The 60,948-nt window shown below is 41.2% G+C and overlaps 1 protein-coding gene across 8 annotated transcripts; it reads left to right on the top strand.

The window, feature by feature from the left end:
• The first annotated feature begins 22,467 nt into the window (after nt 1-22,467).
• On the top strand, nt 22,468-59,314 carry ZNF248 (zinc finger protein 248). Of its 8 annotated transcripts, none has more exons than XM_066244167.1 (6): nt 22,468-22,547; nt 23,981-24,092; nt 24,184-24,225; nt 32,929-33,055; nt 33,600-33,695; nt 56,765-59,314. In XM_066244167.1, exons 3-6 carry the CDS (start codon nt 24,211-24,213, stop codon nt 58,258-58,260), a joined length of 1,734 nt encoding a protein of 577 aa, XP_066100264.1. In that variant the 5' UTR covers nt 22,468-22,547; nt 23,981-24,092; nt 24,184-24,210; the 3' UTR covers nt 58,261-59,314. The 8 variants fall into 8 exon arrangements, with proteins under 8 accessions (XP_066100264.1, XP_066100261.1, XP_066100260.1 ...); XM_066244164.1 differs by having other exon boundaries at nt 23,981-24,082; XM_066244163.1 differs by lacking the exon at nt 22,468-22,547 and adding an exon at nt 22,840-22,966 and having other exon boundaries at nt 23,981-24,082.
• Nucleotides 59,315-60,948: the final 1,634 nt, after the last annotated feature.

Here is a 60,948-nt window from a genome sequence, read left to right on the forward strand (position 1 = left end):
GAAATAATGTAAGTTATTTATTCTTTCACTGTGGACCGGTACTGGTCCGCGGCCCAGGGGTTGGGGACCACTGTGTTAGGCTAAGATGAACATAATAAAAATGTTCTGGCCTGACCAGGCAGTGGCGCAGTGGATAGAGCATCGGACTGGGATGCAAAGGACCCAGGTTCGAGACCCCGAGGTCGCCAGCTTGAGCGCGGGCTCATCTGGTTTGAGCAAAAAAAAGCACACCAGCTTGAACCCAAGGTCGCTGGCTCCAGCAAGGGGCTACTCGGTCTGCTGAAGGCTTGCGGTCAAGGCACATATGAGAAAGCAATCAATGAACACTAAGGTGTTGCAACACGCAATGAAAAACTAATGATTGATGCTTCTCATCTCTCTCCGTTCCTGTCTGTCTGTCCTTGTCTATCCCTCTCTCTAACTCACTCTCTGTCTCTGTAAAAAATAAAAAAATAAAAAAATAGAAAAAAAATTTATTAAAAAAAATGTTCTGCAGGTTCGATGTTCTTACAGTGATGATAGAAAATTGTAATACTTTCCCTCACACCATTCTATTCATAAGTGATAGATTCTTTTTTCTGCCCTCTTGATTTTTAATTGGCCTTGACAGGCTTTGGCTTATTATTAGAATGTGGCAGAAGTTCTAGGCTTGCCCTTTAGGAAGTGTAGCAGCTTTCACTTTCCTTCTGAAAGCTAATCATCAAGGGAAAAGTTCCAGTAGTCTGACAGAGCACGAAGTTGGGAAGAAATTCAAGCCTTATAGGATGGTGAAACTCTATGATGCTAGATATGTGAAGGAAGTTTTTTTAGATCTTTCATCCAAGCCCCATCATTGGGTAAATGTAGCCAGCCAAATGAGAGCTTTCAGTTAATGCCAAGTGGAGCAGAAAACCCTTCTACCAGCAGAAAAATAATTGTTTGAGATGTTGAAATGTTAGTCTACATTCACAGTAATAATTATGCAGCTTAAAGGAGCCCTTAGAAGTTCTGCCACCATTAATACTATGGGAACTGTTTGAATGTTTAATATGATTTCTATAAAAATATTTCTCTGAATACAACAATCTGCCCCATGAAAAAATAGCTAAATTAGACTGTCTCATACTGTGTGGTGTCACCCCAATTATATCTAGACCTTGAAATGTACATAGCAAAGAATAAAACCAAATTATAGGAAATATGTACATACTTTTATCTTCCAAGAGTTTCAACACAGTAATCAGATCTTGCCTTATCTGAAAAGTTCAGATGTGGCTTGGAACCCTCCTTCATACAGTATGATATTCTGGGCTACAAGGGTATCTCTAGTTGTCTGGTACCTGGCCTCAGGGTGACTTATGGCAGGGGACAAACTGGGTTGTGTGAGAGGTAAAGAGATGGTTGGGCTGGGATTGGTTGGTTTGCAAATGAAATACATGCTCCAGGCATGTCTTCAGCCCTTGGTTATTGCTAAGACTTTCCGAGCCCCGGAGAGGCAGGCTCTCCCTGGTTGGCAAGCTTTCTAAGATGTCAAAACATTACAAAATACAGTCATGTGTTGATGATGGGGATTCCTTCTGAGAAATGCTTCATTGGGTAATTGTATCATGTGAATATCACAGAGGGCATTTAAACAAACATAAGTGGTATAACCTATTACACAACTAGGCTATATAATATAGCCTATTGCTCCTAGGATACAAACCTGGACAGTATGTTACTGTACTGAATACTGCAGGCAGCTATTATAATGGCAAGTATTTGGGTAGCTAAACATAGAAAAAGTACAGTAAAACTACATCAGAAAAGATTTTTTAAAATGGTAAATTAGAATGAAGCTTTCAGGACAGAAAGTTGCTCTGGGTGAATCAGTGAGTGAGTGGTGGGTGAATGTGAGGCCAAGGACATTACTGTGCAATCCTGTAGACTTTGTATGTAAATACTGTACTAAACTAAATTAGTGAAAAGTTTTATTTCGCTAATAAATTAACCTTCGCTTACTGTAACATAACAGTATGGGCTGGAATAAAGAGTGAGGAGAAAATAACCTCTAAAAGGGATCAAAAAATAAAGAAATATGAAATGAATTTTGCTAGGTAAAATAAGCTACACCCAAGAAATACCTATTATATAATTCCATTGATATCCTGGAAAGCATAAAATTATAGAACAGAGAACAGGTAAGAGGTTGCCAACTGTTTGGTGAGAAAGGAGAGGTTGGGTAACATTGATTGAGAAAAAAAAATCCATGAAGCCTTACTGATAAGATGATTAAATTAACAAATAAGGGAAATAAATATTTCCCTTACAGAAGAATCCCAATTAATAAGTGTACAAGAGCCTGACCTGTGGTGGCACAGTGGATAAAGAGTTGACCTGGAAATGCTGAGGTCGCCGGTTTGAAACCCTGGGCTTGCCTGGTCAAGGCACATATGGGAGTTGATGCTTCCAGCTCCTCCCCCCTTCTCTCTCTCTGTCTCTCCTTTCTCTCTCTCTCTCTCTGTCTCTCCCTCTCCTCTCTAAAATGAATAAATAAAAATAAATAAGTGTACAAGAAAGAAATAAAACAGAAAGTCACCATTTAGAATACCACAGTAATAACTATTGCAGGTGTGGATGAAAAAAGGGGCCACATACTAATCTGACCAGCTCAGGGGAGCCTGCATGACAAGTATTACAGAATCAGAGACCTCTAGTAACCACACTGCATGGTCTGAAGTTAATATAGGGTAGTCATGTCCTAGGCCAGTATCTTCCTTGACCAGGGCAATCCTACCTTAACTGAGCCTCTTGTCTTTGTGCATCTATAATAATGTTGTAAAGTACTCTACCCCAGATTCTGAAAGGCACTGTGTGGGCAGATAAAATGTATTATGCTCACTTTGTTAAAGATGACGCTGCCCACGTGGAGGCCGTTGCCCAGGTGATATTAATATGTGTTGGAGCCTGGCTGTGGGCAGGCAGAATCCTTGTAGTTTGGGGCTTGGTTTTGGGATTAAGCCTTTCCCACCCTTTTTGATGTGGGGTAGTACAATCCCATCATGTCTCTGATAAGTGACTTTGTATTAGAGACTTCCCTATTTTGTATATTGGATTAAAGGTTTTGAATTCTACACTATAAAATGGGGGCAGAACAGGAGCTTGCTCTCTTGGTTCCTGAGATTAACATTAGAGGTGAGAGCAGAGAGAGCAGAGAGGAGAGCAGAGAAAGGCCACGTGGAGAAGGCCAGGAGAAGCAGCCAAGATGGCGGAGTGTTGAGTGAGAGGCCAGTTTGTGCAGGGAGAAGGAAGGAGATGGGGAACTGTAAAGCCAGAAGCCAGGGCCAGGGCCACTATCATAGCAGCCTGGCTCATGCAGGTTCGCATTGGATTCGGACAGTCGGTAAAGAAACCATGGAGCCAAAAACGGGTGGGCCATAGTCTTTAATCTAGCTTGCACCCGGCGGGCAAGTAAAAATACACACTGGGCTCCAAAACCCCAGTCACATTCAGTGCTCACAAAGCTACTGATTTATCCGAGTTTCCTAGAATCAAAGGTTTCTAGCTCAACAGCCTTATTCTCCTCAGTTCCCCATTTCCTTCCTTATCCCAGATACAAACTCTGTACAAACTGGCATCTCACTCAGTACTCCGCCATCTTGGCTGCTTTTCCTGGCCTTCTCCACGTGGCCTCCTCCCGCTGCTGGCTCTATTCTCTCTGCTCTCTCATGCTAACCTCAGGAACCAAGAGAGCAAACTCCCGCTCCGTTCCCATTTTATAGTGTAGAAATCCAAACCCTTAATCCAATATACATAATGGGGAAGTCTCTAATACAAAATCACTTCTATGAGGCATGATAGGATTGTACCACCTCACGCCAAAAAGGGTGGGACAGGCTTAATCCCAAAACCAAGCCTCAGGCTACAACAATTCTCAACACACATTAATATCACCTGGGCAATGGCCTCTTTAACAAAGTGAGCATAATACATTTTATCTGCCCAACAGGAACAGAGGTGAATAAGTCTGGTGAGCTAGAAACCTTTGATTCTAGGAAACTCAGATAAGTCAGTAGCTTTGTGAGCACTGAATGTGAGTGGGTTTTGGTGCCCAGTGTGTGTTTTTACTTTCCCACTGGGTGCAAGCTAGGATTAAAAATAATGGCCCATCAGTTTTTGGCTCTGTTGTTTCTTTACCAACTGTCCGAATCCAGTGCGAACCTGCATGGACCGGGCTGCTGTGATAGTGGCCCTGGCTTTACACACTGTACCTCACTTCATCGGGTTTACATAAAGACACCAAGTCCAGATGAAGTTTGAAGAGTTTTATTGAAGGAGGAAATTTGTTAAATATGCCGGCCACATATGGCTGACACGGGGCATAGCAGACCCGAATCGTGTGTGCCGAGTTTATTTCAGGGGCTGGTTATATTCCCTTTGACCACATACAGGTTGGGGGCATGACAGCATGACAAAATCATTAACAAGATTAACATTTGCCTAGGGGATTTACCAGAAATGTTAACCTTCAAGGTAATACAATCAAAGACATTCACAAATCCTTTTAGTATCTATCTCTCCTCCTTTGCCTAGAGGTACAGCTTATTCTCAGGATTTCAGGAAGGGTGGGAGAGCTAAAATCAGTGTAGGGTGGTATGTAAATTTTGCCTCTTATTGAAAGGGAAAGGGAGTTCTTCAGATAACCTTAATCCTTTCAGAGAACTTAAAACCAAATGACCCTAGTCGTCCATGTAGGTCAGGAGACTTATATATTCTTTTCCTCCATTTTCCAAAGAAAGAACAGGAAAGCCTGACCTTTTCCTTCTAGAATATCAATATTAATTTTTCAGCTTTTTGGTACCTTACAACATTCCCCACTGGTTCTATTTCCTAAGTCAAATCTTTAACTTAATTTACTGAAAAGCATGAGGCTGTTGTGTAAGGATATTAACTTATAACATGCAACAGATATTTAACAGACAGCATTAATAGCAATAAAGTTCACTAAAGAAACAAATGTTACTCATCAATTTCCTATAAACTGCACAAACCCTTTGCAACTTACATAAAACGAACTGGCTTTTATAACAATTTACTTTTAGTCAGAACTCTTAATTTAAAACTTTTAACCTTTGGTGACAATTAAGTTGACTTTCTTTTTACCCTAGATTCCCTTTTCCCAAAGTCTTATTAAAAAGGGAGTCCTAAGTAACTTTCTTCATTTTTCAGCCATATGTAGACCAACCAGCTTCCGGTTTGTAGTTGGGGTAAGGCATGCCTTCTACCTTGGCAGCTGTGGAAGTCAGTTCTTGGGTGATGTACTGGATCTCCTGGCAAATGCTGGAAGTGCCTCTAGGACAGTCTTTTGAACAGTCTGCTGTGTAACCTATAAATCCTACAAGTAGTTAAGGAAGGGCTGATTACATTTCCTTTACGATTTGATTCATGCATTCTATTTGCCCTGAACTTTTGGGGCTTGTAGGCACAACGTACATCTATACAGGAAAAGTCCACAAGGCACTGGAGTTGTGGTCACATTCTACATTTTATAGCTAGAGTCTAAGTCCTAATGAATATTGCTTCTAACTGGAATTAGGAGCAGATCCCAGCCTAAAATAGGCATGGGGCATTGAGACAAGAGAAATAAAGGAGACACTATACATTAAATAAAGCAACAGAGATGAGACTGTCAATACCCACAGTAGAGATCTCTGAGGGATAAATAAAACTCAAATATTCAGGCAAGACATAGCAAATGGCCCTTGTGTTCACAAGAAATTAGATGAGTTTACCTGATACTTGGAAGAAATACTCTAGGCTCATTCACAGTGATATGAGATGGGGCCAACGGCCTTGGGCACCTTTAGCCTTCAGTGGCAAGTCCCAGCTGGCTGGGCAAGGTCAGGTCACAGGTAGCTGGATTAGGGCTGGAAGAGACTGAACCCTCCCTCCACAGAGCAAGGGGACAGCTTACCTTCTCCTGTCCCTTTTTCCCCACAGCAAAGGCGTTTTCCCTGGTGGGGGCCGAGAAGCCTGGCAGGCTTTAGCTCAATGACCTTTTTCTCCACTTTTTTTTTTACAGAGACAGAGAGAGAGAGTCAGAGAGAGGGATAGATAGGAACAGACAGACAGGAATGGAGAGAGATGAGAAGCATCAATCATCACTTTTTCATTGCAACACCTTAGTTGTTCATTGATTGCTTTCTCATGTGTGCCTAGTCCACAGACCTTCACAGACCAAGTAACCCCTTGCTCAAGCCAGTGACCTTGGGTCCAAGCTGGTGAGCTTTTTTTGCTCGAGCCAGATGAGCCCGCGCTCAAGCTGGCAACCTCAGGGGCTCGAACCTGGGTCCTTCGGCATCCCAGTCTGATGCTGTATCCACTGCACCACCACCTGGTCAGGCTTTTTTATCCACTCTTGAAGCATGGCCCTGATGGAATCCTAAGAAGCCCCTTGGGGGCAGCCTGACCTGTGTTGGTGCAGTGGATAAAGCATTGACCTGGAAATGCTGAGGTCGCCGGTTCGAAACCCTGAGCTTGCCTGGTCAAGGCACATATGGGAGTTGATGCTTCCAGCTCCTCTCCCCTTCTCTCTCTCTCTCCCTCTCCTCTCTAAAAATAAATAAATTAAAATAAATTAATTTAAAAAAAAGAAGCCCCTTCGGGGTGCTGGAGCCTTTAAGGGTATGTGCCAACAGCTGGTATTTTTCTGATCTCTTTTGAGCTCTATTTGCTTTTTCTGTTCATTTCTTGGTCATTATATACCTTAAAAACCATGCTCAGAAGATCTCGCTGAGGGGCTTGAGGGCCCTTTTCTGTCTATATAAACTTTTGGAAAAAGACAAAAAACAGCGTTGTTAGCTGGGTAAAATAGAAGAGGGTAAAAGTTTGCAGAAAGAACAGGTTTTGTGTCTCCTTCAGAATTCCAGAATCTCTCTGCTGTTGAATAACTCAGTACATTAGCATTCAAATAAAATTTCAAACAAAGAGCATGAGCATTGAAACTAAACATTACATTAAAAGACGTTATTAACAAGTTCTAATATTTAAACCAAGATTTCAATATTACAGGGCTATGAAACAACAAATAAAAAGAATTTACAAAAGTCCCTTGAAATAACATATACATTTTTAACATGGAAAATATTTTTTCACACATCAGTGGGAGACAATAAACCATTAATCCCAATCCATGGAGAAGCAGCTGAAGGGCCTATCTCTAATAATCCCATCCCCTATAATTCTGTTACTCATGATCCCAGTACTCATTCTGGACTGTCCTGATAATCCCATTTCCTATAGTCCTATTACTCATGATCCCATCACTCATTCTAGACTGTTCTGATAATTCCATTTTATAATCCTATTACTTATGATCCCATCACTTTCAATTCATTTCAAAGAACTGATAACCAGCAACGTCCACACCCATAGTTTGTTAATTTCTAAATCCTTTTACCTAATCTTGTCTTTTTCCTTTTCTAAGATTTTTATAAAGCAAGGTTCTAATAATCTTTAATGCTATTCATACCCTGTATTTTTTCAAATGAACAAAACTTCTTTTGGTCATTTGGTGGATATCTGAAATTAGTTTCTATTCTGTACTTTCTCTAGTCACTTCACCCTTAGTTGTCCATGCTATTTTACTCTAGTGTCCTTCCCCTGCTGCTTCACCCAAGCATGTCCCAGCCCTGCTTTTCTCTCACCCAAACTGCTTACTTGCCAGCTCTTCCCCCAGAGGCTGGAGAAACACTTCAAACTTCCCAGAGAGAAAGCAGGAATTAGCACACTAATAAAAGCAAGACAGATAAGAGACAATAACTAGCACCCGGAATAAAGAGAGTTTGACTATAGAGGACACAAGACAAGAAGTAGGAACCAACAGAAGAGAATAATTTCTTCAGGGGAGAAATCAGACAGAATGCCCTGAAGCTAGAGGTCTTTGGATCCAAGAAAAGAGATTTTATATTTTTCTGGCTTATTTTACAAAGTTTCTTTTACTTTTGCCCAGAAATTTCTAATTTTGCATGCAAAAATTCAATTCAGGCCTTAATAACAGACATAATTACACATTAAACAAAAACTGCACATAAACAATTAATGAGCGTATTTTTTCAATTAAAACTCTACCGGATATTTTCTGATAAACAAGGACAAAATTCGATAGATGAGGGAGGGGTTCCCCCCAGTGGAAAACACTGTACCCAGATTCTTTTTTTTCTTTCTTTTTAGAGTTTATATTTATTTATTTATTTTTACAGAGCCAGAGAGAATCAGAGAGAGGGATAGATAGGGACGGACAGACAGGAATGGAGAGAGATGAGAAGCATCAACATTAGCTTTTCGTTGTGACACCTTAGTTGTTCATTGATTGCTTTCTCATATGTGCCTTGATAGTGGGGCTACAGCAGACCGAGTGACCCGTTGCTCAAGCCAACGACCTTGGGTCCAAGCTGGTGAGCTTTGCTCAAACCAAATGAGCCCGCACTCAAACTGGCAACCTCGGGGTCTCGAACCTGGGTGTTCCACATCCCAGTTCGACACTCTATCCACTGTGCCACCACCTGGTCAGGCCATACCCCAGATTCTGAAAGGTACTGTACCTCACTGATGAGAAAAGGGCTCCCCCTCATGGCCTCTCAGGTGCACCAGAGAGTCCTTTAAACCAGGGGTTTCTAGGTAGACATATTAAAACAAAAACTGAGATCTAGACAAACATATAGAAGAGAGAAGTCTCTGGAAGTCCAGACTGAGATTAATCAGTCCAGACCAGCTCAGTCTCCACTGATTCAGTGCGATGCGAGACTGACTAATCCTGGACGGACCCAATCTCTACTATGCCCTCCCGGAGACAGACACAATTGTCCCCTCTTCTGGCATTCTACTGAGAGCACAACTAGACACCTCTGGAAGTTCTGGGTAGGATGAAGTCCCTACTAATACCTCTCTCAGAGAAACTGATATCCCCGAGAGCCTGAAGCCAGGACCCAATCCTCTCCAATCGTTCATCCAGAGTATAACCAGATGTTCCCCAGCAAAACCCAAGTCAGGACTACTAAAACTTCCCACTGACGTCTCGGTCTTGGAGAGCGTGTGCAAACATACCAACCACATCTGATCTATTTTGGAGCACCCCAAAACAGAAAGACTATAGACTAGTTACAATCAGTAAAGTAGTTTTGAAAGCCCTACCTACCCCACTGGAGTTCTACATTTCTGGAGTTACAAATCAGCAAAGCCTCGAATCTACCCTACCTACAACCTAGTTCCAAAAAAATTTGACCAGTACCACTCCCAAACAGAAAAACGAAAGTAAGAATTCAGAGGAAAGCCAGAAAATTTAGTAAAGCAAAAAGAGTTGCTTTACCTACATCCTTGATCTCTCTTCCGAATTGTCCAAATTGTTGAATTTGGGAGCCAGGAGGCGTCTGCCAAAGAACTGTCTGAACCCACAGGAAAACGGGGAGCCCTGAAAACGTCTAAGGTGGCGCGCCTCTTGTAAAGCCAGTAGCCACGGCCACAATCACAGCCGCCTGGCCCATGTAGGTTCGCATTATATTTAGACAGACGGTAATGAAACAATGAAGCCAAGAACTGGTGGGCCATCATCTTTAATCCTAGCTTGCACCTGGTGAGCAAGTAAAAACACACACTGGGCTTCAAAACCCACTCATTTAGTGCTCACAAAACTACTAACTTAATTCGAAAGTTTCTAGCTCATCAACCTTATTCACCTCTGTTCCCCATCTCCTTCTTTCTGCACAAACTACCTTCCCCCTCAGCACTCCATCATCTTGGCTGCCTGTCCTCTTCACGTGGCCTCTCTCTGCTCTCCTTTCTCTGCTCTCTCCTCTAATGCTAATCTCAGGAACTGAGAGAGTGAGCAAGCTTCTGGTCTGCCCCACATTATAGTGTAAAAATCAAAACCTTTAATCCAATATACAAATAAGGAAGTCTCTGATACAAAGTCACTTATCTAAGGCATAATGAGATTCCTCATGAGAGTGCACCACCCTACATCAAAAAGGGTGGGAAAGGCTTAGTCTTAAAACTAAGCGTTAGGCTATAAGAATCCTGCCTGATTATAGCCTGTCCCCTTACATCTAATGCAAACTATAAGTGAGCAAACATATATATCATTATTTACAAACTTCTTTGACCAACACCTCTCCTCAAGATTCCAGCGGGGTCTGCAGCTCAGTGGAGAGTCCGTCCAATTTGGGGTGTCTCTACCTGGTGACATGAAACACCAGATACCAGACAAGCCCCCAAATGTTGTAAAGTACTGTACTCCAGATTCTGAAAAGTACCATACCTCACTTCAGTGGGTTTACTTAGAGACACCAAGTCCAGATAAATTTTGAAAGGTTTTATTAAAGGAGGAGATTTATTAAATATGCCAGCTGCATATGGCTGACACAGGGTATTTGCAGGCCCAAATCGTGCACCCCGAGTGCATTTCAGATCTGGTTATATACCCTTTGACTACATACAGGTTGGGGGAGGCATGACAGCATGACATAATCATTAACAAGGTTCACATTGAACAAGATTTATGTTACAAGATTAACATTTGACAAGAATTAGTTACATTAACAAGATTAACATTTGTCTAGGGGATTTACAAAGAAGTTAAAACTTTCAAGGCAATACAATCAAAGACATTCACAAATCTTTCAGTATCTATCTCTCCTTTTCCTAGAGCAGTGGTAGTCAACCTGGTTCCTAACGCCCACTAGTGGGCATTCCAGCTTTCATGGTGGGCGGTAGCAGAGCAACCAAAGTATAAATAAAAAGATAGATTTAACTATAGTAAGTTGTTTTATAAAGATTTATTCTGCCAAACTTAGTGAAAATATGACATAAAGTACTTGGTAAGTAATTATTATTATATGCTTTAACTTGCTGTAACTCTGCTTTATACATTTTATAAAGTTACTTCCCTACTTTATAAATCACCATTACTGTGGAACCGGTGGGCCGTTAAAAATTTTTACTACTAACAGATACAAAAGTGGGCGGTAGGTATAAAAGGGTTGACTACCCCTGACCTAGAGGTACACGTTAATCTCAGATTCCAGGAAGGAAGAGAGCGCTAAGATCAGTGTAGGGTGGTAGGTAAATTTTGTCTCTTATTGAAGGAGAAAGGGGGTTCTTCAGATAACCTTAATCCTTTCAGAGAACTTAAAACCAAATGACCCTAGTCATCCTTGTAAGTCAGGAGACTTCTACATTCCTTTTCCCCCATTTTCCAAAGAAAGGACAGGAAAGTCTGCCCTTTTCCTCCTAGAATATCAATATTAATTTTGCAGCTTTTTGGTACCTTATAACACTTTCTCCCACCCTAATCTATCACCACTGGATTTTATGAAACCCCATTGTGTATTCCCCTTTGATTCTAATGTATAAGTGGTAAAACTGCTATTTTCCAGAGCACTTTCTCTATCCAGTGAGATTTTGCTTCCTGGCAGTTGTCATCAGTTTGACTGTAATAAATTCATAAGTATTCTCTACATGAGGAGGGAGCAAGCCTCCCATCTCCCCTGAGAGGGGAGAAACCAGAAGAATACAAGGGAAAGGAGCCAGCAGGTATAACTTAGTCAGCCAGTTATAAACTATCTACATCCCATAGTTCTCTAAATGATTGCTTAGAGCTGCTTGCAACACAAAGCAAGAAAAGCAGGATCTGTATGAAGCTACAACCAGTGATCTGGAAACCCCTTCCCCCTTGTGACCCCACCAAAATCCCTCCTCCCCTCTCCTTGAGTCCTGGGAAGCCTTAAACAAAGAAATCACATACCCATTGCTTAGATACTGTAAAGGTATATAACCTGCAAGAAAATCTAATTTAGGGAACTCATGCTTTGGTGCTACTATCATCACATTCTCCACCAGCTACTAATAAATTCTCTTCCTTCATTAATTAAGTTGCCTGAGTATCTCCTCCATCGGGCCATTTTTCTGTGACATACAGGTTTGGACATTTCTTGTGCGGACACAGGCAAGACACAATAACAAAAGCTTAAATTAGTGTCCAAAACTTTAAATAGAAACAGTATATTTTCATGGCATCAAATGTTCTCCCCAAAATTTGCTAATAAATAGTAGTTTTAAAATATGACTACACATTTAAGATGGAACTTATATCCTTTCCCCCTAAGTATGCACTGGACTTACTAACCACTTTGAAGTGTAGACTGAAAAGGGAAAAATCCTAACTATATAGTGGAGAAAACTTTCAGACACTACCTTAACCAAGTAATCAAGGTTGATATGACAAGTCATGTTGATATCATATGCCTCTTGATATATATAGAGCACATTCTCTGTGTGGTATCTTTCCTAAAAATTATAACCTCAGTTTAATCAGGACAAAACATCACAGAAACTCAAATTCAGGAACATTTTCAAAGTATCTACCACTATTCTTCACACATCTGAAGGTCATGAAACACAAGGAAAGAAAAAAAACAGTTACAGATTGCAGGAGACTAAAGAGACATGGTAACTATTGATAAATGTATAGTGGTATCCTGCATTGAATTCTGGATCACTAAAAGGGCATTGGTTTGGGAGAAAAGTGATGAAATCTGAACTCTGTAGTTCAGTTATGCTAGCAAGAAAGAGCACCGATGTTACCAGAGTTCAGTTCAGCAACCTTGGTGCTTGAGTTCTGGCTAAGAAAGAATTCAGAAGCAAGACTCAAATATAAGCAAAAGTTTATTTAGAAAGTTACAAAGATAGAAGTGAGCCAGCTGTGCTATATGGGCTCAGGAAATAAGTTACAGAGGCAGGAAAAAAAAGACAGAGAGAACAAGCCTGGAGGAAGGGGAAAAGGAGGGGTTTGGGTCTGCACTGACTGGTCAACGCTAGGACAGGGGGTCATTAATCATTCCGCTGGTCCTGATGTAAGCCATATCATCTCCCTACCTGGCCTTGCTGCTTTTCTGGGCCTGGGGCTGAAACACAACTGAGGTCTCAATGTTATCTATAGGGCTTAACACTTAAGGGAGTGGTCATGCAAGGGGTTGTATGGGTGTTTTATGAAGCTATTCTCCTGCCTCCTTGTTCCTCACCTAAGGAGGTCAACCACGTGACTAGTGATATACCAGGCGAGGAAAGGTCATTCCAAGTTAGGTCCCTCTCTTCCCAGTTTTGCCCATTGCTAGGAACCCAGGGCTTTATTGTCGTGGTTACATTCTGTACCTGGCTATCCTCTTTGCTGTGCTCAGGCCTAACTGCCTACTATAGTTATATAATATACTGCTCACAAAAATTAGGGGATATTTCTAAATGAATATGAAACCATTTAAAAAAAGCATTTGATTTTTTTTAATTAAAAAAGAACATCAGAAAACAAATGACAAGTGAAAGAAAGTTGTTCAATTGTGCAAATGACATGCTGTAAAGCCAGTAGCCACAGCCACCATCAGAGCCCCCTGGCCCGTGCAGGTTCGCATTTGATTCGGACAGACGGTAATGAAACAATGGAGCCAAGAACTGGGGGCCATCACCTTTAATCCTGGCTCACACCTGGCGGGTGAGTAAATATACACAGTGGGAAAACACTTCCCTTTCCATTCAGGGCTCCCAAAGCCATGAACTTATCCGAGTTTTCTAGAATCAAAGGTTTCTACCTCACCAGCCTTATTCACCTCTGTTCCCCATCTCCTTCTCTCTGCACAAACCCTGCACAAACTGGATTCTCTTTCAGTACTCCGCCATCTTGATTGCCTCTCATCTGCAATGCTAATGGCAGGAACTGAGCAAGAGTGCCCCAGTCTGCCTCATTTTATAGTGTAGAAATTTAAACCTCTAAGCCAATATACAAATAAAAAAGTCTCTGATATAAACCACTCATCTGAGTCATAAATGGGATTCCTCATGAGAGTGCACCACCCCACATCATGCAATAGTCAAGGGTGTTGGGAAAAGCTCAGTTTTGAGAAGATCTTAGTATTAAAAGGGTGGGAAAGGCTTGGTCTTAAAACCAAGCCTTAGGCTATAAGAACCTTGCCAGCCTACTGCCTGTCTCCCACACTCAAAGCAAACTATAAATGAGCAAACATATATATCATATTTACAGACTTATTTGACTAACAGATGCAAAACCAACTTTTATTTCATTGGTGAAAATGCACTATACAAAAGGCTTAAAGTACTGGAGTATCTGCACATTCCCTGATACCCTAATATTTGTGAGCAGTGTAGTACTCAGGTTACTTTCTTAGCTTCAATAACTGTACCATAGTTGTGTAAAGCTGGGTAGAGTATATGGGAACTATCTTTGTAACTCTTCTGTAAATCTGAAGTTATTTATTTTATTTTATTTTTTTATAGAGACAGAGAGTCAGAGAGAGGGATAGATAGGGACAGACAGACAGAAACAGAGAGAGATGAGAAGCATCAATCATCAGTTTTTCATTGTGACACCTTAGTTGTTCATTGATTGCTTTCTCATATGTGCCTTGACCGCGAGCCTTCAGCAAACCGAGTAACCCCTTGCACAAGCCAGCGATCTTGGGTCCAAGCTGGTGAGCTTTGCTCTAACCAGATGAGCCTGTGCTCAAGCTGGTGACCTTAGGGTCTCGAACCTGGGTCTTCTGCATCCCAGTCTGACTCTCTATCCACTGTGCCACTGCCTGGTCAGGCTGAAGTTATTTTTTTAAGTAAAAAAATAACACTGACTAAAAATTGACAAAAATTTATATATTGTTTCATAAAAAGATCATCATTAAGTAATATGCTGTCTTCAAAGAAACCTCATAGACACAGACCACAGTATGGTGATTACCAGAGGAAAAAGGGGTGCAGAAAAGTTGAGGAGGATAAAGGGGGGATAGATGGTGATGGAAGGTGACTTGATTTGGGGTTGTGTGTGGGGGACCGAAAAAAGCCAACATATTTTTAGAGTTTTGAATATCTGTGTGTTGGTCAAATAAGTTTTTAAGTATGATATATAGGTTTGTTCGCTTATAGTTTACATTGGGTGTGTACATACAGGTATAAGCAGGCCGGGTTGTTATACCCTAAGGCTTAGTTTTAAGACTAAGCCTTTTCTACCCTAATTGACTTTGTATCAGAGACTTTCTTGTTTGTATATTGGTTTTGACTTCTACACTATAAAATGGGGCAGACTAGGAGCTTGCTCTCTCTCAGTTCTTGAGATTAGCATTAGAGAGGAGAGCAGAGAAAGGCCACGTGGAGGAGAGGAGAAGCAGCCACGATGGCGGAGTGCTGAAGGAGAAGCCAGTTAGTGCAGAGTTTGTGCAGAGAGAAGATGGGGAACAGAGGTGAATAAGGCTGGTGAGGTAAACACCTTTGATTCTAGGAAACTTGGATAAGTCAGTGGCTTTGGGAGCCCTGAATGGAAAGGGAAGTGTTTTCCCAGTTTGTGTATTTCTTGCCCGCAGGATGCAAGAGCTAGGATTAAAGCTAATGGCCCACCAGTTTTTCCTCCATTGTTTCATTACCGTCTGACTGAATCAAATGTGAACCTGCATGGGCCAGGCACCTGTAATGGTGGTCGTGGCTACTGGTTTTACACTGGGGAACAGAGGTGCTGGGAGCTGACTGTAAACTGACAGTCTGCCCAACCTCCCACCTCATTTGCCTAATTGAGTTGCAAGGGGCTGTGCTTTAGTACTCACCCTGCTTTTCATGTTCCCAGGAAGGACTGGAAGGAAGTTACTTCTTTGTATAAGATTGTGTATGTTAAGTATTGCTGGGGGGTTTTCTACACAGGGTGCAGTTCTTGGCTTGCCTTGGAAACGTCATTGATTTGCTAATTTCCACCTTGCCCAGAATAATAAAGAAGGATGCAGCTAGGGCAGTGGCCATGTTTTTGTGGCTTGGCCAGGGCAGTAATTTTACTGCTGGCAAGGAGCTGTGGCTTCCTTCTGAAACCCATATTATATATGTCTTTAATTCTTTGTCTATTTTCATTTAATTTTGTACCATTCCTACTTGAGACCCTGGAATATACTTGTCGCTCAAGTCGGGACATTTGTGAAAACACAATACAACATACAGGTATATTATAGAATTGTATCTCCAAAACCCATTTAATTTTGTTAAGCAATGTCACCCTAATAAATTCAATAAATTTTTTTTTTAATTCTCAAACTACAATTTATTTGCATTTTGGTCATTATACCATTTGTGTTGCTACTTTAAAACAATTTTGGGAAGAAGCAAATGTTGAATACAAAAAACTTTTAGGATATTCAAAAGCTAGATGGCGGCCCTGGCCGGTTGGCTCAGTGGTAGAGCATCAACCTGGTGTGCAGAAGTCCTAGGTTCGATTCCCGGCCAGGGCATACAGGAGAAGCGCCCATCTGCTTCTCCACCCCTCCCCTTCTCCTTCCTCTCTGTCTCTCTCTTCCCCTCCCGCAGCCAAGGCTCCATTGGAGCAAAGTTGGCCCGGGCACTGGGGATGGCTCTGTGGCCTCTGCCTCAGGCACTAGAATGGCTCTGGTTGCAACAGAGCTATGCCCCGGATGGGCAGAGCTTCACCCCCGGGTGGGCGTGCCGGGTGGATCCTGGTCGGGCGCATGCAGGAGTCTGTCTGACTGCCTCCCCATTTCCAGCTTCAGAAAAATACAAAAAAAAAAAAGCTAGATGCTTGCTCTCACACCTGCTGTAGAGCGTGTTCTACAATTATTGGAGCCTCTCTGTTCATATTTTTAAGTTTAAACAAATGTCCTAAAATCCTGCAATCATTTTTCAATAACAAAATATCTGAGATATTAATGTATTTTATACATAATCAAGCATCTATTTTCCACAAAACGATTCAAAGATTGAAGGTGAACACATTTCAGCTACAGAAGTTAGTCTTATTTTGAATGACTTTATCTTTCAATATAAATCTTGTTTCGAAGAAAAATTTCTTCCTTTAATTATAAAAATAAAATTGTGAGACTTTGAGGATTCAAATCTGGGCATAACAGAAAAGTTTATCAAAGAAGTGCAGAATTTCAATCTTGTCTTGACTTTTTATTTAAAGAAATGCCAGACATCAAAACAGACAACAATTGTCTCTTTGAAGAAATTAGAAGACAAGGTATATTTAAATTCTGAAATATTAGTACAGTGGGAAAATGAACACGTTGAAATAGATAAAAGATGGGTGGAAATATTCAGCCATTACAAAAATGAACATATTCCATGTGAAAATTTATTTATTCTTGTTCAATTTACATTTTGCTGCCCTAAAACTAATGCAGCACTTGAAAGAGTATTTTCCATTGCTAATGATTTTTGGACAAGTGAGAAATCAAGATTGAATGTTGATACACTAGTTGCAGCACTTGATGTAAAATTCAATATGGAGGATATTTCTTGTTTAGATATTTCCAATATATTGTTACAAGATGATACATTGACAAAATATATTCATTCGATGGAAAAGTACTCATTTAGATATTTTCTAAATGAGTAATTTTTCTATTATTATTAAAAATTAATAGGCATGTAAGCCTAGTTACAATATAAAATATTACAAATGTTTTATTATGCATTTATCATATTATAGTGTATTATTATTGCAATGAATAAAATGTTTCTTTTATTTATGATATTGTTTTCTTCAATTTATTTTTGTCCTTTTCATTGTAAAAAAGTTGGTCAGCTTATTGATAATCCTTTCACTCATTCTTCTTACTGGAACTGCAAGTTCATTTCAAGGAACTGATAATAAGCAAGGTCCACGCCTGTGGTTTGTTATTTTTCAAACTTTTCTGTCTGTTGCTGTTCCCTTAGTCAATAACACTGAGGTCACAGGCTGGAGTGTAAGACCTCAGACATTGCAGGCCCCCCTCTACTCTGCATTCTTCTTGTTTCTCCTCCTTCACCAGGAAATGATGTGGGCCCTCCTATTTATAAAGTTTCCTACATATGAGCAACTTTCGTTATTAATACTGAATTGGTAGCTTGCTTTATTTCTCATTCTAGAGAGTGTAACTATGGTCACAAATATATTACTGTAGATACTGTAAGGTGGTCAGCAATGGGGCAAGATCACGTGAGGAACCCAGACCCAGGAACTTTGGCTGGAGCCGCCCACACTCATGCATGCCAAAAGAAACTTCCCAGAAGTCCCTTGGAAAAAGCGACTGTCTGCCAGCCAGTGAGATTTCACCACGTCATATTAGCTCAACCACCCTAAAGACCCTTTAAATATCTCATATGCGGTTTCATCCATGTGACTTCCCTGGCCGGTGTCCCCCGGACCAGTGAACATCATCGGGTGGGATGTGATGTACTCAATAAAGCTTTTACTATTCCACACTTTGTGGCTATACCCCTTTCTTCTTTCTAGGCGGGGGAAAAAATAACTTACATTTGGTGCTGAAACCCAGGAGGAGTTAGAAGTCCGCAAGGACTGCTCCTCTCCCCTTCCCCTTTGAGAAAGAACCAGGATCTCCGACTTTCCACTCACTTTGGCACATGGTGCAGTAAGTCCCCTGCCTCCAGCCTCCCCTCAGTTCTTTCCACCGAGACTCCCTGTCCGAAACCACAGCTGCATCAGGGACCTATTTTCTGTTCCGTTCTGAGTTTGTGTGTGCGCATGGAGATGTCCCGAGCACATCCACTTTACCTATTTGTCTGGTGGCCAGAGCTTGAGTTGCGGGATGCCAATTCTCAACTCTGACCACTCTGAGGACTGAGGGCGGCCATGGGGGGCACAGGAATCTTAACCTGATACAAAAACACTCCTGGAGTGCCTTATCCGGAATCTCTCCCTCCCTAAAGAAGAAGAAACTGTTCTTCTTCTCCACTGTGGCCAGGCCACAAAACCCACTGGATAATTGGACCAGGTGGCCTCCTGAAGGGACTTTCGGTTTTAACACACTCACCAATTTAACTATCGCCAAGAGAACTGGGAACTGGTTGGAAATTCCCTACATTCAGGACTTCTAGTTATTTGCACTCCTGTCCTAATCTCTGTGCCGCCTGTTCTACCATGCAGGCCTTTTTTTGGCCAGAGAAACCTCACCTAAAACCTCCACTCCTGATCTTTCCTTCTCCACTGACCCCCAACTCTCTCCCCATCCTGCCTGACCCCTGGGGGTGCCCCTCTCTCCAGACCCCTCTCTGATCCCTCTGCAGACCTCTTTCACTCAGGTTTCTTCCCTCCAAGAGCCCCCTCCCCTCCCTTTGCAGGATCCTGTTTCTCATTCGCCTGCAAATACCAGTCTCTCTTTCTCCTCCCCTGCTGGCCAGGGGCCCCTCCCTTCTCCACTGTGTTTTTAAGCCCCTCCTCCATCAGGCCATTCTCAGCCTGCCATTGGCTCTTACACCGGTTTGCAGGACGCTCAACCCTAATCTTCTTACAGGAAGGTCTGGCCCTGTCCTGCCTCTGGCTCTGGCGTTTCTGGCAGGATCTGGTGCTGGGCTCCCCAGGAGCCCCCTTCATTTTATTCTAACCCCCAAACTCCTATCCAAGACCTGTGAACATGGCATTTAAAGTTTTTAATGGTCACAGCTAGGAGAAAAAGGTGGAGGCTGTTTGCCATGCCCGCGTGCAGCAGAGGTAATGCTCCAAACCCAGACTTTTATGGCAGCCCTGAGGCTGGCAGAGCAACAGGGGCAAGGCACAGGAAGTGCCCGACCCAAGTCCAAGCCGCAAAGAGGAACCCCATCACTGGTCCCGGCAGGACCCCTGCCCATGGTTGCCCACTGAGCCCTGCCCTGACTGCAAGCAGCTCGATCACTGGTGGAGCTATTGCCCCTTTGGGCAAAAGGCTTTCCCTCAGCACCTCTATGTGGAGGACAAGCCACCCAAATGGAAGGCCAAGCCATCCAGGTGGACCCATCATTCGAACTCCTAGGAAATGGCCTGGACTCAGAGACCCCTATCATCCTCATCCACACTGAACCCAGGGTAATGCTGCAGGAACGGGTAAGTCCATCTCATTTCTTGTGGACATGGGAGCTATCTTCTCTGTTTTACCATCACACTCTGGACCTCTAGTTCCCTCATGGATCTCAGTTATGGGAGTGGATGGAACCCCTTCCTTTCCCCTTTGTACGCCACTCCTGGCATACAGTTTTGCCTCAAGTTTGCTGGCCGCTACCCATCTCCAGTTCACCAAAAGGCTGGACCCTGCAGATCCCCCATTACTCCTCTTTTTTAAAAATCCTACAGGACCGCCTGACCAGGCAATGGCGCAGCGGATAGAGCGCTGGACTGGGATGCGGAAGACCCAGGTTCGAGACCCCGAGGTCGCCAGTTTGAGCGAGGGCTCATCTGGTTTCAGCAAAAGCTCACCAGCTTAAGCCCAAGGTCGCTGGCTCAAGCAAGGGGTTACTCAGTCTGCTGAAGACCCACGGTCAAGGCACATATGAGAAAGCAATCAATGAACAACTAAGGTGTTGCAACGTACAACGAAAAACTAATGATTGACGCTTCTCATCTCTCTGTTCCTGTCTGTCCCTGTCTATCCTTCTCTCTGACTCTCTTTGTAAAGAAAAAAAAAAAAGTTAAAAAAAAAATCCTACAGGACTGCATCCGCGATGTTTCTCCAGTCACGGTCAAACAGATGCTCCTCCTGACTCCCCCCAAAGCCACCTCCTTCCAATCTCCCCCTCCCCACGATGCCCCTAATCAGCAGGAAGTAGCCGGATGAATAGGTGGCGCCCCTAATTAACACAAAAGATCGGAATGTAAGGTGGTCAGCAATGGGGCAAGATCACATGAGGAACCCAGACCCAGGAACTTTGGCTGGAGCTGCCCACACTCATGCGTGGAAAGAAACTTCCAGGGGTCCTTTGGAAAAGAGCAACCATTTGCCAGCCAGTGAGATTTCACCACCTCATATTAGCTTGACCACCCTAGAGACCCTTTAAATATCTCCCACACGTGGTTTCATCCGTGTGACTTCCCTGGCCCGTGTCCCTGGGACCAGGGAACCTCGTCGGGCGAGATGTACTCTGTACTCAATAAAGCTTTCATTATTCCACACTTTGTGGCTACGCCCCTTACTTCTTCCTCGGCAGGGAAAAATACCTTATGTTGGAATCCATGGGAGTCCGAAAAGACCAGAGTAACAAGCTTTTATTGAAAGAAACAAAGAACCCTGCTGGGCACTTCTCGGGGAGAAGGGCACCGAAACAGACTCTGAGGCAAAAATTTATTAAGGTAGGGGAGAGCTTTGAGCAAGTGTGAATTGAATCAGCAGTTCTGGTTATGCTCCCTTCTGCAGTTTTACATTTTGGCTTCCAGGAACGCTTCTCCTTGGGGCAGTGGACCAGCTTCCTAGAACTGTTCTGCTTCAGGGATGATAGTAAGTAAGCAAGGGTGGGGTCAGATAGACAAGCAGAACAGCAAAAGGCAGTTGGAAGTTCTGGTGAATTCATGTATCTATCACTTCAGATACATTTATTTTCTAATCACTAAAATTTTATGTCAAGAAAATTACTGTTGCCCTGGCTGGTTGGCTCAGTGGTAGAGTGTCGGCCTGGCGTGCAGGAGTCCTGGGTTTGCTTCCCGGCCAGGGTACACAGGAGAAGCGCCCATCTGCTTCTTCACCCCTCCCCCTCTCCTTCCTCTCTGTCTCTCTCTTCCCCTCCCACAGCCAGGGCTCCACTGGAGCAAAGTTGGCCCAGGCGCTGAGGATGGCTCTGTGGCCTCTGCCTCAGGCACTAGAATGGCTCTGATTGTGGCAGTGACACCCCAGATGGGCAGAGCATCGCCCCTGGTGGGCATGCTAGATGGATCCCGGTTGGGCGCATGCAGGAGTCTGTCTGACTGCCTCCCCATTTCCAACTTCAGAAAAATACCAGATAAAAAGAAAATTACTGTTCACGTTCAGACACGAAATTCATGTACATCTTTCCCTTCTTTTGGTGTTTGCCTGTTAAAGAACACTGATTTCGGCCCTGGCCGGTTGGCTCAGCGGTAGAGCGTTGGCCTGGCGTGCGGGGGACCCGGGTTCGATTCCCGGCCAGGGCACATAGGAGAGGCGCCCATTTGCTTCTCCATCCCCCCTCCTTCTCTGTCTCTCTCTTCCCCTCCCGCAGCCAAGGCTCCATTGGAGCAAAGATGGACCGGGCACTGGGGATGGCTCCTTGGCCTCTGCCCCAGGCGCTAGAGTGGCTCTGGTCGCAGCAGAGCGACCCCCCGGAGGGGCAGAGCATCGCCCCCTGGTGGGCGTGCCAGGTGGATCCCGGTCAGGTGCATGCGGGAGTCTGTCTGACTGTCTCTCCCTGTTTCCAGCTTCAGAAAAATACAAAAAAAAAAAAAAAGAACACTGATTTCTTTTTTCAGATTTCTAAATGCCTTCTCAATTTCTAAAGAACGGGGCATCGCTGGAGATGTATTTGACAATTTACTTGGCAGACCTCGTGGGAAGCGCCCTTACAGCGTGACCTGCTTTGATCACAAACGCATGCTCTGAAGGAGGCTTCCCCGAGGGAAGCCCCTTCCAGCCACAGCGGCGGACCGAAGCCCTGTCTGGCTCGTGCTGAGTCCCCTCTGCGCATGTGCATCCCCGCCCCCGCCTCCTCGGGCTAGTCCTTCTAGGCCGCCGGCCCGCGGGGAAATAGTCCCAGGCCTTCGCGTGCACGCGGCGAGGGAGCTGCGGGTGAGCTTCGCCGGCGGGAGCGAGGGCTGAGAGGCCTCGCGCGGCACAGGGCTCCGGCGGTGCCTGGTGGTGGCAAGCACCCTGCAGGCCCCGGAAGGACCCCTGGCGGCTGCGGCCTCTGCAACTGAAGCGACGCCGGGCGGGGGCTGCTCTGTCCACAGCTGTCTGGGCTGGCGCAGGCTCTCGGACTCTCTGGCTGTTCAGTCTGATGCCGGGAGGCCGCGCCGCATTGTGGCCACCGGTGGGGAGTGCGCGTGCGCTAGGTTTGCGAGGATAGTGCTGAACCGAGGGGAAGAGCACGCGTGCGGCACGCGTGCGCGCGCTGACGTTGAGATCTGCGTGCGGTGCGTGCGTGAATGTGCGCCGCGCTTGCGCGGAGGTGGTGGCTGTGCGGCAAGGTGCTGGGCGGGATGGTCTGGGTACGTAGGTCAGAACTAGTATGTCAGTGAGACTTGGGCTTTTTATCTGTAATATGCGGATTTGGGGAGTCGTCAACTTTATTGCATGACTGACCCACGCGGCTGGGGCGTGGAAACGGCTCCAGGGTGTCCGTGTGTAAACGCACGGCGGACATGGGAGCGGGGAATGGCGGGAGCAGCTCGCCGCGGAGCCTGCTTCTTGGCGCAGACGTCCCTGGATGCCGAGTTACCACTGCGGTGCTCCCGCTCGATACTTGTATGTGGCCACGACCCAGTTCCGCGAGGCCGTGGGAGGCTGAGGGGCCCGAAAGGTCTGGGACGCGTTGAAGGAGAGGTGAGCTGAGCTGAGAACTATGAGCACACGGCTTGCGCGGCACGTGTCTCCCCCGGGGAGAGTTCGTGGTCTTACCCGCAGGGATGCTGGGCTCAGCGGGGAGAGCCGAGGACACTCCTCAGAACCCTTCCTGCATCCCCGACCCCCTCGTGCTCTCCTTCCGAAAGAGAGCTGCCCTCACTGTCCCATTGGTTGTTGGTGGCATCTGGAGAGATGCGAGGGTGGTAGTGCAGGCGGGTCCTTTTTGGAGTATCTGATTTGACCTTATTTGAAGGGCTTAAAAGGTGAATCCAAGAGTGAGTTGTTCTGACCACGGAATTTGTTAGCGATGGAACTGAGCTGATAGGTTAGATCTGCAGTTTGCTGAGCCACTTCCCATTAGATCCCTGTTGGTTCTTATTAAAAGACTCCTTTGAAAGTTGTAATCAGGTTAGAATAAACATGAAAAAATTTACCTTGTCTTACAAATCCCCATCCCATTTTTCAGAGTTTTCTTGGATTGTTTGATCTCAGGGGATTAATGCTGCTAGCAGATAAATACTATAAACAGTATGGTTTGTGGGTTTTTGGTGTTGGGTTTTTTTCCCCCCTCTACATCAGTTTTAACACAGTGTTTCCTTTTTTAGATTACTGTTCTATGTCAAACTCATCTTTTTATATTTCTAATTTTTGTGTCACAGAACTTAAATTGGTAATAAATCAGTAAGAAACAAATGTTTACATTCACTCAGTGAAAAGTATCATGTGTAAACTCAACATATGTCGGATCTTCACATGGACATGTAAGTATCAGTAAGTATTGTGTGTGTGCAGCTGTGTAGGCAGGTGAACCCAGGAATTACAAGCAGGCCAGGTTCTAACTTCCTTCTTCCTTCTCCCTCAGCACTGCCTCCTCCTCTAGGAACAGAAAATGAACAAATTCAAGGTGAGTCTTTGTTTGTTCATTGCCACTTGTTTTAAAATTAGTTTTCTAAAGTTTATAAGGTTTCATATTTTTAAAGTGAAAAAATAGAAACAGGCGAACTTTTACATCGAGGAAACTGTTACAAGAGGAGCAAATCTAAAGTAGGATTATCTGATTCATAGTAAAAATAAATGCAAGATGTTAAAATTTACAGTTATCCTAGTTACTGTAAAATCTTCTCTGATCTGATAACAACACTGAAACAAATGGATTGCCTATAATCATTTCTTGGTTGAAACAACACAGTGAACTGTACATATGCTTCTCAGTGACAGCTCTCTCATGGTCCTGCTTGATCCAGGAATAAAACCTTGAAGATATGACCAAATGGAAGGACTTTATGTCCCCAGTGTAACTACCCATAAATGTTTGTAGGCTTGTTTGTATTTCTAGCTTGAGTAGTGTATAGTAGAGAGCTCTGACTTCCAGTCTCTGATTGGTCATTTACATACCAATCTAATGAACATATTCTTACTTCTTCACCCCTGCTGAGTTGAATCAATTCTAGGAAAAGCCACCAAATTGTAGTAAAATCCATTTTTGTCTTTGTCTTATTTGACCGCTTTGCAGTGTTTGACACTCTTATCTATAGTGTGTTTTGAAAGTATCTGTTTGCTGTGACACTGCCCTCGTAGCTATCCTTTCCTAACTCTGATAAGAGGTTTTTTGTATCCCCCATGAAGTGTCTTTCCTTTTGCTCTAGACCAGGGGTCCCCAAACTACGGCCCGCGGGCCACATGCGGCCCCTTGAGGCCATTTATCCGGCCCCTGCCGCACTTCCGGAAGGAGCACCTCTTTCATTGGTGGCCCTGGAGTACTGTATGTGGTGGCGCAGGCAAAGCGTGGCATCACCCACGTAAAGTAGTACTTCCGGGATGCACGCATCATGGCTCCGGAAGCGCGTCATATCACTTGTTACGGCTAGTAGTGACAAATGTGGAACTGGACATTGACCATCTCATTAGCCAAAAGCAGGCCCATAGTTTCCATTGAAATACTGGTCAGTTTGTTGATTTAAATTTATTGGTTCTTTATTTTAAATACTGTATTTGTTCCCGTTTTGTTTTTTTACTTTAAAATAAGATATGTGCAGTGTGCATAGGGATTTGTTCATAGTTTTTTTTATAGTCTGGCCCTCCAACAGTCTGAGGAACAGTGAACTGGCCCCCTGTGTAAAAAGTTTGGAGACCCCTGCTCTAGACATTGCTTATCTCTGGGCTGTTGCTTTACTCATTGCTTATCTATTTTTGATCTATTACTCTCCTCAGTCTGCCTATTTTTTGTGACTAGTGTTATCTTTTTTAAAATAAAATATTTTTAAATTGGTAATACAGTAACCAATTATTGTATATATAGTAATATATATAGTGATATAGAAGTGATATAGAAGATAGTAAAAATTACATACAGTACTTCTATTTTCTCTATATCTGATGCTTCCTCTAGGTCTGGTGACATTTATCATTTAAATGGAGACACTTTCACTGACAGTGAAAGAGGTTTTACGAACAATTATGTTAGGACAGCTGGCTTATATTGGAACAGTACCAGACAAACTAGTGTATGGTCACGCTACTATTAGAATTCACTATTTCTAGTTTCCTGTTTGTCCTCCCAGGGTTTCTTTATTCAGTTAAAAAAATATATGTGTGTGCATATTCTTATACACTCTCTCTCTTTATTCAAAATGAATTCCATTATCCTGAAATGCTGCTTAAATTTAGATGTACCTGTACATCATTGGTGCTTTGTTAAAATGCAGATTTTTTTTTTTTTTTTTTTTCATTTTTCTGAAGCTGGAAACAGGGAGAGACAGTCAGACAGACTCCCGCATGCGCCCCGGATCCACCCGGCACGCCCACCATGGGGCGGTGCTCTGCCCCCCAGGAGGCGATGCTCTGCCCATCCTGGGCGTCGCCATATTGCAACCAGAGCCACTCTAGCGCCTGAGGCAGAGGCCACAGAGCCATGCCCAGCGCCCGGGCCATCTCTGCTCCAATGGAGCCTTGGCTGCGGGAGGGGAAGAGAGAGACAGAGAGGAAAGCGCGGCGGAGGGGTGGAGAAGCAAATGGGCGCTTCTCCTGTGTGCCCTGGCCGGGAATCGAACCCGGGTCCTCCGCACGCTAGGCCGACGCTCTACCGCTGAGCCAACCGGCCAGGGCTGCAGATTTTGACGAGGTAGAGCTGTGTGGGAACCTGGGTTCTATATTTCTAATCTCCCAAATGAACCGGATTATACTGTTAAAGGAGCCAGACTTTGAATAACAAGTCTATACACTATTTTCCATTATTTTTTATTTCTTTGTTTTTTTTTTCACTTCTTTTTTCATCCTTAGAGTGCTCCCTGTAACAGAACATGGATTGCTGCGGTTTAAAAAATGTTATAACGGCATAGTAATTAAATTGTGAATGTTCCATAGTTTATTTAGGTAGTTATTAACTACTTCCAACCTTTTTCTACTAAAGCCATGTTTTAATGAATAACCTTGAACATACAGGTTTATTCTATTAGATAAATGACCAGAAATGGGATTGCTAGATCAAAAGCTGAATACAGTCGATAAACTTGATCAGTTTGGTGGAATTATAGTATCATTTTGTATTCCCTTTACACTACATGAAAGTCCTTGTTTCTCCAAAGCTATTCTTTATATATTACATGGTTTGTTTTTTGGCACCTGATAGGTAAAAAGTGATATTTTATTGTTTGGCATCTGCAGTTTTTATTTCTTTCTTTTTTTTTTTAAGTGAGACGAGGGGAGATAGACAGACAGACTCCCGCATTTGCCCTGACTGGACTCCGCCTGGCAGCCCTTGTCTGAGGCTGATTCTCAAATCAACCAACTTGTCCTTAGTTCCTGGGGCTGACACCAGAACCAGTTGAGCCACTGGCTGTGAGAGTTGAAGAGAGAAAAGGAGGAGAGAGGGGGGAAGATAAGCAGACAGTTACTTCTAAAGTGTGCCCTGACTGGGATCGAGCCTAGCTGGGACATCTGCATGTGGAGCCAACGCTCTATCCACTGACCCAACCAGCCAGGGCCTGCAGTTTTAACGATGAGTGAGGCTGAATATTTTCTTATGTATCTGAAAGTTGTATTTATATTTCACTAAACTATCTGTTCGTGCCTTTTGCCCATTTTACTCCTAGGTTTCTGGCTTTTTTTTTCAGTGTCTGGTTGTTTATATATTAGGGATAATAATGTTTATTGTTTGAGTACTATTATTTTCTGGCATATCATTTGTGTCTTGATAATTGCTCACAGTGTTTTCTCCCCATGCAAGTATTCTGTTTTAGGAAACCACATTTCACTTACTTATCAAGTTTCCTTAGGCTCCCTTTGGCTGTGACAGTTTCTTTTTTTCTTTTCTTTTTTTTAACAAAGACAGAGATGGGGGTAGATAGGGACAGACAGGCAGGAACGGAGGGAGATGAGAAGCATCAATCATCAGTTTTTCGTTGCAACACCTTAGTTGTTCATTGATTGCGTTCTCATGTGTGCCTTGACCGTGAGGCTACAGCAGACTGAGTAACCCCTTGCTCGAGCCAGCGACCTTGGTTCCAAGCTGGTAAGCTTTTTGCTCAAACCAGATGAACCCGCGCTCAAGCTGGCAACCTCGGGGTCTCGAACCTGGGTCCTCTGCATCCCAGTCCGACGCTCTATCCACTGTGCTGCCGCCTGGTCAGGCTGTGACAGTTTCTTAGACTCTCCTTGTTATTTTATGCTTGACCATATTTTGAAAAGAATAAGTCAAGTGTTTTGTAGAATGTCCCTCAGCAGGGAATTGTCTGTTCTTTTCTCCTGGTTGGCTGGGATTGTGGGTTTCTTAAAGGAAAACCACATAGGTAAAGTGTCATTTTTTCATGTCAAATCAAGAGTAAAAGCTCTCAACCTGGTGGGGTAGCTCCATTGGTTAGTCAGCCCGCCCAATACGCCACAGTTGCAGATTCAGTCACTGTCAGGGCACATAAAAGAATCAGCCAATGAATTCACAGATAAGTGGGACAACAAATCAATGTTTCTCTCATTATCTCCCTTTCTCTCTCTCTCTAAAATCAATCAATCAATAAAAAGTAAAAGCTCTAACATGATTTATCAAGTTGATGTATCATTGTTGATCACTGGGCTGATGTCAAGTTTCTCCACTGTAAAGTTCCTCTTTTTTTTCCTTTTCTTTTTTTACGATTTTATTTGTTCATTTTAGAGAGGAGAGAAAGGGGTGGGGGGAGGAAAGGGGAGAAGCAGGAAGTATCAACTCCCATATGTACCTTAACCAGGCAAGCCCAGGGTTTTGAACCTGTGATTTCAGTGTTCCAGGTTGCTGTTTTATTTACTGAGCCATCCCATATCAGTCCTTCCTTTGTTTTCGTACTGTATTCTTTGTAGGAAGAGGAGAGTGTTAACTTAAAAAAAAAGAAAGCCTGACCTGTGGTGGCGCAGTGGATAAAGCGTCAACCTGGAAACGCTGAGGTTGCCGGTTCGAAACCCTGGGCTTGCCTGGTCAAGGCACATATGGGAGTTGATGCTTCCTGCTCCTCCCCCCTTATCCCCCTCTCTCTCTCCTCTCTATAATGAATAAAAAAAAAAAAAAAAGTCTTTTAAAGTGAGAGGCAGCATTTATTGAAATCAGTAAGAATACCTATTCAGGCCTGATCAGGTGGTGGCGCAGTGGATGGAGCCTCAGACTGGGACACAGAGGACCCAGGTTGGAAACCCTGAGGTCACTGACTTGAGCGTGGGCTCATCCAGCTTGAGTGCGGGGTCAGTGGCTTAAGCATGGGATCATAGATATGACCCCATTGTTACTGGCTTGAGCCCAAGGTCACTGGCTTGTACAAGGAGTCACTCATTCTGCTGTGTCCCCCCCCACCACCCCCATCAAGGCACATAGGAGAAAGCAATCAGTGAACATCTAAGGTGCTACAATGAAGACTTGATGCTTTTCATCTCTCTCCCTTCTTGTCTTTCTCTCTCTCTCTCTCTCTCTGTCGCCAAAAAAAAAAAAAAAAAAAAATCCCGAAAAAAACTATTTGGGATCATAAATTCAGGTAGGAGCCCACATAATGTTCTAAATAAGAGACAAAGGCAGTAGGTTATATTCACAGGGAAGGGAAGGGAACAGTTACATCAATGGAAGGCATTTCTATTGGTGCAGATAATATAGTGATGTTAATTCTAAGTAATGTTTTTGAATTTTAGCCCAAAAGTCTTAATAGTCTTAATAACTGCATTCTTGTCATCTTTGCAAACAATTCTTTGGGAAACAAGGTTGCTTAGACCTAGTTTCAAGGTTATTTTGTCCTGTTGTCCTGTTTCAACATTCTAAAGATTTGAGACATAAACCATGCAAGGCAGTTCTTGGATGGCAGCTCTGGCTTCATTTTAAAGTGGCTCTCCTTATAATATTGTTTATATTTTCCCCTTTTCATCAAGATCTTTCCTTGAAAGCTTCACTGATCAATCATGGGAAAGCAGTGCTGATCAGTTATTAAAAGCACCATTGGTCATTCATTGTCAGGTGGTTCATTTGGGTTATGTCATGTAATTTTCAGTCTCTTGTCACCAGTATGGCTCAGTCCTGGTATGTTGTATACCATGTAGGAGGGAAGGTTGTTTTTTACTTGGAACCCTAGGCTACATTTGAACAACAGGAATGACAGAACAGAGGAAGGCTTTATATCGTTAGTTACTTCAGGTTTCTCACATGTCTGATAGGCTTAAATGATCATCTCAAAACATTGAGCAACCATTGTCAGCATGGTGCCTTTATAACATCAAGCTATGTAAAATGAAGTTCTGTGACAGCAAAAATTTTTATAATAAAATATTAATTTCAGTTTGAAGAATAGATCTGAAACAAGGAGCACAATCAGCTAAAGATATTCATATAATGTTATATTAAATGTTAAGAAATTTAAAGAAATGTGTTTTATGCCTGACCAGGTGGTGGTGCAGTGGATAGAGTGTCAGACTGGGATGCAGAGGACCCAGGTTCGAGGCCCTGGGGTCGCCGCTGCTGGCTTCAGCCCAAAGTCACTGGCTTGAGGAAGGGTCACTCACTCAGCTGTAGCCCCCTGGTCAAGGCACATATGAGAAAGCAATTAATGAGCAACCTAGGAGCTGCAACAAAGAATTGATGCTTCTCATCTCTCTCCCTTCACTGCCTGTCTGTCTCTGTCTGTCCCTCTCTGTCTTTGTCACAAAAAGAAAAAAATAAAATGTGTTTTAATTAAGTCAAAAAACTTAAATCAGTTTTAATATTAAATAATTTCTTACATCATGTGATACTGAAAAGCATTTGGCTTAGTTTCTGTTTCACCTCTTAATTTATATAAGTGCTTATTTATTTATTTATTTTTAGCAGGAGAGAAGGGGGTTGGGACAGATAGGAAAGGAGAGAGATGGTAAGCATCAAGTCGTAGTTGAGGCACCTCGGTTGTTCCTTGATTGCTTTCTCATATATGCCTTGACCAGGGGGTTCCAGCTGCACCAGTGACCCCTTGCTCAAGCCAGTGACCTTGGGCTTCAAGCCAGCAACGATGGGGTCATGTCTATGATCCCGTGCTCCCAGCCTGATGCTCTATCCACTGTGCCACAGCCTGGTCAGGTTAAGTGCTTAATTTCTTTAAGCTGATTAAATAGAGCTCTTTTTATAAACCAGTTTTAATAGTTTCCTCCAGAGGTAGACAAACAAACACATACATAGACAGATATAACCAGAGACCTGAAAGTTTACAATTTTAGCTGTGAGACAGGTACACATACACTTCTCTACCATATAGTCAAATGGCTCACCCTCTCCACTGTGGCCTTCCCAGTAAGGTCTTTACTCTCCATACTATTTAAAACCCAACCATCCTTTAGACCAGTATTTTTCAACCAACAGTCCGCAGACCTGTGCTGATCCGCAAAAGAGTTAACCACACTGATAATGTATGAAGATGATATTATCATTGTGTCTGTAATCTTTATACAGCATCAAGGTGTGGACCAGCACCAGCCCATGGACCAGCATTTGAAAACCATTTCATCTCTCAAATCTGGGAGAGGAGTACTTTCCAACTATGGTTATAGACTTGTCTGTTTCTCCTTTTAGTTCTGTTCGTTTTTGCTGGGCATATTTTGATTCTCTTTTGTTAGAAACATACATTTTTCAGTTGTGTCTCCTTTCTGTAGTATGATTTTGAATCCATCTAATGAGTCCTTAATTTCAGTTGTTGTATTTTCCAGTTCAAGAGTGCCCATTTTATGCATATCTGTGTGCAATTGTGTATATATACACATGTAGCATAGCAGAAGTCCCCAAGAGCATTTCTACGTTCAATGACTCATTGGGATGACTCAGCATGTAGTTGTGCTTATGGTTATGACTTACTAAAGTGAAAGAATATAAAGTAAAATCAGAAGAAAGGTATATGGAGCCTAGACCAGAGAGAGTCAGATGCAAGCTTCGAAGAGCCTTCTGCTAGGACACAGTATGTCTTCTAGCAATGAGTTGTAAAGACAAATGTTACATGTCTGCCAGGGAAGCTCAGTAGACACTCAGTGCTCAGAATTTTTATCACATATGGTCACATAGGTACTCTCTGCTTAGCACATAAAACCCCAAACTCCAGAAGGAATGCATATGTACAACATAAACCATATTGTTTACCCAAAGAGTTTACGCTCAATGAACCATTCTTATCAGAATGGTGAGAGCTTTCCTGAAATCTAAGTTCTCAGATGCCAGCCAGAGGACACCCTCGTGGCACACCCTTCAAGGGCTAGCAGTCTCAGCCCTGCTGTATTAATCCTGTTCTACACAACACCAGATAATGACACATATACATCATTATTTAATGACACTGCAGGAGCTAGCACTATGCACAAAGTGAACTGGGGTTATGAAGGAAAAGTTCTTCCCATCTTTTGATTTATTTTGTTCATATTTTCATCTGCTTTATTAAACATACTAGTCATAATTTATTTTGAGGACTTGCTTGTCAGTTCCAATATCTGGGTCCCCTGTGGGTCTGCTTATATTGTCTGTTGTTTTTTTTCTTGGTCCTTGTCTCTCGTCTCTGCACAAGAAATGTTTTGTTGGATGCCAAACATTATATTTAACAACAAAAACATGGCACAGGCTACAGAAAATGATCTCTTTTAGCAGAGGGTTTGCACTGTTCTCTGATGGACAGGTAGAATGCAGGGCTGGTCATTTAATCGTTTATAGTTGAGCTTGGTCAGGGCCTGCACACATTCATTTCAATCCCACTATTCATTTTAACACCTGAAAGTTTTCTTCCTCAGTGAAACTTAACTTAATAATATAAAAGGATAATATGAAAGAACTTTTCCTTCATAACCCCAGTTCACTTTGTGCATAGTGCTAGCTCCTGCAGTGTCATTAAATAATGATGTATATGTCTCATTATCTGGTCATTAACACTTTGAGATCAGGAGCTGTGTTTGTTTTCATCAGTAGTATTGTAGCAGTTAGGACAGTTCCAGGCACTTAGTGGAGACTCAGTTTGTACATATGTTTATCCTACATAGTATATAGCACAAAAGACAGTATCCTATGACAGTTTTTAGTAAAACTCTGAGAGATTAGTTCTTTCAGATATTTTCCTCATCATATAGTTCTGACAGCTTCATATAGAAAAAGAATATACCATTACAGGAACAAGTGTCATTCAAAGACGTATGTGTGGACTTCACCCAGGAAGAGTGGTATCTGCTGGATCCTGCTCAGAAGATTCTGTACAGAGACATGATGCTGGAAAATTACAGCCACCTTGTTTCAGTAGGTAAGAATTATTTCCATGTCACTACCAGCAGCAATATGCCCTCCCTCCCTCCCTCCCTCCCTCCCTCCCTCCCTCCCTCCCTCCTGCCTTCTCCCTCTTTCTCTCTTTTACATTGATTTTGAGAGAGAGGAAGAGAGAAGGGGAGAGGGAGAGATAGAGAAACATCAACTTGTTCCACTTAGTTGTTTCATTTAGCTGTATACTCACTGATTTCCTTCTCCTATGTGCCTGACTGAGGGTTGAACCCAAGACCTCTGGTGTGCTGGGTTGATGCTTTATCCACTAAGCTACCTGGGCAGGGCCTATTCTTAGTTGATAAAAACATATGACCTCCCTATGGAATTTTCTGATTTGAAGCTTGAGATGTAAGGCTCTGTGATGAACTATCCCTTTTGGCCACCATAAGAATGCTGTGTTCTTAACCTCCTCAGGGATTGGTTCATTTTTGCACCTCCTTTGAACAGCTCTTTAAGCTGCACTTTTCTTCCCCATCGTTTTTTCAGAGTCCCTAAAGCTTTAGTGGTGTATTATTTTCTTTTAACAGGGTATTGCATTACTAAACCAGAAGTGATCATCAAGATAGAACAAGGAGAAGAGCCTTGGATATTAAAACAAGGTTTCCCAAGTCAGTGCCACCCAGGTGAGTTCATGAGTTCACAAGCAGGTGGAAGCTACAGGAAATGAGTTTTATTTGTTGTTTGTTTGTTTGTTTTTTTAAAAAAATTTTAAAGATTTTTTTATTCATTATAGAGAGGGGGGAGAGAGAGAGAGAGAGAGAGAGCAGGGGGGAGGAGCAGGAAGCATCAACTCCTGTATGTGCCTTGACCAGGCAAGCCCAGGGTTTTGAACCGGCAACCTCAGTGTTTCCAGGTTGACGATTTATCCACTGTGCCACCACAGGTCAGGCCATGTTTGTTTGTTTTTTAAGAGAGAGAGGAACATTGAGCTGCTCCTGTATGTGCCCTGACCAGGGAATTGAACTGGTACCTTTCATGCTCCAGGGTGATGCTCCTACCAAGAGCAGTTTGGCCAGGGCTTAATTTTTTTATTGATTTTTAGAGAGAGGGGCGGGGGAAGGTAAGCATATATTTGTGTTCCACTCAGTCATGCATTCTTTGGTTGTTTCTTGTATGAGCCCTGACAGGGGATTGAGCCAGGAAATGAGATTTTTTTTTTTTTTTTTAATTAAGCAAGAGTTTGGGAAGCAGATTCCCACATGCACCCTGGCTGGGATCCACCTGGCAAGCCCCCTACCTGGCGATGCTTGGTTCATCAGGGGCCGCTGCTCCGTTACTCAACATCTGAACTATTTTATTTTAGCACCTGAGGCAGTCTATGGAGCCATCCTCAGCACCCAGGGCCAACTTGCTTGAACCATTTGAGCCATGCCTGCGAGAGAGGAAGAGAGAGAATGAAAGAGAAGGGGGAGGGGAGGGGTGGAGAAGCAGGTGGTCACTTCTCCTGTGTGCCCTGACTGGGAATCGAACCTGGGACTTCCACATGCCATGCTGAAGCTCTGCCACTGAGCTAACCAGCCAAGGCCTAGGAAATGAGATCTTTAGCCATTGGTTTAGAGTTTATCACTGTTCAAATATTTTTCAGAAATTCCCTTTTGTAGCCCCAGACCTTTGGAAATGATTAAAGGACAGCTGACCCACATCCCTCCATTACTTTAATGACATCTCTCCATATGTCACTTTAACTTATAAATTCTTTCTTTTGTTCTTGGACATTTTGAGTGATTTATCTATACCTATAATCCAAACTCAGTTGGCTTCATCTTAGATAATTTTTCTTTGCTAGTGTATCTTTTTTTTTTGTATTTATCTGAAGCTGGAAACGGGGAGAGACAGTCAGACAGACTCCCGCATGCGCCCGACCAGGATCCACCCGGCACGCCCACCAGGGGCGACGCTCTGCCCACTAAGGGGCGATGCTCTGCCCCTCCGGGGCGTCGCTCTGCCGTGACCAGAGCCACTCTAGCGCCTGGGGCAGAGGCCAAGGAGCCATCCCCAGCACCCGGGCCATCTTTGCTCCAATGGAACCTTGGCTGCGGGAGGGGAAGAGAGAGACAGAGAGGAAGAGGGGGGGTGGAGAAGCAAATGGGCGCTTCTATGTGCCCTGGCCGGGAATCGAACCCGGGTCCCCCGCACGCCAGCACGCCAGGCTGACGCTCTACCGCTGAGCCAACCGGCCAGGGCCTAGTGTATCTTTTTTATTTGTTCATCTTCTCTCTGTTGTCTTTTGTCAGCTGGTGTGTTTTCAGGTAGTACTTCTCTATATTCCTTTAACAAATACATGATGAGCACTCACTATGATCCAGTTATGTTTTTAGGTTATTAGAGTAATGTCTCTGCTATTATGGAGTGTGTATTACAGCAAGAGACACAATGCATACATAAGTTTGTGTTCGTGTATGTGTCTAGATAATATGTTTGTGTACATATGCATGATGCTGGGCATTGGTAAGTACTATAAAGATAAAGCAGCGAAAAAGGGGATGGAGAATGATGGTATGTGCTATTTGGTAAGAGTCAAAAAAATCGTATTTCCAGGTTAGTAGAGAAGAGACTAATCTAAAGTGAAAGTGTAAACTGTAGATTCTGAGTATTCTAGGCAGAGGGAACATTAGGTGCTGAACTTCTCAGACATGTATTCATAGAGCAAAGAATGGCAAGGAGGCCAGTGAGGCTAGAGAGCAGTGGGCATGCTGAGATTGATAGGAGATGATGTCATAAGATGTCTTAGAGATGGACTGCAGTAGATACATTAATTTTATTTTTAGTTAGGTGACCAACATTTTTATAATGAAAAGGAGGACAAAAATAAATTGAAGAAAACAGTATCCTAATTAAAAGAAACATTTTATTCATTGCAACAATAATACACTATAATATAACTGCACAATAAAAACATTTAATATTTTATATTATAATTATGCTTACCTGCCTATTAATTTTTAATGATAATTGTAAGAAAAAAGTACTCATTTAGATACAAAAACATCACATCACACATTGGATAGACTCTTCATCGATTGAATACGGACATTTACAGATTAATCTTCCAATATCAAAAAGGAGGACATGTAGGAGGACACTTTTCAAGGGAGGACAGAACTTACAAAAGAAGGACTGTCCTTCCTAAAGGAGGATGATTGGTCACCTTATTTTTAGTGATGTGAGAAATCCTTGTGTTGTTTTTTTAGTAAATATAAATAAGAATAAGTTATCACATCTGATTGTTTAAAACAGTGTTTCCCAGCCTTTTTTGTGCCATGCCCCACCTTAACCTTTCTAAAATTTTTATGTCCCCCCCTATGTAACATACATAATTTTTAACATTAAAAAATTGATTTGTTCACTTAGTAAACATAAATGATAGGTTCTAGGAAGAAATCACTATGAAATTAACAAAACACAGTAAGTAAAATTTCAAAACATATAATGAAAAACAGAAATTTAAATTCCAAATAATTTTAATACAGATTTTTCTATATTAATTTATTATTTTAATTTAGTGTGATCCTTGCGCTTGATGCTTGCTGCACAGAGATTTTATATTAGGTTCCAATTTGGTTAGCTTTAGTCTCAAGTCTCCACATTGTGTTATATCCAGCTGATTTCTTTTTTTTACCAGTAAATCATTTACAGCACTAAATCCACATTCAGCTAAAAATGAAGATGGAAACAGTAGCAATAGTTTTCTTGCACATTTGGTTGAAATTTGGGTATTTGATTTCTGTTTCCTCACAAAGCCATGCCATCGCTCTTTTGATATTAAGTAAAGCTTTAACTGACTCATCATTTTGTAATTCTGCGAGTTCTTCTTGATACTGCATATTTGATATATCAGACAAATCCACTAACATTGGCTGCATCATCCATGTTGGGAAATCAATTTGTTTTAAATCAGAAAATCTTTCTTTTAAATCAGCCGATAGAATATTCAAATGATTGACAATAACAAGTAAAGCAGTATCAGTTACTTCACATTTTTGGAGCCAATGAAACTGTTTAAAGTTTTTGTTGTTAATATGTTTCTGACATAACTCAATATTGGTAATGAAACCAAATATCTTTGCTTTTGCATCGACAAGAGTTTTATTTGTTCCTTGAAGTTGCTTGTTTAATATATTTAGTTTTTCAAAGATATCGGCTAAATAACTCACAAATGCTTTAGCATCTATTGTTAACAGATACTTCATTTCAGGTTTGTCGCTTAAAAAATCACTAAGAGTATCAAACAGTTCCATAAATCTTTTCAAACAGTTTCCTTTTTAGATAGCCATCTTATTTCAGTATGAAGTAAAAGTCTCACATGGTCTTCATTTTGTTCTTCACAAAATAGCTTGAAAAGACGCTCACATTTGGCACTAGCTTTAATAGCATTAACACACTTTATTACTGTATATAATACTTCATTCAGAACAGGTGAGATGTTTTTAGCTACCAAGTTTTCCCTATGAATAACACAATGCACAAGAATCATTTCTGGATTCGCATCTTTCATCAATTTAAGCAGCCATTTTTCTTGCCCATCATATTGGGAGCACCATCTGCAGCACAAGATGTTATATTTTTCATTGGTATATCATTGACATCTAAGTAGTTTTTTAGCTTATTATATATATATCTTTGGAGGTAGTGGTGCTTTCTAATCTTTTACAGAACAACATTTCTTCAGCAAAATGTCCTTTATCAATATATCTTATGTAAGTTATCAATACTGCCTCACTGTCTCTCAAAGTTGATTCATCCATTTGCAAGGAGAATTTTCTTGTTTTCAGCTTTTTAATAAGTTGTTTTTCAATATCCTCACTCATTTTGTCTATTCTTCTGCTAACAGTATTGTTACTGAGTGGCATAGCTTTTACATCTTGGTCATCTTTTTCAAGAACCGTTTTAAGAAATGCTGATATTAAAATATGTGTTAAAATATATTCAATGTGACATAGAGTAAATGTATACTAAAAATTCATATTTATTTAAATGTATATAACACATTTACTACACTACCACCGCAAATCAAAAGGTATCTATATTTTTCCACTTGACAAAATTTTCTGGAAAGTTATGCTTCTAAAATTAAAATTGTCGTGCATGCACTATTATAGCCCTAATAATATTTATAAAATATTATTGCTTTCTAGCCCCGATGCAAGAAGTACTTAATAAAGAGTTTAATATTGATAAAAATAAAATCAAATACTTACCAATTATATCTATACAATATATTCAATATATATGTATATTTATTAAATCAACGAGCTTTTACAACAGTTTTGACTGACACTTATTTCAAATGAACACCAACTGAATGATGTGAAACACTACAGAAGTTGCGATGGGCCAATTAGGTGAGAATAACTGCGTTGTTTAGTGAGTTTTTAAAACGCCCGGGGTTCCCCGCGGCAGATGGCACGCTCCGTGGTGAACCCAGGACGAAGTTTACTTGACGCCAATCACCCAGTTGATTATATTTTGGTCTCGTCAAATGAAATTATACTTAATAATTATTTACCGCAATTATTTAAGAATTGCATTTTTTGTTAAATTTGGCACCGATATCTAGCATTGCATTTAAATGGCCCAGGGTGAAAGAGTTAAAGTTGTGTCGAGTCCATTTTCAAATTGCCCCCCTTAACTATCGAATTGCCCCCCTGTGGGGCATGGGCCCCACGTTGGGAAACACTGGTTTAAAAGGTTCTCTGACTTTGAGGCAATGAATAAACTGGTGAGTGTTACTTAGGCATGAGCAAGGAAGAAATATCAGAAGGCTTATATGGACTCCTGAGGGGAGAAGACAGCGACTAAGGCTATGTTGTGGAAGTGCTCAGAAGATGAGACTAAGAGAAAGAGAAGACTCAAGTAGGACTCCAGTGATTCATTATCTCAAACAACTGGATAAATTAGGGTGTCATTTACTGAGATAGAGAAAATTAGGAGTGATTATAGGGAAGTTATTACAGATTTAAATTTGGACTCAAAAAGCTTGAGATAAATGTTAAAATCTGGTCTGTGTATTAATAGGTTGGATATATACAAGTATGAAATACAGAACTAGAAGTATACATTTTAAAGGCATCAACTTGAGGTGCTGTTAAAGGCATGGAAGTAGAGGTAGATCTTCTAGAACAGATGTCAAGACCAGATGGGAAATATTTTAGGCTTAGTTTTGACTGTTACTACTGCTGCTCTTCCTCTTTTCACCTCTTTTTATTTATTTTTGTTCTCTTCCTCCTTTTTTCTTCATCCTTGCTTCTCCCTATTGTCTCTTCTACTTTTTCTGTCTAAAAATGTTAAAACATTTTTAGTTCAAGGATCATTGCTTTGCATTCTTGTTTGTGGGAGAAATAATCTTGGGACAAGACCTTCACAAGGCATGTAAATCCATTAAATCGGAGTTTTCAACTGCGGGTCTGTGAACTTGTCTGCCAGAGGTTTCATACTGGTCCACAAAAGAGTTAATCACCTTGATCTTGTATGACGTTTATAGACTCAGTGATATTAGTCAAATTTGCTTATGCTAAGGGTGATTTCTGCCTTGGCAATCCTCTAGATCAGTGGTCCCCAACCTTTTTTGGGCCATGGACTAGTTTAATGTCAGAAAATATTTTCACGGACCTGTCTTTAGGGTGGGATGGATAAATGCACAAAATAAAAATTATGCAACCGGTGTAAAAACTGGTATTTTTAAATATAATTGTCGAACTTACGAGACAAGCGTCAAGAGTGAGTCTTAGACGGTTGTAACAGAGAGAATCTGTTCATTTTAAAAAAATAAAACATCGTTCAGACTTAAATATAAATAAAACAGAAATAATGTAAGTTATTTTATTCTTTCTCTGCAGACCGGTACCGGTCCACGGCCTGGGGGTTAGGGACCACTGCTCTAGATAATTTTCCTATTTTATCAGTCCCCAAGTGTAAAAAGGTTGAAATCTCATCATTGAGGAGCTTGAGAAGGAATAAACTGAGTGACGTGATAACGAGAGGCTGGTTTCCCAGGAATCAAATGAGGGACATTATGCCATCTTTTTACGACCTGAGGTGGTCACCCTGAGTCACTCTACTAAACCTGTTATCTCCTGTTACTAGTCTTTTCAGACTTCTGTTCTTTTCCTTTCAAAATCATCCACTACATCTCTTAATTTTCTCACTTTTCACTGATACGACTTAAAACTAGAACCGTGTCTGTGTTTTTTCATTCCTGGCTTGAGCTAACTCCTAAAAGGCTTTCATTTTTTAACCTAAAGCATCCAGTGTATCTTTACTAGCCTGTCAAAGTTGCTCCTTATTAATAAATGGAATTAACGTTTCCTTTCATTGACTATTACAATGTGGTCCTATTCTACCTGTCTCAGTTTCTTTCTGCTCTCCATAATTAAATCCCATACAATATTATATCTTAGATTTCATTTATAAATGCTTTTATTTTTACTTTAAATTTTTATTTTTTCAATCACAGTTGACCTACAATATTATGTTAGTTTTTGGTGTACAACCCAGTGATGACATTATATTTTATATATTGCTAAGTGATCATCTGATTAATTTAGTGCCCATCTGATAGCATACATAGTTATTAGAATATTATTGACTGTATTCCCTATGCTGTACTTTACATTCTATGACTACTCTACTAATTTGTACCTTTTAATCCTTCACCTTTGTCACCCACCTCCTAAAATCCCCTCCCATCTGGCAACCATCTTAATGTTCTGTTTATCTGTGAGTCTCTTTCTGTTCTGCTTGTTTAATTTGTTTTTTAGATTTATTTTGTCTGGTCGAAGTATTGCTACCATAGCTTTCGTTTGTTTGTTTTCTTCCATTTCACAAAATAGCTTTTTAAAATTTTATTTTTATTTATTTATTATTTATTTATTATTTATTATTTATTTATTATTTATTTATAAAAAAATTGAGACAGAGACAGAGAGAGGGACAGACAGGAAGAGAGAGATGAGAAGCATCAGTTCTTCGTTGCAGTTCCTTAGTTGTTCATTGATTGCTTTCTCATATGTGCCTTGACTGGGGGGCTATAGCAGAGTGAATGACCCCTTGCTCAAGCCAGCGACCCTGTGCTCAAGCTGGTGAACCCGTGCTCAAGCTAGCAACCTCAGAGTTTTGCACCTGGGTCCTCTGCATCCCAGTCTGACGTTCTATCCACTGCGCCACCACCTGATCAGGCACGAAATATCTTTTTCCATTTTATTTTAAGTCAGTGTATGACTGTCAGTCTGAAGTGAGTCTCTTATAGATAGCAATGTAAGGGTCCGTTTTTTTGTTTTGATTGGAGCATTTAATTCATTTACAGGGGATACTTGGGTTATGACAGTCTTGACATATGACATTTAGAGTTTATGACACTCACTCCCATAAAAACTTTAAAAAAATTGAGACAGGAGTGTTTTGGCTTATAATGTTAGTGTAATTGCATCGTATTTTTTTTACACTCATTTTTTGTCATTTGTTATAGTGTACAGTACTGTATATTTATGTCCTTTTCCTTTTTCTGTGGCTTAGTTGTGTTTTCATGTTCTAGATTATGATTTTACAACTGTGTTAGGATAGGTAAGTAAGTGACTTAGGCTAGGGTGTGTTTAGACTTAACACTAAAATTCGGGTTACGTACGTCACTGTTGTAGGAACAGAACTATATCGTAACCCGAGGACCCCCTGTATGTTTAAAGTAATTGTTGATGGATATGTAGATAACATTTTATTATTTATATTTTTGATTTTTCTTCTTCTTAAAGAAGACTCCTTAAAATTTCTTGTAATACTGGTTTGGTATCCTTTAGCTTTTTCTTGTCTGAAATGTTCTTTATCCTTTGATTCTAAATGATAGTTTTGCTCTGTAGAGTAATCTTGGCTACAGATACTTGCTTTCTATCACTTTAAATATTTTTTGCCAGTTCCTTCTGGCCTGAAATGTTTCTGTTGAGAAATCAGCTGATAGTTTATGGGAGCTCCCTTGTAAGTAACTAACTGCTTTCTCTTGCTGCTTTTAAGATTCATTCTTTGTCTTTAAACTTTGACATTTTAATTATGATGTGCCTTGGTGTGGACCTCTTTGGATTCCTCTTGTTTGACACTGTGTGTGCCTCCTGGACTTTTATGTCTATTTTCTTCACCAGGTTCGGGAAGTTTTCTGTCATTGTTTTTTCATATAAGCTTTCAGTTTCTTGCTCCATCTCTTCTCCTCTGTATCCCCATTATGCAAATGTTGGTATGCTTGAAGTTGTCCTGGAGGATCTTTATACTATCTTTTTTTTCTTTTTGCTGTTCTTCCTCCTTATATTACAAATCTCTTACCCTCTGCTCTCTCTGCTCCACTGTTAATTCCCTGTAATGTATTCTTCACTTCAGTTAGTGTATTCTTTATATGACTGGTTCTTTTTTTATATTTTTTGTTTTGTGTGACAAAGACAGAGAGAGGGACAGACAGGGAGGGGGAGAGATGAGAAGCATTAATTCTTCGTTGTGGCACCTTAGTTCATTGATTACTTTCTCATATGTGCCTTGACTGGGGGGCTACATCTCAGCAAGTGACTCCTTGCTTAAGCCAGCGACCTTGGGCTTCAAGCCAGCAATCTTTGGGCTCAAGCTAGTGACCATGGGGTCATGTCTATGTCCCTGTACATAAGCCCATGACCTCGGAATTTGGAACCTGGGTTCTCCACATCCCAGCCCAACGCTCTATCCACTGTGCCACCACTATGTTTTCTAGTTCTATCTTTGTTTCCTATGTCTGTTGATGTTCTTACTGAGTTTATTGAGCATCCTTATAACCAGCGTTTTGAACTCTGCATTTGGTAGATTGCTTGTCTTCATTTTGTTTAGTTCTTTTTCTGGAGTTTTGTTCTCTTTCATTTGGAACATGTTTCTTTGTGTTCTCACATTGGCTGCCTCCTTTGTTTGTTCCTGTGTATTAGGTAGAGCTGCTAAGTTTCCTGGGCTTGTAGAGTGGCCTAATGTAGTAGGTGTACTGTAGGGTCCAGTGGCGCAGCCTCACCAATCTCTTTGGGCTTTCAGGGTATGTTCTCTACCCCTTCTGGGCTGTGTATTCCCTCCTAATGTAGTTGACCTTTAGTTTCTATTAGCACCTCGGTGGAATGGATTTACCGCCAGGCTGACTGGCTGCAAAGACCAACTTCTACAGGAGCCCACTCTATAGAGCTGGACTTCATTGGGACTCTGGTGCCTGCTGAATGCCCTTTGGGGTGTCCCTTGTAGAAGAGATTGGGTTATGCTTTGATAAAGTCTGAAGCTGTCCACTGGGTATACCGACTCTTGGGTCCTCCCAGGTGACGCAAGCCAAGTTTAGCTGCCACCTGTGCCCTGCTTGGAGCCACTGGGTATGAACTACAAAACAATCTGCTACTTGTGCTGGGCTTGGAGGTGCCTAGATGAGGCCTACCTGTGAGACCAGATGCGGCTGCTTTGAGAGATTGTAGGAAAGTCAAAAGCATTAGCAAAGAGAGCTCATTTGTGTGGAAAAGCCATTGGAAATGGCTTGGGTTGGACTTGCAAGTGGCTGGGGCGAGGTGTTGGAATCACCAGGGTGGGGTGAACAGTGTTAGGTTGATGGAGACTCAGATGTACCTGCCTGCATGCTGTAGGGGAGGTCCCAGGAATGGAACAATGGCTTCTACCAGCACTTCTCTCTGGGAGGAAGCTGCTGCTCCAGCTCTTAACCAATGGCAAGACAACTTAGTTCCTCCCCATATGTCCCTCCTGCCCCCCCAGCACTGGAACTGAAAAGTAATGAGTCTTGTAAGGCCATGTGCGGGCCCTTTAAGAGGAACATCTGGGATTCCAGCAGCTCTCGCTGTCCCCCAGCCACAATCTCCACTGGTTTTTACAGCCATAAGTAATGGGACTTATCATCATGGCACTGGAACCTTCGGCTGTGGGCCTGGTGTGGAGCTGGGACCCCCCTTTCCTCAGGGGGAACCTTTGCAGCCGAGATATCCCTCTTGATGTTTATCTGCCACACATGGGTGTGGGAACATCCCATTTCACATTTCTGTCCCTCCTACAAGTCCCCATGTAGGTTCTTTATATCCTTAGTTGTAGAATTTCCATTCAGCTAGATTTCAGGTGGTTTTCTGTTTTGTTTGTTTTTTGTGACAGAGACAGATAGGGACAAACAGACAGGAAGGGAGAGAGATGAGAAGCATCAATTATTCATTGCAACTCCTTAGTCTCCTTAGTTGTTCATTGATTGCTTTCTCATATGTGCCTTAATTGAGGGGAGAGGCTACAGTAGAGCGAATGACCCCTTGTTTAAGCCGGCGACCTTTGGGCTCAAGCCAGCGACCCCGCACTCAAGCTGGTGAGCCCAGGCTCAAGCCAGCGACCTCAGGGTTTCTAACCTGGGTCCTCTGCGTTCCAGTCCGACATTGTATCCACTGCGCCATGGTCTGGTCAGGCTATATTTTACGTGGTTCTTAATGATGGTTGTTCTGTAGTTTAGTTGTAATTTTGATGTGATTGTGGGAGAATTCAAGTACTGCATTTACCTATGCTGCCATCTTCATCAGAACGCCTTAAATGCTTTCTCTTTTATCTATAACTTTCATTCTTCTTAACTTTGCCTTTTTAGATAATTAATACCATATATATAAAGTAATTAGTATTGTACATATTGCATAGTAATTGCTATTGTTGTTATTTCATTTATTTTAAGTTAGAACTCAAATTTTTTGCTATAACAGTAGTCCATATATGATGACCCTAACCCATAAGTGGCTGTATACCCCCAAATTCAGATCTTATATGTCTGTTGCTAAGGTTTTCCTTTTTATTTCCCAAACAGAAGGCCCTTTCTTACTTTTCCTAATTCTGGTGTTTTAATAATTACTTTGTTGATTAACTGTGGAGTCAGGTTTAGAAGAGGTTTATCCTTTTTATCCATTCAGAAAACATTCTGTAGTACTGTTTCTAAGTGCACATTCCCATATTTTGTCCTTGTATTTTTCGGCTCTTCAGATGTAGGTTGGAAATAATTCAGATGCACATTGCTTTTTAAGAATTATTAAGGTATTGTCTCCTCAGTGAAGTCAGAGGAAATAGAATTTTGGTGTAATCTGCCAAGATCCACACTGTAGTCATTCATGGCAAACTGTGTATGTAGCATTGAACAAGAAATTTATTTTATATTATAGTGACTTATACAGACAATAACTTCTAATGGCAGTAAATGGAGGCCGAAAATGGTAAGGATGTGATAAAGTTTGTTGACTTCATTCTTTTTTTTTTTTTTTACTTCATTCTTTTATTGTACTTTTCTGGTTTGTTGTTTTAAATAATAGAAAATAGCATTTCCTGAAGGGTGGTCCAGATTCCAAGGAGAGCCAGACTGGAGTGCAGCTAATCAGTCAGAGGTGTGTATTGGGAATGAGCAATTTATAAGAAACCCAGCTAGAGCCAGAGAGAGAGAGAGTGAAAGAGACAGGAAGAGAAATAAAGAGAGATGTGAAGTATGATTTCATAGCATGCTTCACTTTAGTTGTTCATTGATTGCCTCTCATACATACCTTGACTGGGAAAGGGGGAGGCTCAAGTCAAGCCAGTGACCCCTTGCTCAGACCAGTGACCCTGCGCTCAAGCCAGCAACCTTTAGATCAGGGTCTCAAACTCGCGGGCCGCATGCGGCCCGCCAAACAATTTTGTGCAGCCCACAGACTAATCCCCTAGGCTTACTTAATTTTATCCAAAATATTTTGAACTTCGTGGATTAGTCTGCGGGCCGTACAGAATTGTTCGGTGGGCCGCATGTTTGAGACCCCTGCTTTAGATCATGTTAATGATCCTGTGTTCAAGCCGGTGATCCCTCAATCAAGCTGGTAACCTCACATTCAAACTGATGAGCCCACGCTCAAATTGGTGAGCTTGGGGTTTCAAACCTAGAACCTCAGCATTCCGGGTTGACACACTGTCCATTGCACTACCACCACTCAGGCCATAGAGAGATCATTTGAATGGACTTGTGTAATGGTGGCTTGAACACTTAAGTGTGAATCCAGTTGGTGTAAAGTTAGTTTTTGTTTTGGTTTGTTTTTGCTAGGATAAAAAACATCATTTGTTGGATCCCTGCACTCAGGACTGTTACAGATTTTTTTAAACATGTTTTTAACATTGTTGCATTAGGTAGCAGCAAGGAAGCATGGCCATAACTTGTTATGATAATGTCTAGTGAAGTCTCTGAACTATATAGAGAAATGTGATTTTTATGGATCTTACAAGTAAGTAAAATCTACAGATGAGGCTAGGTATAAAAGCTGAAAACCTCAATAGAAAAGGTAAACTTAGAAATAAAAGCAGACTTAAAGATCAACATTGCCTCAGAAACAAAATTATTTTGGGAAGAAGGAAGCAGATTGAAGTAAAGACAATTTTTTTTTTTAACTGATTTTTCTGTTTGCCTTTTTGTTTTGTTTTTGTTTTTTTCTTAATTTTAATGAGGTGACATTGATAAATCAGGGTACATATGTTCAGAGAAAACATCTCTAGGTTATTTTGACATCTGATTATACTGCATTCCCATCACCCAAAGTCCAGTTGTCTTTCGTCACCTTCTAACTGGTTTTTTTTATGCCCCTCCCCTCCCTCCACCCCTTCCTTCTCTTCCCTCCCCACCCATGCCCGTAACCATTGCACTCTTATCTATGTCCATGAGTCTCAATTTTGTGTACCACATATGTATGGAATCATATAGTTCTTAGTTTTTCTGATTTACTTATTTGACTCAGTATAATGTTATCAAGGTCTATCCATGTTGTTGTAAATGATCCGATATCATCATTTCTTATGGCGGAGTAGTATTCTATAGTATATATGCACAACATCTTAATCCAATCTTCTTTTTATTTATTTATTTATTTAATTTTTTAAAGTTGATTTTAGTAGGGTGACATCAATAAATCAGGGTACATATGTTCAAAGAAAACATGTCCAGGTTATCTTGTCAATTATGTTGCTTACCCATCACCCAAAGTCAGATTGTCTTCTGTCACCTTCTATCTAGTTTTCTTTGTGCCCCTCCCCCTCCCCTTTTCCCTCTCCCTCTCCCCCACCCCCCGTAACCACCACACTCTTATCAATGTCTCTTAGTCTCGCTTTCATATCCCACCTACGTATGGAATAATGCAGTTCCTGGTTTTTTCTGATTTACTTATTTCACTTCATATAATGTTATCAAGATCCCACCATTTTGCTGTAAATGATCCGATGTCATCATTTCTTATGGCTGAGTAGTATTCCATAGTGTATATATGCCACATCTTCTTTATCCAGTCATCTGTTGTCGGGCTTTTTGGTTGTTTCCATGTCCTGGCCACTGTGAACAATGCTGCAATGAACATGGGGCTGCATGTGTCTTTATGTATCAATGTTTCTGAGTTTTGGGGGTATATACCCAGGAGACGGATTGCTGGGTCATAAGGTAGTTCTATTTTCAGTTTTTTGAGGAACCACCATACTTTCTTCCATAATGGTTGTACTACTTTACATTCCCACCAACAGTGGATGAGGGTTCCTTTTTCTCCACAACCTCTCCAACATTTGCTATTACCTATCTTGTTAATAATAGCTAATCTAACAGGTGTGAGGTGGTATCTCATTGTAGTTTTGATTTGCATTTCTCTAATAGCTAAAGAAGATGAGCATCTTTTCATATATCTGTTGGCCATTTGTATTTCTTCCTGGGAGAAGTGTCTGTTCATATCCTCTTCCCATTTTTTTATTGGCTTGTTTGTTTGTTGTTGAGTTTTATGAGTTCTTTGTAAATTTTGGATATTAGGCCTTTATCTGAGCAGTTGTTTGAAAATATCATTTCCCATTTAGTTGGTTGTCTGTTTATTTTGTTATCTGTTTCTCTTTCTGAGCAAAAACTTCTTAGTCTGATGTAGTCCCATTCATTAATTTTTGCCTTCACTTCTCTTGCCTTTGGAGTCAAATTCATAAAATGCTCTTTAAAACCAAGGTCCATGAGTTTAGAACCTATGTCTTCTTCTATGTACTTTATTGTTTCAAGTCTTATATTTATATTTTTGATCCATTTTGAATTAATTTTAGTACACGGGGACAAACTGTAGTCCAGTTTCATTCTTTTGCATGTGGCTTTCCAGTTTTCCCAGCACCATTTGTTGAAGAGGCTTTCTTTTCTCCATTGTGTGTTGTTGGCCCCTTTATCAAAAATTATTTGACCATATATATGTGGTTTTATTTCTGGTCTTTCTATTCTGTTCCATTGGTCTGAGTGTTTATTTTTCTGCCAATACCATGCTGTTTTGATTGTTGTGGCCCTATAATATAGTTTGAAGTCAGGTATTGTAATGCCGCCAGCTTCATTCTTTTTCTTTAGGATACCTTTGGCTATTCGGGGGTTTTTATATTTCCATATAAATCTGATGATTTTTTGTTCCATTTCTTTAAAAAATGTCATTGGAATTTTGATGGGAATTGCATTAAATTTGTATATTGCTTTGGGTAATATGGCCATCTTGATTATTCTTCCTAACCAAGAGCAAGGAATATTCTTCCATCTCATTATATCTTTTTCAATTTCCCTTAACAATGAATGGTTTGTAGTTTTCATTATATAAGTCCTTTACATTCTTTGTTATGTTTATTTTTAGGTATTTTTTGTTGTTGTTGCAGTCGTGAAGGGGATTATTTTTTTGAATTCGTTCTCAAATGTTTCATTGTTCGCATACAGAAAGGCTATGGACTTTAATTTATTTATTTTATTTTTTTACAAAGACAGAGAGAGGGATAGATAGGGACAGACAGACAGGAACGGATTGATGAGAAGCATTAGTCATCAGTTTTTTGTTGTGACACCTTAGTTGTTCATTGATTGTTCTCTCATATGTGCCTTGACCGTGGGCCTTTAGCAGACCAAGTAACCCCTGGCTCAAGCCATCATCCTTGGGTCCAAGCTGGTGAGCTTTTGCTCAAACCAGATGAGCCCGCGCTCAAGCTGGCGACCTCGGGGTCTCGAACCTGGGTCCTCGGCATCCCAGTCCAATGCTCTATCCACTGCGCCACCGCCTGGTCAGGTAAAGGCTATGGACTTTTGTATGTTAATTTTGTATCCTGCGACCTTACTGTATTGGCTTATTGTTTCTAGTAGTCTTTTTGTGGATTCTTTGGTGTTTTCAAAGTATAGAATCATATCATCTGCAAAAAGTGATTACTTTACTTCTTCTTTTCCGATATGGATGCCTTTTATTTCTTTGTCTTGTCTGACTGCTCTGGCTAGAACCTCTAGGACCACATTAAATAAGAGTGGAGAGAGTGGACAACCCTGTCATGTTCCGGATTTAAGGGGGAAAGCCTTCAGTTTTGTGCCATTTAATATGATGTTAGCTGATGATTTATCATATATGACCTTTATCATGTTGAGATATTTTCCTTCTATACCCATTTTGTTGAGAGTCTTAAACATAAAATTGTGTTGTATTTTATTGAATGCCCTTTCTGCATCTATTGATAAGATCATGTGGTTTTTGTTCTTCGTTTTGTTGATATGGTGTATTATGTTAACCGTTTTACGTATGTTGAACCATCCTTGAGATTCTGGGATGAATCCCACTTGATCATGATGTATTGTTTTTTTAATATGTTGTATTCGATTTGCTAATATTTTGTTTAGTATTTTAGCATCTGTATTCATTAGAGATATTGGTCTGTAGTTTTCTTTTTTTGTGCCATCCTTGCCTGGTTTTGGTATGAGGGTTATGTTGGCCTCATAAAATGTGTTTGGAAGTATTGCTTCTTCAATTTTTTGGAAGACCAAGTCTTCCTTGAATGTTTTATAAAATTCGCTAGTATAGCCGTCTGGGCCTGGACTTTTATTTTGGGGGAGGTTTTTAATGTTTTTTTCTATTTCTTCTCTACTGATAGGTCTGTTTAGGCTTTCTGCTTCTTCTTGACTCAGTCTAGGAAGGTTGTATTGTTCTAGGAATTTATCTATTTCTTCTAGGTTGTTGAATTTAGTGGCATAAAGTTTTTCATAGTATTCTACAATAATTCTCTGTATATCTATGATGTCCGTGATGATTTCTCCTCTTTCATTTTGGATTTTGTTTATATGAGTTCTTTCTTTTTTTTTCCTTGGTAAGTCTTGCCAGGGGTATGTCAATTTTGCTGATCTTTTCAAAGAACCAGCTCCTTGTTCTATTAATTTTTTCTATAGTTTTTCTGTTCTCTATTTCATTTATTTCTGCTCTGATTTTTATTATCTCCTTCGGCTGGTTTTGGGTTGTCTTTGTTCTTCTTTTTCCAGTACCTTAAGGTGTGAAGTTAAGTGGTTCACTTGGGCTCTCTCTTGTTGGTTCATATAGGCCTGAAGTGATATGAACTTCCCTCTTATCACTGCTTTTGCTGCATCCCATAGATTCTGATATGTCGTATTGTCATTTTCATTTGTCTGTATATATCTTTTGATCTCTGCGCTTATTTCTTCTTGGACCCATTCATTTTTTAAAAGTATGTTGTTTAGGCCCTGGCCGGTTGGCTCAGCGGTAGAGCGTCAGCCTGGCGTGCGGGGGACCCGGGTTCGATTCCCAGCCAGGGCACATAGGAGAAGCGCCCATTTGCTTCTCCACACACACCCCCCCCCTCCTTCCTCTCTGTCTCTCTCTTCCCCTCCTGCAGCCAAAGCTCCATTGGAGCAAAGATGGCCCGGGCGCTGGGGATAGCTCCTTGACCTCTGCCCCAGGCGCTAGAGTGGCTCTGGTCGCGGCAGAGCAACGCCCTGGAAGGGCAGAGCATCGCCCCCTGGTGGGCAGAGTGTCGCCCCTGGTGGGCGTGCCGGTGGATCCCGGTCGGGCGCATGTGGGAGTCTGTCTGACTGTCTCTCCCCGTTTCCAGCTTCAGAAAAATAAAAAAAAAATAAAAAAAAAGTATGTTGTTTATTTTCCACTTTTTTGTGGGTTTTTTTTCTCTTTTTTGCAGTTGAATTCTAATTTCAATGCTTTATGATCAGAAAAAATATGCTTGGTACAACTTTGATTTTTCTGAATTTGCTGATGTTGTTTTTGTGGCCCAATATATGGTCAATTCTTGAGAATGATCCATGTATGCTGGAGAAAAATGTATACTCTGTCACATTGGGATGAAATGTCCTGTAGATGTCTATCATATCCCGGTGCTCTGGTGTTTTGTTTAAGGCCAATATATCTTTCTTGATTCTCTGTTTGAATGACTGATCTAGAGCCGTCAGTGGTGTATTGAGGTCTCCAAGTATGATTGTATTTTTTTCCTTTTTTGTTTTAAGGTCAGTAAGTAGCTGTCTCGTATATTTTGGTGCTCCTTGGTTTGGTGCATATATATTAAGAATTGTTCCCGGCCAGGGCACACAGGAGAAGCGCCCATTTGCTTCTCCACCCCTCCGCCACGCTTTCCTCTCTGTCTCTCTCTTCCCCTCCCGCAGCCAAGGCTCCATTGGAGCAAAGATGGCCCGGGCGCTGGGGATGGCTCTGTGACCTCTTCCCCAGGCGCTAGAGTGGCTCTGGTCGCAACATGGCGATGCCCAGGATGGGCAGAGCATCGCCCCCTGGTGGGCAGAGCGTCGCCCCTGGTGGGCGTGCCGGGTGGATCCCGGTCGGGCGCATGCGGGAGTCTGTCTGTCTCTCCCTGTTTCCAGCTTCAGAAAAATGAAAAAAAAAAAAAAAAAAAAAAAAAGAATTGTTATGTCTTCTTGATTCAGTATCCCCTTAACCATTATGAAATGGCCATTTTTGTCTCTGAGTACTTTTGCTGTCTTGTAGTCAGCATTATCAGTTATGAATATTGCTATGCCTGCTTTTTTTTGGAAGTTATTTGATTGGAGTATTGTTTTCCAGCCTTTCATTTTGAATTTGTTTTTATCCTTGTTACTTAGATGAGTTTCTAGTAGGCAGCATACAGTTGGATTTTCTTTTTTAATCCATTCTGCTACTCTGTGCCTTTTTATTGGTGAGTTTAATTCGTTTACATTTAGTGTAATTATTGACATTTGTGAGTTCCCTGTTGCCATTTTATAGATTGCTTTCTGTTAGTTTTGTGTCTTGTTTGATCCTTCTCTTTTGTTTTTCTGTGTTTTGTTTTTATTTGGTTGTATTCCATACATCTTTCCTCTGTTGCTATCTTTTTTAAATCATGTGCTTCTGTGGTGGTTTTTTCAATGGTGGTTACCATTAGGTAATGAAAAGGGTTCCTACCCTGTTCATTGTAGTACACTATCTTGTGAGTACTTTTGCACTCTATTGTCATTTGCTACTGTTAATCTCCGTCCTCCCCCCCCCCTTTTTTTTTGTTGTCATAGTTTAAATTTGGTTTTACTCTGTTCTTCTTGTAGGTTTTACTTGTGGTTTTGGGTTTTTTTGTTCTTTGTATCTGATTGGAGAAACCCCCTTTAGTAATTCCTGGAGTGGGGGGTTTTCTGATGATAAATTCCCTCATCTTTTCTGTATCTGTGAATGTTTTTATTTCTCCTTCATATTTGAAGGATAGCTTTGATGGGTATAGTATTCATGGCTGAAAGTTCCTCTCTTTCAGGACTTTAAATATTGGGGTCCACTCTCTTCTAGCTTGTAGAGTTTCTGTTGAGAAATCTGAGGATAATCTAATGGGCCTTCCTTTATATGTCGTATTCTTCTTTTCCCTGGCTGCCTTGAGGATTTCTTCTTTGTCATTGGTTTGTGCCAATTTCATTATGTGCCTTGGAGTAGGTTTGTTGGAGTTAAGAAAACTCGGAGTTTTGTTTGCTTCTTGAATTTGAGGATTTAATTCTTTCCACAGGCTTGGGAAGTTCTCATCTATTATTTGTTTGAATATGTTCTCCATTCCATTTTCTCTCTTCTCCCTCTGATATACCTATTATTCTCATGTTATTCTTTTTGATGCAATCAGATAATTCCTGTAGGGCTAACTCATTGTTTTTAATTTTTGAGTGTCTTCTTCTCTCTGTTGTGCCTCAAGTTGCTTGTCTTCTATTTCACTAATCCTACCTTCTCTCTGGCCTGTTGTATTAGCTAAGGTTGTTACTTCGTTTTTCAGCTTGTGAATTGTTTTTCATTTCTGTTTGATTTGTTTTTATAGTTTCAAATTCCTTGGTAATATATTCTTTGTGTTCATTGAGTTGTTTTCTGAGCTCCCTAAATTACCTTTATGTTTTTTCTTGTATATCTCTGAGTATTTTTAGGATTTCTATTTTAAATTCTCTGTCATTTAGCTCCAAGGTTTCCAATATATTAAATTTTTTTTCTATACTTTTTTCTCATCTATCTGTGTTACCTCTCTTTCTTTTGTATCCATGATATTTGATTTTCTCTTCCTTACTGGTATCTGAGGGTGGTTTTGTTGGTAGTATTAATGAGAATTAATAAAGAATAAAAAGTTTAAAAAAGAAAAATAAAAAATAGAAAAGAATTTTTAAAAAATTAAAAAAAAATATCCCCCCCCCCTTGTTTCCTCTCCTCTCCTTCTTTAGAAAAATCTTGTGGTGAACTGTGAATTATATTGTGCTAAATAGAAAAAACAATGCCTATAATGGAGGGCCTGAGTTGGGGAGAAGTAAAAAAGGGACAAAAAAAGGGGGTATGGACCCACAAAATGCAAATAAGGAAAAAATTTGGGTCAAGAATAAAATGATTTGCTTTTAGGTGTTGGTTGACTAAGAGATATGATGAGAGGAATAAGAGGGAAACAGGAAAATGGGGGGGAATTAAAAAATTACTTTTTTATTTAGTGGAACAAGAACTAGATAAAATGGAGAGCCAGGGTTGGGAGCACTGCTAGTGAGTTTAAAAAGCGAAGTAAACCCCCCCCCCCAAAATGCCACAAACATAAGTTTGAGTCCCAGATAAGATCATTTGTTCCTTATTGAGGATTGAGTGAGAGGAGACGTAAAGGAAAAAGGAAGAAACTAATATAGAGGGAGAAAAGAAAGGAGAAAGAAGAAAAAGAGGGAACCAGTAAAAGAACAAAAAAGAAAAAAAGGAGAGAGAGAGTTAAGGGTTTTGGAGTGCAACCCTCATAGAGCGAAAGGAAGAAGGAAGAAAAGAGAATGGGAGATGTAACACTTATGGGTAATGTAGTTCAAGGAGAAGAGAGAGTAAGACCGGCAGAGAATTAAATGACCAAATTGAAAGAGGAAAAAAATAATCAAGACATGAAGATAAGAGAAACAAATGAACAAATATAATAAAATGGGATAGGTTATAAAGTCTGTGGATTATTCTTGATTTTGAGAGGTTATCTTCTTGCTTTTTCTTTTCTCTCCCTCTTCCTGGTCGGTGACTCTGTACCCCGGGTTCTGCCCCTTTGGCATGCTCAGGTAGAGGTTTGCAGTTGATAAGTCTCTATGGCGATGTCATATATTGGGCTTCAGTCTTGTTGGCAGTCGAGGCTCATTAGCATTTGTAGGCTCCGACAGTGAGAGAATCCGTGTTCCCGGAGCCTCTCTCCTAGTCTTTCCTTCCTGAATTAGTAGCCTGATGATCCAGCTATGGGGTTGCTGCTGCCTCTGCCTCGATAGTAAGAGGCTCAAAGAGCTGGCAAATCCCCACTCTATTTCCACTCAGCACAGGGCTCTGGGTAAGACTCAGTCAGTCAGAGCTGCTAGCATAATCACGCGGGGCTTCCTCCCACTCAAAGACCTCTGGCTCTGCCACTTTGTCCAGTACCACGGGCGGGTGCCCACTCCTGGGGCGTGTGGAGGAAACTCGCTCACTATCTGTGTGCAGACCAGGATATCAGGCTGGCAGTCTCACGCTCTGAGTGAAACCCCTGCCTGCATGGAAAAGTTCCAGCGTTGGAATTGGCTCTCACTCCCTCCCCATGCGCGGCTTTTTCAGGGCTCTGGGGCGGCCTGAGATTCCACTTTCAGCCTACACAAAGGCCCCTGACTCTGCCTCTCTGTGGGATAACACAGGCGCCCACTGCTGAGGCACTCAGAGGAATCTCTTGCCCACTCTCCGTGTGCGCGGACCAGGATATCAGGCCGGCCGCCTCACCCTCTGAGTGAAACCCCCGCCCGCACGGAAAAGTTCCAGCGTTGGAATTGGCTCTTGCTCCCTCCCCATGCGCGGCTTTTTCAGGGTGCTGTGGTGGCCTGGAGATTCCGCTTTCGGCCCTCACAAAGGCCTCTGACTCTGCTCCTTTGTGGGATAACATGGGCACCCGCTCCCGGGGCTTTTGAAGGAATCTCTCGCCCACTGTCTGCGTGTGCCGACCAGGAGATCGGGGAAAATGGCTGCCCCACTTGTCTTTCTTTGTCTGGGTTTGGCGCCAGTGCTAGCTTGTATTGCCTGAGGTGCCACAGTCAGTTTTTCCTCGGCTTGGATCTCCATGCCACAGCCTGGGTCGGCCCTTTGTGCCGCGGCCTGGATCTGTTCATCCCCTTTGCCCGCCTTAGTTCCTATACTTTCAGTTCCCAGTGTAAGCAGCCCTATTTAGGTTCATGAGGAAGATGGAGTGTTTCTTACTCCTTATTTCCTTCGGGGTTTGATTATATATTTAGGCAATTTTTCGCTCGATCATACCTTTGTGTGTATTGAAGAACATCTGGAGGATCCAAGGATAGATTTTTCTGTTTCTGGTTGAAGATCTTGTTGAGTTTTGGGGGAGATTTATCGGTATTGCTCCCTACAGCACCATTACTCTGATGTTATCTTGACAATTCCGTTAACAGCTGTGATGAAACAATATAAACCTGGTTCTTTTATAGAGATGGTCTCTTTCTCATCTTTGTCATATTTCCTGTTGAACATCTGTTACTGTGAATCACATCTAGATGGAGGTGTAGTCTCAGGTAGAGCAGTGTTCCTTAAAACAATGAAATAGATGTTTTCAGAAATTAATTTTGATGTTGATATATCAAACAAAGAGAAAAAGGAATGGCAGCCTTATGTTAGAGAGGATCTTAACACAGTTATAAAGGTGTGAGTTGATAAAGACAAACACCATGATCAGCCTCTGCCATGCCAAATTCTTCCTGTAATTTGTTTCTCAGTTTATTTTCCTTAAAAACAGAAAACTTACTGTGTAAACTCATTCAATTCTGAGTTTCTTGTTCCCTAAATGGACAACTCTCAGGAAATTTCTACTGCTAGCTCACTATCTTTTTTTTTTTTTTTACAGAGACAGAGTGTCAGAGAGAGGGATAGACAGGGACAGACAGACAGGAACAGAGAGATGAGAAGCATCAATCATTAGTTTTTCATTGCGTGTTGCAACACCTTAGTTGTTCATTGATTGCTTTTTCCTATGTGCCTTGACTGCGGGCCTTCAGCAGACCGAGTGACCCCTTCCTCGAGCCAGCGACCTTGGGTCCAAGCTGGTGAGCTTTGCTCAAACCAGATGAGCCCGCGCTCAAGCTGGCGACCTTGGAGTCTCGAACCTGAGTCCTTCCGCATCCCAGTCCGACACTCTATCCACTGCACCACCACCTGGTCAGGCTAAATCTAGTTTTGAAGGTTAATATTTATCAAGTGTTAAATGTCATCACCAGTTTCCTTTCCCTGTTTCTTCTACAGCATGTATTTTCCACTCAAACCAGAAGGGAAAAGGAAATGTTTACTTGGATTTAGTTTATACCAGGAAACTGGGCCTAAAACAGAGTTCACTATGTAATAGGTCAGTTGCATAAGAATCCAATTCCATTAGAAATATGCTGAGATTTATAAGATGTTATTTTTCTCATTTCTAGAAGACTGGAAAGTTGATGGCCTGATAAAGAGCAGCCTGGAAAATCAAGATGACCATTTTTGGCAGTTTGCTCTCACAACCAGCACATTAAGTATACATGGTGGTGATAGACCAAGGAAAACTTTCAATCTCGGTACAGACTGCCCTCCTCCAAGAAAGTTTTCATGTAAGATATGTGAATCTTGTGAAATGAGTTTGAAGAATTTTTCAGGCTTAATTATTAGTAGAGAGAACTATTCTGGAACAAAGGCAGATAAGTTTAATTTATATGAGAAATTGCTCCTTGATATTAGGCATGAGAAAACTCCTACTGAAGTGAAATCTTATAACTATATTCAAAAAAGGAATATCTTCAGTCATGGCCAGGATCTCTCTCAACCAATTATTGACCAGCCTTTCATGTATAATGAAAATAGACAAGGCTTCCAAGAGGATGCAACCTTTTTCTCAAACAGGAGAGCTCAGAGAGGAGAGACACACGGTAAATATAATGACTGTCCAAGAGCCTTCATCCAAAGCTTAAAGCTCAGTTTATCTCAAAGAATTCATTTGGAAAGGGAGCCATATGAGTGCGGTATTTGTGGGAATTCCTTCTGTATGGATTTAAGATTGGGACATCAGAAAGCTCTTAGAGAGGAGAATCCTTATGAATATAATGAATATGGGCAAATTTTCTGTGACAATTCAACTTTCATTATTCATCAGAGAATGTATGCAGGAAAGATTTCCCATGAATATAAAGTAAGTTCCAAAACGGGGGGGAAATCAGCCCTCTTTCAACATGAGATAGTACACATGGGGGGAAAATGTTATGAGCACAAGGAAAATGGAAATAATTTCAACAAAAAGTCACATCTCACTCAAACTCGAAGAGCTCACTCAAGAGAAAAAAACTTTGAGTGTGCTGAATGTGGGAAAACATTTTGGGAGAAGTCAAACCTCACGCAACATCAGAGAACACACACAGGAGAGAAGCCCTATGAATGTGGTGAATGTGGGAAATCCTTTTGTCAGAAGCCACACCTTACCAACCATCAGCGAACACATACAGGGGAAAAACCTTATGAGTGTAAGCAATGTGGAAAGACATTCTGTGTGAAGTCAAACCTCACCGAACATCACAGAACACACACAGGAGAGAAACCCTATGAATGCAATGCATGTGGAAAATCTTTCTGCCACAGGTCAGCGCTAACGGTACATCAGAGGACACACACAGGAGAGAAACCCTTCATATGTAATGAATGTGGGAAATCCTTCTGTGTAAAGTCAAACCTCATTGTACATCAGAGGACTCACACAGGGGAGAAACCCTATAAATGTAATGAGTGTGGGAAAACCTTCTGTGAAAAATCAGCTCTTACTAAGCATCATAGAACTCACACGGGGGAGAAACCCTATGAATGTAATGGATGTGGAAAAACCTTTAGTCAGAGGTCAGTACTTACTAAACATCAGAGAATTCACACAAGGGTGAAAGCTCTTACAACATCCTGAATACTCAGAAACCTTCACTACCCTTTCAAATTCATTTTGCAGTTTTTAAAGAAGGTTATTGAGGCCCAAAGAATGTCACAAATTATTCAAGTTATGTCTTATTGTACTTCAAATAATACTAATAAAACCTTAGTAATGTGGAAGCTTTTAAGAAAAATTTTTTCTCAAAATTTGTACTGAATGTAAATTTATTTATTTCAATATTTAATGTAAAAATTCATATAGAATTTATGTTGTCTAGTGTCATTCTAAATATATAAAAATTTTATTGTAAATAGAATGGGTGATACTCATTTATGCCGGTATTCACAGTGTAATCTGAAGCTTAAAAAATGCTGAATGACAGTAGCATTAGTCATTTATGTGAAGAGTCCCTAATGTGTGCAGGCCTTATGTAAGTATTCTAATATAACAAAGTTTAGGTATGCTTGATTTGCATATTAAAGCCCAACATGCTTGTGAAAAGAAAGGATGAACACTTAGTTAAACAACTGTTGTGGTCTATATTAATATTTCCCACACTAAATACCACTAGTGTCTTTATAGGTTGACATAATTACATATATCATGTAAAATATGTTTATATATACTTACATGTAGTGCGCTAGATAGAGTAAGTTCATACTGGCTTGCAAGTACTACAGATTGTTAAATTTTCAGGAATTTTGTGAGCCAGTTGTTAATAGTCATTTATTTAAAAATTACATAAAGTTACTATTAAGTTACAGTGGTACATTGAGATACGAATTTAATTCATTCTGTAACCGAGCCCATAAGTCAGTCAACTCGTATATCAAACTGCCAATACTGTACCGGTGTGCCAACGCGCCAACTAGCGGCAGCTTCCTGAATCACAATTTATATCTCAGAATATTGCTCGGATCTCGAACAAAAATAGGGACCAAGATGCAGCTCATATCTTAAAAAATTCATATGTTGGTCTGTTCATATCTCAAGGTACCACTGTATATTAAAAACAAAGGTAGTAAATAGTCAATACTCACTACTTTCTAATTTATAACATTTTGTTATTCTTTAGGTTACTTATATTGTATCTGCATGGAGAAAATACTGTATAATAGTGTGCTACTGCACATGTCTTTACTACCCTACATTCAGTAACATGTTGGCTTTAGTGGGAATATTTACACCATGGAAATTGGCAAACTACAAATTAGGTTTATTTTCTCAGAGAACCTATTGTTACGTATTTACCAGCATACCACTGGATATAAGAATATATATAATATTTGGAAAATTTAAGGTACAAACTACATACCCTTTTTCTTGACATAAATACATGGCTATGGCCATTATTACTGAACTGCCTTTTTAATAAAGAAGATAAAATATGGTTTTGTAAGGTTTTTAACTACCTCTGCATCATTTCTATTCTCAGTACTATCCGAGTTTCTTTAGAATATGGCCAGTATATGTTATTTTACAACCATGTCACCTACCTGTTCTGCAGCTGGTATATACAAATGAGTACAGTCATTACTAAACTATCATTAAAAAGCCAAACATTTTCTGAGGTTTTTAAGCTGCCTCTTGGTCAGTCAATACTAAAGATGCTGTAAATAATGATACATAAATTCCAGAGCGATTAACATCAGTTACAAACTAATACTGTACTATACAAATTAAAAATAGTATGTAATAAAACGCCACTTTCATGCTTTTGGTAATTCATTGCTGTATCTATTTAGGCATGATATGTGTAACCTGAGTTGTATGTAATCCAGGAACTATGTATTTGTACTTCGTATAAAATTGTCATATACTGTCTCTGTTGCCTTTGTCCTGCTGTTTCCTATGCTTCCTTGCAACATGTTGATAAGCATTTCCAAGAGATTCTTTCTTTGTTCACTTGCTGGGCTTTGTTTTGTCTTTGTCCTGTCCTTAGATGATATAAGAGTAAAGCCAGGATAGTCTTGAGTTAATCATGGCTATTCTAGTGATTTTGTTGGAGATGTAAGCAATGAGATGTTTAGAAAATATTCTGCAGTACTTCTGGGAAAAATCTCAGCAATAAAATATTGTCATGACATGAGAAGAGATTGTCTCTATTCTGCTGGACTTGTATTTCATGTTTGTATGTTAAAGTTGTGACCCTAAAAGGCAGTTGCCTGAAGATACTAGTACACAAGATGGGAAAACCCTGGCTTGGAGGTGATATCACGGAGATGCACAACTTTCTACTGGTTTGTGTGAGGACCTTATATTACTGTAATAATAATTATTTATCCTTAGGGTTATTAGAGCTGAAGGAGTTCCTTCCAACAGAGATGTATCTTTCCTAAGTGTCCATGTTCTATACAGCAAATTTGGGGAATTATTTCTTGACAAGTTAATATAGGGATGAATCTTGTGTCGGCTATGGTTCTGATGAAAATTCTAGAATATTTTAGTGGCAGACTGACAGTGGTATCGTGTGAGCCGGAAACAGGCTGTTGAAACACCTAGAGGCTAGCATTTGCAAGAAGCCGTTAGCATTCTTTTTTTTTTTTTTTTTTTTTTTTTTTTTACAGAGACAGAGAGTCAGAGAGAGGGATAGACAGGGACAGACAGGAACGGAGAGAGATGAGAAGCATCAATCATTAGTTTTTCATTGCGCATTGCAACACATTAGCTGTTCATTGATTGCTTTCTCATATATGCCTTGACCGCAGGCCTTCAGCAGACCGA

Source organism: Saccopteryx bilineata, chromosome 9 (assembly GCF_036850765.1).
Source record: "Saccopteryx bilineata isolate mSacBil1 chromosome 9, mSacBil1_pri_phased_curated, whole genome shotgun sequence".
In the NCBI taxonomy this organism is placed as follows: Eukaryota; Metazoa; Chordata; class Mammalia; order Chiroptera; family Emballonuridae; genus Saccopteryx; species Saccopteryx bilineata.

Coding starts and splice junctions, on each gene's coding strand:
- ZNF248 (XM_066244167.1), top strand. Junction 33,056..33,599: donor CAGCCACCTTGTTTCAGTAG/GTAAGAATTATT, acceptor TTCTTTTAACAG/GGTATTGCATTACTAAACCA. Junction 33,696..56,764: donor CCCAAGTCAGTGCCACCCAG/GTGAGTTCATGA, acceptor TCTCATTTCTAG/AAGACTGGAAAGTTGATGGC.